Raw genomic sequence first — 69,808 nt, forward strand, 5'->3', positions numbered from 1 at the left:
TAAATAGCGAAACAATTTTTTTCATCAGTAACGTGTGAGTAGGCAAATGTTACTGATTCCATTCTCACTGTATTTACAGCAGACATAGTAAATTTATTGCAAAAATGCAAATAAGCAGTGTGAAACCAGCTTATTAATTATCGAAGTTATCTTGTGCGTTCACAGGGTTCACACTAATCATGTTCCAGTTAATCAGATAAATCGGCAAAATTTTCAGAGATGATTTACCGCCACATTTCCATAAACACTGGTGATAAGAGCAGACTAACGGCCATGGAGACAGCTTCGCTGGGATCAATCTAACAAATAACATGAAGTGCAGCACGTTCACTGATAACGCACGCAGAAATGTCATTGAATTAATCAAGGGAGAAAACGATCCACATTCCTGGCGCCGATAAAACACGGCTAAAACATTTGTACCGGCTGAGGATAGAGCAGTGACGCCCGTCCCTGCAGTCTCCACTCTGCAGCCATGATCCGATGTGTGCTAGTGCTGGATGATATACAATGTATTTCACATTTCTTTGTGACCGAAAGTTGTTTTATTTAATTTGTATTTCGCTGGTTTTGACTTTTGAAGGATATTTCGGGATCGGTGGCTGTTCTGTATGATATAAACCGTGCATATGTACAACATGTCGGTAAATATATATCGATAATCGCGTCTTCTTCGCAATAAATGCGTTGTGAACTTGGTATTAGCGATTAATTAACAATGTGCTCGCATACACGCAATGCACAAACATATATTATTATATGTAATTACGAATTATCGACAAGTCCATTGCGTGGATCGATCTGTGCGATATATATTTTGTGCCGGAAGGATCAATATTGAAACAGTAGTTCAGTTTATTGTTTATTGGACTGCGGATATCATTTATCGAATTCATGTTCTTATATATTATATATTATGAGATGCGCGACCTAGCACGTTACCATTGTGAATTCTGGCCGTCCATCCATGATTCCATATTACACGGAATAATTTAAAACCTGCATCCCGGCGGGATGTGCTTATAACTGCTAACCTGCTAAGTGATGGAAATGAACTGCAGGTACACGCAGTACGGTGTAATTACGGAATTAACGCGCGTGTACAGCATATACAAAGCGTATGTACAGATATATTGTCTTAATGACGGAAATGATAATTAATTGACGAACCCGACATTATGCCGAATAGCAAATACCGTATTCGAAGAAATACGGTGACTGCCATAATTAATTACAATGAAAATACAGAAATTAATCATGTACTCTGTAGATCAAAACTTGTTTATTTAATTAATCATGTATTTGTATTTACGATTAATAATCACGTATAACAGACTTTCTTTTATAATTTATGAAGCAAGTTAATGTTGGTAGCTTGTATTATCGATCATAGCAGTTGTGTGAGAAAATGCTCAGTTACTAATTGCTTTTTACAAATAATTATGGTATTATAAATAGTTATTACTTTTGTGTTTAAATATGCAATAGACGAATTATAGGCACGTACGTACAATGGCATAATTGCGAAAAATGTGAACTTGACAAGATTTTCATTTTCAAATTTGTATATGAAAGAATACACGACGGTCACCGTAATTAATAACGATGAAAGTAAAGAAATTTCCCACTCTTTCATTTGTAATTTATGAAATAAATAATTTTGGCAGCCGTATTTGCTAGTTGCTTGCTTTTAACCGATTACTGATATTATTATTTAATTTATTTTTATACGTATATGACGCGACGAGCACGAATCATTGGATACGGACATCATACGGTATACGAATATCGAGTTTAAAGTAATCATGCGTGCGCCAAAATGAAATTTAACATTAGGATAAATCAAATCAACGTGGATAAAATGTTAATGTAAATACATGTAAAATACGTACAAATAAAATGTGAATCAACATTGCAAATTGTAAAAAATGCGGAAATCAAAGCGATTTGATTTCCGCATTTTTCACAATTTGCAATGTTGATTCGATCACATTCGCAGCGATTACACTTTGTGTAAAAAATAAATAAATTACGTTATTATAAATAAAAATAAATTGTGTTATCACAATATAAAAAGAAAATGACGCTTTCACAAAAAAATAAGTAAATTACGCTGACACGGCATTATCCGCGGTATGTACCTCAGTTCGATGCCTGCATGTAAAGAATTCAATAAAATTAAAAAAAAAATTGGTAAAACGATGCTGTTCTATGGAGCATTCGAGAAACAGTCTAATGGTTACGGAAATCTTCGCCCGAAACGCTTCTTCCCAATGGCGCACATGCGTGTGACCCCAGTACAGGGAATGCTCGCGCGGTACAGCAGTGTGTTAGCAGACCAGAGCTCCGGGATAGCCTGCAAAACTTGCAAATTTTGCAAAATCCAGTTGGCAGCGCGCCCAGGCACCGGGCGCGTTCGAATCGTTAATACGACGAAACATTCCTGGCTGGCACGAAGAGGTGCGCCCGACCAGACATTCGACAGTGTTTTCCGACGGCAGGTAATTCGTGGGTCAACTCGCGGTTGGCTGAGCAGAGCGAAGAGGCGGCCGCACTCGTACGTCTTTTGTACGACGGAAGTACTGTATTGCTCAATCAACTCGGTTGCGCCGGTGGAAGGGAAGAAACGCCCGTCAAAACGAGACACGCAGCCAAGAATTTTCGCTCGATTACCTCATTCACCGTTCTTCGTCGCGGAGCGTTGAAGCGTGCCTCATTTTAACTCAGTCCGAATTTCGTCGCTAATTAACAGATTTTTAAACTGCTTTTTGTAATATTAATTGTGTAAGTGAACACTGGCAGGTGAAATATTTTTAACCATGACATCATTATGCTAATAAGAATTTATATCCGCAAAAATACGTAAAACGTTTTGGTTTATTTTCTTCTAGGAAATCGCGATCGTCTCGTTCGTCGGCGGAGGTCTTCGGGTTCGCGGTTTTCGGAGCGCTCACCTTTCGGAAGGTTTTTACGGTTGACAGGTACGATTCCTAGCTTAAATTAGAATGAACCAATAGTTTTCGTTGAGAAATTTCTTTTCGTCGTTATTTTTTTCCTTTCCGCTGATCTTTAAAATTTTAAAAATTAGTATTTTCGTTGGCGCACTGGAACTAATTTGCTGTTAACCGCAAAGCGTAGTGTTAATTGATGGAAGCTGCCTTTGAGGAAAATAGACTGAACTGATCTTTCAGTCATCTGAGAGTCTGAGTTTTTTTGAAAATTTTTATGGAAAAATTGTAGAAGTTAGCGGTGAGAATTTCGCACGGCGCAAGTTTTTGAGAAGCTGTTTCTCCGTTACGTCAGCCAGTTCTACGAGTTCGTGCCGGAGCGTTGCACGTCTAACCGACGGCGCAAGCCAGCGTACAGGGAAGTGACTGCATCAGCAATGTTATCTTTAAGCGAAGAAATCGGCGAACGCAGTGCAAGCCAGTAGTTTTCCTTGTTTCTCGAGTTACTAACTCAACTAAAATTATTAATTTTATTAACTGCAGTATTCTGATATGGTGTACATTCAGTTTACTCATGTGGAAGGTCATTATTTCGTGAGATAAAGGTTCCTGAGTTCATCAAATGTGCAGCGACCTTTTCTGACAATTTTCGCGTATTTTGCATAATAAATCATTTAGCCTACGCCGAACCGCACTCTTCTTAAAATTGTTACTTTTATAGCAACATATTTAAACTGGGAGCAGTAAGATCTCGTTTCTCTGATGCAGGACAGTGTGATGTAGCGTTCTTTAAACGAGTTTTTCCGATCTGCTGCCTGCGTGCCAAGTACCCTGTAACTGAAGCACTGAATTACTTTCCTTTAACTTTTTGTTTCTTATTAGTAATTATGTACGTAATAAGTACTAATAATGTATATGATTCCCGTAATAAGTACTAATAATTCTCATTAGATTTCGTACGCGGTGTTTTTGTAGCGTCTTTCACCCAAAAACGGCTTTGTATTACCATAAGCATTAGAATTTTCAATCATTTTTCTCGTATCAGTAAGCCCCATCAATAAGCAACATATGAATCATAGTAATATCGGTACATCGATTTAGACGTTTACTCAGATGGAAAACGTATGGATCACAATCACCCTTAAATCAGTGTTTTTTTGTCTTGAAAAAGACAAAATTTGTCCTGAATTATTCTGTCGTAACCCGGCAAAAAATATCTAGGTAAAAATACTGCTTTTTCTCTTGAAACTCTTTGCGTCTGTCTCCTAAATTTCTGTACTTTGTATTGGAATACTAATTAGTTATTTGAAGACCCTTTTGTGTACGTAGCCATTTTTCGTATTTAATCAACAGGAATTTACTGACGGTTTAGATTCAGTAGTTGTTGGGGATGAGTGTATGGAAAAGTTTTCGACTGACAGAAATTATACCGGCAAGTTGGCAACGAACATGTCAGTAATCCCGCTTTGCATATCTTTTCTGAAAAATGCATTTTTCCTCCTCGGTGGACAACTGCCAGTTTCTATATGTCACCCAACCATCCACACCAATTTCGTTTGATAGCACTGAGCATCCAGTTCGATTGTCATGCAGTTAGAGAATACCGGTACATTGTGCGCAGTTTTAGTACAACGATTCGCAATTGCTACTTCCCAAAACAAAGAAATAGGTATTAATTTGTAATAAGATACGTACTGCTGCACTGGCCAGGCGGTGTAAATAATTTTTGCCTGAAAGAGTCAAGGATAGACACGGATGCTGTCAGTTTACATGCATCCCAATAAATACCATCAGTTAAATTCCTTGCCGCGCCGGATAATTAGTAGCATTGAAAACAAAGGAAATCAAGAATTTCCGTGTTGGTGCAGCGCGGTACGAAGATTGCGCTCGACTGAAACATCAAGTTTTGTCGAACGCATTCACTAACAACTAACAAGTGCTGCACCCGCAATGGAACTGTATGATACACGCAGCCGTTGGGATGTCACTCTGTGTGAATCCTGATAAGAGACTTTTTTTGACATCAGTGATGTACGCGTACGTGCCCCTTTGCTATGACATTGCGTTTTCAGCTATGAACCGTTGAATGTCTTCTGTTGATTGACCATAACGATTAATGAATATACAAGTAGAAACATGCCTAAATAATAAAATAAATGAATTACAACTTGCGCGGTGTTCTTTTATCTTTATGTATAATATGAACAATGTATATGTTGTTATATTATAGAGAGGTTTATTGTGTAGATGAATATAGATGAATTTAGCTTTACCACCGGCAAACTATCAGATAATCAAGCATTTCTGTTGGATTGATTGTGTTAGTTTGAAGTACTGCATACAAAAGCGGACCGTTTCAATGGATGCATAATTATAAGAAGTACAAAGTAGTACAATGTTCAGTAATTAACGTTATCAATTAGCATTTCGCGGCGCTAATGAAAATTTCATCTGCCTACTGTCGCACTTACAGTGTCTTATTACGTAATAATTATTACTTACAGTGCCTTGTTACAATTTACAAAGTAAAGTATACTCTGTAAATTTTAATAATTTAGCTGCTACAGAAATAAGTCAGCTAGCGATATCGCTTTTATTGTGCGCACTCTGTCTCTCTCCTCTGAGTCTGAAGGAGATTAATTTAAGTAATATTTAATTTGGCGCTACCATTGCTACCGGGAGTTTTTTGAATGCAATAAAATATATTATAATTACATCTTGGCTAAGCTTCTGGCTAGCATGCAGGAAAAAATAAGGTGATTTGCGCTTATGCATAATTACAGTGTTAAGCGCACATTCCGTAATCAATTACGGAGTACTACGCATAAAAAACAAGAATGCCCAATCTTTCAGGGTGTAATACAAATTTTTTTAGTAATAGGGTCGAAGTATCGCAATTGACTTAGCTTCTACGTATACACATTAACTCGTGCAAATGATGCTCGTACATCTTCAACAAGATTAATTAATCTTGTAAGTTTATGGAAGCTGTAGAAGCTTAAGGTGAATTGCTAGCTAAAATTATTTTAGTATTTTTCGAATGAAATTTGCCGAATCACGACAATATTCATGCTGAACGAGATAAAATTATAACTATCCAGGCGTTATCAGTCAGCGCTGAAAGCGATTTGCATGAACCGACATGCAAACCTGTGTATCGGATGCGGTTTTTTGTGAATCACTCATCCGAAACATATAAAACTGTCTTTCCATATAAATGTTATTAATAGGGAAGCATTTCGTTGTTGCTGTGAGGATTACGCCACCGTTTTTTTCATGCAGGCGAAGCGCATGCGACTGAAGCATGCGACTGAAGCATGCGACTGAAGTTACGGTCAGCGAAAGCGCAAACGGGATCAACAATTTTACGGATTTTTTTTAAAATTAGAACCTATCTGCAGATATATATCAGCTTCGCTGATATTGACTAATAGTAAAGCATGTCCGTTTGCTTGTTACGGTGATTTTGCTGAAATTTTATCGAGAAAAGATTTATAAAGATGATTTAATTTAAAATTTTTCTTAATTCTTATTTGCCCGCCTCAGTTGGTAGATGTTGCTGCGCGACTCGTTGACATTTCATTTTTAGAAAATTTTAAAAAATTATGAAAAATTTAATGTACTGTAATTTTGAAAATTAAAACTGTACGCAGATATAGTGCGATTACATCACTATGTACATTATTTTTGTTATTCTGGGATTGTTGTACAAATGCGTACTGTTCAGATAAAACTTGAATTACTGTAATTAAAATTACCAGGTACTTGTAGATTGCATTCGTACGGATAGTTTGGTAATAATTGCGTCTGTTCGCACGTGTTGTACCTAAATCTTGTGCAAACTTCTTAGGTAGGTGACAGAATTCAAAGAGTGCTTTATGTACAATTAAATGAGGAAATTCATTGATAATAAGTTTTCAACAACATAATTAGCAGTGTATCTATAACATCTACAGATAGTTACCGCTTACTATTAATTTTGAAAACAACTCACCGTAATTAGGTGGTACTGAAATTTATGATACGTACATGATACGACGTAGCAGTAGGACTTATCATCGTTGTACATTTTACGATGACTCGGCTGATGCTGTTTAAATTCTTTGGTCAGTCGCAGGTTAGTACTGTTACTACTGTACACAGTACTCGTAGTATTATCACGAAAAATTCTCGCCAAATGCTCGTAGTATTATCACGAAAAATTCTCGCCAAATGCCAGATACTTATCTACGTACATCCCTTAAAACATAACTCCGAAACTGAAAGAACTCGCCGCCCTTATCAGAATTTGGATGGTAACGTTCACCGTGCCTCTGAATGTGAAACTGATTCTTCTCGCAGTCTGGACTCTAGACTGTAGTCACTTCTTTAGAAAATAGTTTGGAAGATGTCTGAGTGTTTTTTGTGTGGAGTATAGTACAGAGTGCAATACTTGGTGCACTGAATCCTTCTTACAGACAAAACCAGTGCAACCGCAGTCACGATACCGCTTGAAGTTTTAAAAATTGCAAATGCATGGCAACTGTAATTTACAAATCAAACTTTTCAGAGTTTTTTTAGAATCAGAAAATTCGGTGGTTGTTTTCTTATGCTGGTATTTATTTGTGCCGCCAGAGTACATATGCTCGGCACGGACAGCTACTCAATAATTATAATTAAAACGAAAAAGTCATTCGCTAAACATTTCAGCTGATTTTGAGATGCTAGGAATCTGACAAAAGTGTTTTCAGAAAAACCAGAAAGTGTGTATTCAGAAAAACACTTATGTTTCCCTGAAAACGTTCGTACTCGGGAAGTATGTGTTCAGAAATTAAGTGAAAATAATTATTAATATCATGTGTGAAGAATTGCTCGCCTACGCACCCTGCAATTTGTTTGCCATGTTTGGAATTTACTATCGTCGTTACTTATTATGAGAAACTTGCGCGGTTTATTGCGCGTGTTTATGTTTACTCGCTTCCATATGTCATTCTCACCTTTGGCGTCGCGATTCAAGCGGTTCTCGATAAGAATACGTCATGTCTGTTATGTTATCTTTTTAATTTTCTTCTTAACATGTAAAATTTAATGCGTAGATATCGATACTGCGAACCAATTTATTGTACTGCAGTCAGGCAGGTAACTGAGCTGTCGAGAAACTTATCGGCATTGCATATTCAGTAATATTCTGCATTATGTATTCGGCGGTCAAAGTTGAGGATGTAACTGCGAGTGTGCCGCATTTTAAGAACAAATTTTATGATTTTTATCATTCCTAGTATATGACCTTCCGCAACCCGGTCATTTGTTTATTGTTTACGTGGTCAGCGCAAGTTCGTTACTCAGTGCTTGCTCCCGGCCATTTTTAAAGTTCTACCGACACGGCAATTTTTCCCCAAAAGGTGGTCTCGTCTAACTGATTAAAAAACCTAAAACAGTTGATTTTATTAAAATGATACTCTGTGAACAGAATTCTGGCATTTACCGTAGCTTCTAAACTCTCAAGCAGCTTCATAACTGATTATTTTTTGCAGATTTACAGCACACTCTCACCAAGTTCAAGATGGCTCAAAACAATCCACAAGTCTACGAGGCGATGGTTAGTTCGAGTACTTCTAATATACACATTTCTACATGTATATCTACATTTCGCAATATTGTGTTCCCTGCTTGGATTGCCGTCTCATATATTGTGCAACACTGCCTGATCGCTTGTGTTTTTTTGACAGGATGTTGACGATCCACCTCTCCACAGCGTAATGCGACTGAACATCAGTGTTCCGGAGGCAGTGCACGCGCTGGATGGGTCCCGTCAATATTTGCGCGAGACAGAGCGCAGTCGCCCAGCACCGACAGCCAGCCACGCCGCGCACGTGGAATCGTATATCCGGCAAATTGGGGCGCGTATGCGCGTGTTTGGACACGAGGCAGCAATTAGTCGTCACTACATGCACAAGGAGATCACGGCGCTGAAGGCGACCACATCGGCAACTCTGGCGGAAGTCCGTGCAGTGAACCACCGTGTGCAGAATGTGGAAGAAGAGCTGCGGGGAGCCGTGACGATCATCAACGACATCCATACGCGTGTGGAACGTCTGGAGGAGGGACAAGAGCTGATTTTGCAGCAGCTGCAGGAGATGCGTCAGGAGCATCTGCTGGGGCACCAGCAGATCAATGCCCGATTTGGGCGGCTGGAGCGCCTGCTGATCCGTGTGCTGCAGTTGGAGCAGCAGGATCTGTTGAATGCTTGATAATGAGACCGTCTTCGCAGTGCTGTGTGCCGGATTTTTTTTGCATTTTGTTGTACCGTCATTTTGCTTACGCAGCACTGCCATACACGGTTAAACTTTACATTCCGGCAGTTTTTTTCATTTTCTGAATTTTGTTTGCGTCTCTTTGGGAACGCACCGCATTGGTTGCTTGTTTATTGCTTTTGGATTACGGTATGTTACGGCGGTTGCGGTATGTTGCGGTGGACAGGTTACTTGCCTGATTTGCAATTTTCCACCTGTATTTTTGCTGTAGTATTTTGGCCGATATTTCTTTGCTTTGCTGTTACGACTTACGCGTACATGTTACGCAGTTTTTGGATTTTCTCCTTAAGACGACGGTAATCCACCGCGGATGTTCTCGATACGAAATCAGACAGGTTTCCTGGGAAAACCTTGTCAGTTGTGCGGACTTGTTGTTACTACGCCGAATAACGATAATTCGTTGGATTAAATTTGTTTCGCATTTGATATTAGTTCAGACCACTGTAATTCGCTACCGCTCGATACAATGTAGTCGGAATTTTAAATCTAATTAGTGTTACCGGTATTCTGGTTATACTTAGAAAACAGAACTTATTCACCGGGTTAGAAAACAGACTTATTCACCGAACGTCTAGCTGAACAATTAGTTGTAATTAATTTAAACCTTGTACCATTTTAAATTGTGATTTGCACGTGGTTCTGGTAAAGAGCGGTGTATCTTCAGTTGGGTGACACAATAAACTACTAATTACAGTATGTAATCACAGATTCACAGATGTTAGTCCAATGTCGCACCAAGCTCTTAATGCTCACAGCAATCATCCATCACACGTATGACTTACACAGTTGTTCGTGCACATTTGCCATGTGACCAGTTTGCGAGCGGAATCGAAGTACGTACACAAAGTCGCTACAGTAGCAGCCATGTAACAGAAGGTAATTAGCCTCTCTGTGTCCAAAAAGTACCACAAACACAAACTACAATAGCTGCCACAAACTACAATAGCTACCACAAATTCAGCGAGCTACAAACATAAACACAAACAACAAACACAAACTACAATAGCTACCACAAACTCAGCGAGCTGATGCCGAAGGAGGCTGTGACGCTTCGGGACAGTTTAAGAACTGCAGTGTTAATCACTTCGCCAGGCTCCGTATGGAAGAATCTGCGCTGCAAAAAATGAACACATGTGTTTGCTGCAGGTAGCGGGGACAAGAATAAAATCCTTACCCTGAAGTGTTTAACAAGGAGTCATGGACCACTTCGATCATTCTTCCGGTGCTGTTCGATAGCTGCGCATGAGAATGTAGGTTTGGAGGAGTCGCTTCGGTTTGCTGTCCAAAACCATGACTGATATGCAAGACGACGGTAATCAACCGCGTGCGCTAATGCGAAGTGCGCGCGGCCCGTCGAAGACTAATAAAAGGTCACCGAACTGAGCCGATCAAGTAGAGTTCCGCCCCATTGCTGGTCAGAACTGTTTCGAATTCTGTGGGAGAAAGCAGTTGCCAATTGGTTATTGCGTCAAACGGCCAGAGTCTCTCAAGAGATGCGCATAGGTATCTCCTCAAAGCGGAACTCGAAAGGCTGCTTCTGGCGCTGTTGCCACACGACTTGCGGGCGACCCACCAGTCGGTGTTCGAGCACACGGTTCCTGACGAATAACGACATTGTACACTGAAGCTCAATAGTGCAGTCATGCCGCAACCTCGAACGCTGTTCCAAATACTATCATTATATTCCGCATTTGATAGCACACTGTTATCATCTCTGTAATCTCCAAGGCCATCACTACCGGGACCTTGAATCTACCGTTGATGACGTCATCAGCCGCACTGTGGCCTCTCGTGGTCTACCTTCAAAGGTGACTGATAATCGGAGGTGCCGACCCTCCCAGACAAAACAAACAACGTTCACATAGCTTGCATCCCATATAACTTTTGCAGCTCCATTTATCTAAACAGTAAACACAGCTGCCCTTTTATTTCGAAGGTCAAGAACAGTATCTGAAGAAGTACGGTAACAATTCGTCAACTTTGCTCGTACATGCAAAAGCAGAAACTGCAAACCCTGCATATACATAATATGTAATCAATCACAAAAACGTTTTTTGTTCATTTTGAATTTCCACGTCCTACTGGGACAGCAGTGTTACTATTTTGGAGGTCGATGTGGCGCTGGTGTCAGCGCACCGCTCACTTCACACGAGAAAGTCAACAAATTCTCATCTCCCGCTTGGTCTCATTGGTTTTTTCGTGATCCTCTTCTGACTTTGGCAACCCGGCGATGCTACCTTTCACCTGGGAATAGCATCCATCATTCCGGAAGAAGGGAAGCAAGAGAAAATTCTCAGGATCAGTAGGCACATGGTATTCGTAACGCATGTACGTCCGGTCCCAGGCAGTGCAGTCAAGCGTTTCCTGGGTCAGTATACGACGTGACGGCGTATGCTTTTCCCAGGTGAAAGGTAGCATCGCCGGGTTGCCAAAATCAGAAGAGGATCACGAAGAAACCAATGAGACCAAGCGGGAGATGAGAATTTGTTGACTTTCTGGTGTGAAGTGAGCGGTGCGCTGACGGTGCGGTGAACCATACAATCACCCAAATATTATGTCCAGTCTTTCCTTGGCAGTGTTTATATGTTGACCACCTCTTCGGCAAAAGCGAAATCTCCGTAATGCACCTGCCGTCCACGAATACTTCAAAGTTCAATGGATATTCAGATCTCTCCCACGGTGACTACGATACGGAAGTCACGGGGCTGAATGACCGTTTACACTCCTAGGAAAATATCAAACGAACAAGGCATTCGGTTTACATCAGCAACGCTACACGCCTGACATGGAAAACAAAATGTGCCTCCGGAACGCTGCCGGTGTGGATACAGGACTTCGAGGAGATTCAGTATTAACTCTAGACAAGAGTGCTGATGCCCTCTGACCGACGCTAAAAACCGCTTCAGTCACTGCCTACCTCTGCGCCCCGGCGACAACTTGCTCGCAGGGCCTGGTCAAAAGCGATATGAGCTCACAGTTTTCAAGGAGATGGTCGCCAGACATGCCTCCATCTCCGAGGCTGTACTACCTGCCTCCAGCGCCACCCTGTCAATTCCTGGAAGCCGTCCACCATTGCCAGCATTTCCGGCATTCCACTGGCCTGAATGCCAAGGTGTATAGTGCTTAAGTGGCTCGAATGCCAGAAATATCGAAGTATTCTTTATGCTCTTATAAATAAGGCACAGCTTCACGCTCTGGCACATCAATTAATATCTTGACCTTATGATTACTGCAGTTTTGCTTGTACATGTATGTGTGTTGAAGCGCTTTTCCCCTAGACACAACTTGCAGAAGCGACGCAATACATCTCTAGATTCGCCACATTTAGTAAGTTCGACTAGCAGCTGCGTCACGTTTGCAGACAACTACGCCGAATGGCGTTTGGATGCTACGGGAAGTGACTGGGGAAGCATTCTTAAACCCACGAAACACGACCGAAAATCTTCTGTACCGACTGAGCGCACTCAGCGTAGTACACTTTACAAACTGAAAGCATGCAGAGTACAAAAGATGCCTATGTATTACGATAAACCACTGCACTTTTTTCGCATCTCGGGTGTGGCAGCCGTGGTGCGCTTGGCCGCGCGCTGGCGGTTTCGTTTGCGGCATTTCTTAAAGCCATTTTGCTCTTGTCTACATTCCTGCTGAATTTAGCTTCGCAGAAGTAGTTGACTCTCATTGAGCTTGCTAACGCTGGAGAATTATCACTTTAATTAATAGATCCACTTTTATTTTCAACTGCTGTTAGATATCCGTTTTTTTGCATGGAACGTTTAATACAGTTAATGCGATCTACAAGCTTGTCGGCTTCTTCCACAGTGATTTCGCGAAAAATCGGCTACCCAATCCCGGAGGAACAAAAACCGGTGCCGGTGTTTTTGTGGTAGCAATTTTCGGTGCGGCAGTAGTTGATCGAGTTGTAGTAGGCTGCGTGGCATTCTCGTTGTAAACTACAACAACCTGCAAAATGATCATCGGGATTGCTAGTCAGCTTAATCTCGCATTAAAAATTAGAATTTCTCGGGTTATTAGAGGGATTTCTGGTTCACCTTGTCCTGTAAAATAACTTAAGTATTACTCTACATAATTTTTAGATTTTCCTAATTGTGCCAAAGCGCTGTGCGCAGTTAACTGTTCATGTTGTGACTTGTGACTTTTGTGAGTACGATCACGTTGTTATTACACAAGACAGGGCAGATACTGCTGGGTAGCTTACGATCGTTCTTGTACTCTTATTGCAGATAGGTTTAATAATTAACTATACCGGCGGCATATAATATCCATAAGGGTTAGAAATCAGGAATGGGGAATAGCCAGGAACGTTCAGTGTCATGTTCGTTGGCGTCAGGTAGTTGTCCGACACATTGTAAAGCGGATACGGAGCGAATGCGTTTGGTCTTCCACTGGGAACGCCGAAATATGGAATCCCGTCAAAAAACATTGGTTGTAGCTGCATGATTGACGGTGTCACGGCCAAAGATTGCTTGTCAATTATCGCAATCCAGAAGACGATCAAGACTCCCATAAACAAGTAATTCCACGCAAACAGAATCATGACTATTCCAGTGAGTGGTTTACAGAAACAGTTTAATGGACATGGGCAATTTTTCCGTTTTGTTATTCCAAATAATGTTTCGCTGTCTTAATTGCAAAATTAGAATGTGTAATCAACCAAAAAATTATCAAAAACTTTACAGGTAAAATGTACATAAATCTGCGTCGAGTAAACATACATTTGCAAATTCAATTTAATGAAGTCGTCTTGCGTAAATATTTGTGTGTGCTTTTGTAGCATATACACCCTATATGATGTGTTACTTATGTGGAAGGTTTAACGCTATGGCCTGCCATGCAGTAAATTATAATTAACTCGTAATGGCCTTTACGATGTCATGCCGTTAAGGGTTAATGTAATTAACACTTGTCTATTCACATGGTTTTACATGTATCAGTACTAGTATCTGTGCCACGGAGAGGTTATGTCAACTTATGTGTGGTTGTTGTAGCAATTGAACAATGTTAAATGTGCCAGTTTCGGTTCAAAAGCTGCATTCGTATATAAGGACCTGTATAATTATTGATGTTCTATTTTCAGCAGTCGGAGACGTTTTGGATCACTCGCAGAACATTCGCCGCCGCTTCTGCTCATTGTTAATCTCCTAAATTCTTGGTAGCCACTGTCCCACTGAGATCGCATAGTGACATCTCTATCCGGATCAACATATTCCACGAGCGTCTGTGGATCAGTATGCATCTGTTTGGAGAAATGCTTTTGTACATAAGATTTTTTGTTGTTTGATTAGGTACGGAAGCCATTGGTCCGTTTCTTATTACTCCCCGGTCAGTATTGACATCCTCAAGGTTAAACGAGCAGCGCAAGAGTCTGTACTGACACGATAGAGGTGAATTTTGAACGTCAAGCTCCAATGGGAGGACCGGTTATGCCTGAGCGATGTCCAAGTGCTGCGAACTGGACGAGAAAATTTAATTTTATGAAGAATGTTTTATATCATAACGAAACGAAAGTATAATTCTCTATAGTGTCAAGGTGTCTTGCCAGCTATAACATGTGCGTACTGCGTACTATCTTATTCTGTACCATATGTACGTGCGCACGATATCAATTAAAAACAAACAATCTTAAATTCAATGTGGGATTGCGCGAATACCGTTTATGAGAATATGTATCACAAGCTTCGGCTAACTCAGACGAAGTGTGCTGTGTTGCCTTCCGATCCCGCTGTCGACTCTGGTTGTGCGACGAACGGCTTTCTTTGACTCTTAAATACAGAAAACTTGGGCCTGGTTCTCAACTACTATATGTAATAATTATAATAGTTCAGAACCAAGCCCAAGTTTAAAAGAATTTTTAAGCAAGAAGCTTCCCTAGTTTACAGTTATGAGCCATGTAATTTGGTACTGTATACTATAGCTACGTTTTACATACCAGTCTTAACAGAAGGGCCGGTCTGTACTGTACAATAATAGTATGTACAGTATAAGAGCTCTTTTAATATTGATAATTCACTTCTTATTATTTTAAACATGAAGCGCACAGGCTATGTCAATCAACTGATTCAAGCTTAATACAATCCATGCAGACATTTCTTAAGTACTTAAGTAAAAAATTTCAAACGTATAGAATTAATTTATTCTGTAAATTGTTTCTGTACTTAATTAGTTATATGCTCTGTACTTCAACCTCAAATTTACTGCTACCGCTCCTGTGATATAAGAAGCGTACGCCCAGCTGCGCGCTTCCGTAACAAAGCAAAATATAATAAAAATTATTACGCACTTCGGTAACGTTTACAAAGAAACTGCTAGTTATTATTACGGCCTAATTGCTCATATATTAGTATGCTGGTCTTAAGTTAAACCATCCTCAGTGGACCTGCAAGTAAGTTGTATGCACAAAGCCGTAACTGGATTGCAAGTAACCGATCAAGCTCGCTAGAAAACGTTTTACAAAGTTGCGCCACCGGCAAGAAAGAACCCAAACTAAATCTGGTAGTTACATACTTATATAACCAGTGCATTAGCCTGCTCTGTAATTTTCCGCGGTTTGCGGTACACCCCACACTTGATCAATGTCAAAATTATCCCACAAATTGCGGTTGTTGGAAGAAAATTTGTGACGAGCTGTCAGTGTCTCACCTAAAAAGCAATCACAATGTACAAGAAATTGATTCCTGGCACAAGAACAAAATATTCTCGATACCTCGGCCACTCTTCATTTCCCTAAAGGCACAATTAAATCGCAATTAAGAATTTTCCGAGGAAGATATTACCTGTGCACGTTCTGAGTATATATAATTAATGTAACATTATCCATAAAGCCTTGTTGAGAAACGCGATCATCTACCGACTGTACCACCATACCGCCATAATGTTCGACATCCGGCACCTGGCTTTTCTGTTGCTTTGCGCTGCACCGTTGAGTTACGGAGGCCTTACGATCATCAAGAATGCTTTCGAACTTCCCAATGTGGCCAACACCGGCGTCACACTGACCGGTCGCACCCTGAAATACCAATGCCGGCATCTGCAGCCCGATTTCGGAGGGCTCTCCGCCGTATGCCAGACCATCACGAAATGCCCGGCTGGATCAGCGCAAGTGCGTGTCAAAAGCACAATTCCGGAGGAGTTCAGTAAGAAGGCGGCAAAATACCATTTTGACTGGCAGTGCGAAGGCGACAATCGCGTTATGTTGGTTGACTACCAGCCAGGTAAGCCTAGGTTAAACTTTCGCGATTTTGGCATTTATATAATTTCGGAAAAATATCCGGCACAATTTTTCCTTCATTGCGCACTAGAACAGCAGTTTTTTATTGCTGCATAATTAAGCATGATATCTGCTGAGAAAATTAATTCAAGGACAAACCGCTATTATAGTAAAATGTAAAGTTATAAAATTAGGTAATAAATATCTAATTCGGTATGAATCTACGAATTTAGCATAATATTATGTGCTTTAATAATTACGTAATAAAATAAACGATTTTATTCAGATAAGGGTACAGTCGGTTTGAAGGATGCCAACAACGGATCTAAAGTGATCCGCCAAGACACACCTTATTTCGCCACGTGCGCTTACTTCGAAGACCAAGCCAAGAAGAACATTCTGGAATGCTACAATTTCGAGTACTGTTCGTATCAGAGTGGAAAACTGGTATGCGCCGGTATCCCAGCCTACGGCGGTACATGGACCGGCGACATGAAAAGCGGTACAGAGCACCTATTTTACCATATATACCGCAGTTATGATTCACACTAATTCTTATTCCACTTTATTATTTATGGTGTTTTTTTTTATAGGATTGACGGGAAAATTTGACACAGTATTCCGTAAGCACAAATTGACACAAAACAATTTTCAAATCAATTGAAAAATCAATTTTCAAATATTAACCTATTTCCGGTTTTGCAGAACCTAACCGACGCAATACTTGCGATCCACCGGCACCAAAATCTAGCGCAAAAAGCAACGCCAAGCCGAAGTGCACGTGCAAGCAGGCACGCGACGAAGCGTTCGTACCGCTGGGTAGGATTGGAAATTTCTAGTTCCCTTTTAAATTAAACTTGTGCAGAAAGCATTGTATGTCTTCAACACTTTGTTGGAAATAACCGGTAAATTCCTTTTCAGGACTGGATAGCTTCGGACCAAGCTGCACTAAAGAGGGCAAATATAACAAACTGCAGTTGGATTCTCACGGTTCGAGCGCGTTTTGCGTCGATGAGAATTACGTTATGACATCATCTACGCCGGCTTCACTACCGGCGGAAGCGGTGCCAACTTGTGCTTAAACATATCGCGGAAACGTTAAGCTGCTGCCTTTTATAAATGCCATAATGGCTACCACTTTGGGTGGATGTCTACTGTAGATTCGTAGAAGCATGATGGATTGTGAATACGAGAAGAAGACGCCGGAAGAAAACAAATCATATCACCCTTGACAATAATCAAACCCTTATGTTTCTGGACGAAGCAATTCAAGTAATAATAAAGGTATCATGCATGGTACCCTACACCGTATTTACAAAACTAGTGAAGTAGGAGAACTTCACATTTGAGCTTTATTTCCACTTATAGCATATGTAAAAGGCGTTTATATTCCATATTGCGCGAAATAACGATTCCCAGTACATTGGTAGGAAAGTCTGTCGTTGGTGTAGTGGTTCCACTCAACCCTACAATTATTTTTCTGAGAACGTGTATGAGCGTACAAAAACAAACAAAATATATTATACGATGCTTATAAGTTGAATATGTATATACAGGTACTGGTAAGTACGTACAGAAGGTACAGAAAACTGCAATAATTACAATGTACTTCACACAAAGAAATGCTGTTTGCTGAAAGATTTATTTACTATCCAGCTACATATATTACGTGTGTTATAAAAGTTTTGCGGGCACGGTTTGTCTCTTTACTTGCACTATCATTTCCGGCGCAAGAATGTTGCACCCGACGCTTTTTGCTGCCGTTGATTCCAGTCTATTTCACCAATAAATTCGGTAAGGTCCAGATCGGTGGTGCTGCATCGTGGTAGTTGCGGGTATGAAAAATGGTCGACCATTTTTCAGAGCCAGGTGAAATGTAAGAGTCGGATCCAGATATAAGGGGGAGGAACGTGGGCTCTCAAATTATAACCGGTGCATTACATTTCTTTATTATTCCGCGGTTTGCGGTGCACCTTACACTTTGTCAATGTCAAATTACACAATTCCGGCTGGCAGAAGAAAAATTAACCAGCTGTCAAATGCTTCAGCCTAAAAAAGCGTCCATAACGTACCAAAACTGGTCCCTGGCACCAGAAGAATGCATTCTCGACACCTGACCATTTTTTATTTTCCTAAAGGCACAGTTATACCACAATTAGCTGCTTTCCGAGGAATATATCTGTATATGTTTTTGTAATATTCTAAATTAAGCCGGCCTTTTTCTGAACAGCGAACGTTTACCGACTGTTCGTACCACTGCACACCACCATAATGTTCGATATCCGGTACTTTGCTTTTGTTCTGCTCTGCGTTACACCGTTGAATTACGGTGGCCTTACGATCATCAAGGATGCTTTCGAACTTCCCAATGTGGCAAATACCGGCGTAACGCTGACCGGGCGCACACGCTGAAATACCAGTACCGGCATCTGCAGCCCGAATCCGGAGGGCTCTTCGCCGTCTGCCAGACTATCACCAAATGCCCGGCTGGATCAGCACAGGTGCGTGTCAAAAGCACCATTCCGGAGGACTTCACTGCTAACACGTCCAAATACCATGTTGACTGGCAGTGGGAAGGCGATAATCGTGTTATGCTGGTTCAATACCAGCAAGGTAAGCATGTGTTGTGCTTTCCCGATTTTGGCATACAGATGGCAGCCGGTAAAGATAAAAAAATGCCGCCATGTAATCTTCACTGCACTGGTTCATAAGAAAATAATTTTTACAACCGCTTTTATAACATTATATCGTAACAGCTGAGAAAATTCAATGCAGAGCATGCAAGCTATAAAAAAGTATAACAAAATGTACTGCAGTAAAAATGATGTTGAACGTTTCTATAAAAGAAATTTCAATTGCACATTCTGACAAATTCATATTTATTTAAACCCCTTATTTATTTAAGCCGGACGCTTCTTTATCATCATTTTATTCGGCATCATTTTAACAGAATTTTCAAACTTTGCCGCGCAGCTGATTTCAAAAACATTAGAACTAAATTTTCTGTTTCAGAAAAAGGTACAGTCGGTTTGAAGGATGCCAACAACGGATCTAAGGTGATCCGCCAAGACACCCCTTATTTCGCCACGTGCGCTTAATCTGAAGATCAGGCCAAGAAGAACGTTCTGGAATGCTACAACTTCGAGTACTGCTCGTATCAGAGTGGTAAATTGGTATGCGCCGGCATACCTGCCTACAGTGGTACCTGGACTGGTGACATGAAAACCGGTACAGAATATCTAATGATGCATGCCGCAGTTCGATGAATTTCTGTGTCATTTTTCAGGATTGACGGCAAATTCTGGCACAAAACTTCGTAAGCTCAAATAAAATTGCAAAATATGTAACAGATAACTACAGTTGTAGTGATAATCAACGATGATGAATGATATACTGTGAATGATATATTAGTAACAAATGTATAAGGAGGTATACAATAGATATTAAATTAATTTTATTTAATTTATGTTAATGATTTATCTGGACCTTCTTTGATTTTCCAGAACCTGGACGCCGTAACACTTGTGACCCGCCGGCACAAAAATCTAGCTTAAAAAGCAATGCTAAGCCGAAGTGCACGTGCAAGCAGGCACGCGAAGAACTTTTTCTACCATTGGGTACGAACTACGAATCGTACGATGGGAAAAGTCTGATTCGCGTAGAAATTAGAACTTGTGCGACTGAATTTTTCACCGTCACTATAGTATTATAAATAACCTGAAATTGTTATTTCCAGCGTTGGATAGCTTTGGACTAAGCTGCACTAATGACGGGAAATATGCCAAGATGCAGGTGGACCCTCACGGGATGTCGGCGTTTTGCGTCGACGAGAATTACGTTGTTACAGCACCCATGGCTACGTTACCGGCCGAAGCCGTACCAACTTGTCCTTGAACAAATCAAGTGAACGTTTAACCGCTGCCTGTTACGAATGCGATAGTTGCTATCATTTGGGGGATTGTCTGCTATAGAAATACGAAGGATTGTGACTGTAACGCGCCAGACGATACATTTCGCCATCATCAGCAATACTAAAAACATTTTATATGCCCGGACGTGGCAGTTCTAGGTAGTGTTCGACGATAGTACGCTAGTAACCCTATGCCATATGTACCGGTAGTGTACACGACAGTGCCCGACACAAAAAAGTTTTGCAGGTGAACAATTTGTTTACCAGCCCGAAATTAACTTTAACTGCTTAGCCTTTGTTAATTACTGTCGCTAATTACCAATCATTGAGCGAATAACAGACAGCAGTAGAAACCGGTTTGTTAGCTGTACATGTGGCCAGTTTTGAAGTTTAATGACAACCAGCTGAACAACTGATTATGAATATTCTGCTATATTTGGATTGGCATTAGAGTTACGGGCTTTGACGGTATTTGCGTTCCGATTTCCAACAGTAGCCGAATTTTTACACTCTCGCTTCCTTCTTTCTAGAGAAAGAAGGAAGAGAGAGTGTACTTCCCTCCCCATAATCGATGATATCATCTTCGATGTCTGTGAGGGAGTACTCGAGCATTGCCTTCACCACAGTGGGCTCGTACATTCGGTATGCTTTAATCGGCCGTGGCGCTGGATTTTCTGTAAGGCTGTGCTGGAAAAGATAAAGGGTCACGCATACAGAAGCTTCCGAGCCAATCTGCAAAGCAGCGTCTTGCATGAGTTATAAACGAGCTTGTCTGCACGAAGATTGTTGCCGCATACCTGACGAATATACAGTTCGGACTTGTCGTTTTGACAGACGACATTATCCACATCCGTTTGATTTTTCAAAGATGCGGCATCTTCTTGATCGAACTCGTATCCGGTTAATGCGACGATTTCGACCATAATCATTCCACTGGGAATGTTTCCCGAGTACCTGGAACAAGGATGACCGCTGATGGAAGTAAAATGGTTGTTGGCCAATGCAAAACTATCGACCATTTTTCCGGCCGTGTTTACACTTTTAAATCATGAAATCATGGCAGCAAAACTGAATTTGTGGCACTTACGATGGGCAGATTTGGATTTGCAGTCGCTTATTATCAAAATCGTGCGAGCTGAGCGTAAAGTTTAAACCAATATTAGAGACTGGAGGCTGGTTGGGCGTTAGAGATACTGTATTAACAGGGAGCGGCGGAGGTGGTGATATCATCTTTTCTTGGTATCGGTATTCCAACTGGCACCGCGCTGTGCCTTGACCGGAAGTTTTGATTACCACATTGTCCATCGTCGAGGGAAGTTCAACGCTCTTGGGCGCCAGACTGTCCGAGGTAAGGGAAAACTTGCCTTCTTTGACACCGACGACTTCCACATCCAGCCGCTGCGACTGGAAACTGGTTTTCAGCTCGCTCAGCGCATTAAGCGCCACAATGGTATCCTGTCAAAGCATTATACGATTACGTATAATTATTATTGTGATGCTAATCAAAGTTCCAGATACGCTCAAATTGTTGTATAGTCAGGCTAATAAACCAAAAACTAAATTTTTATTAACAAAGCCTACAGCTGCTTTGTTCGCACCATGAAACCGTTTTAGTGTTCCTCCGAAACGGGTTTTCAGGTCATTTTGAATGCTTACTTACGTTTTGAACGAATGCAAACTAAATTACCTGGTTGCGATTTTACCATAATGTGTGGCGGAAACGCAACGGTGCCTTGAGTTGTAGAGTTATAAGAAAACAATTTTATTGAGCCTCTGGTAATATCAGGGTACCCTCACCTGTGTTGATTTAAAGCCTCCTTGACCGTTTCGTTGGGACAGCAGCCACTCTACAACCGGCGTTAAGTCTTCACTATAACTGCTGTTACACAGCGCTAACAACGCATACGACGTGGTTTCCACGTCCTTCGCCGTGAACTGCCGACCGGGACCTTTCAGGTTTTTCTTATCCATCCAGCAACGCTTTCCTGGTGACGGTTCTATCGCCAGACTGTTCAACTTGCGACTACACTCGCCGGTCTTCGCGCTGCCCATTCGACTGAGCACGTAGCATGTTAAGCCAAGAGCAAATGTATCCGTCGTCTTATCCAGCATGCTTTCCAAATACTGTCGTGCTTTATTCGTGATATCGGTAGTGCGCCCGTTTTCCACATACGCCAACAAAACGAAAGCGGTCAAAACATCACCATCGGCCGCAGCGCCGGCCAGATGCCGATCAATAATGAAGCCGTCTTCGCGGAACGATCCGTCTAAACTGTTTTTGGAATCCAGAAATGCTAGCGCCTTATTAATCTGGTTACGGTCCACGGAAACGAATTCGCTGGCCAGCGCCATACCGCGCACAATGTAGGCTGTAAGCCATGTCGATCCGTTCTGGCTGGCTCGGCCAAAGGTACTGCAGTTCAAATGCATTTCTTTAAAAGTGAGAGATTATCGTTATATGTACAGGTTTCCGAGCGCGCAAACCAGTTATGCAAAATATTAAATATTAATTTTCTTTCCTGGGTTTCCCTTACTTGTACGACCCGTCTTTCAGGCGGTAACTGGAGATTTTCTTAAATCCTGCAATGGTAGTCACTTGTGTGTCGTGTTGCAAGGTTAGCGAAAGTCCATAGTTATGTGATGCAAAACTCTTAAAACTTCCTTCCAGTTAATGTTTTACATAATGACCTTTAAGTATATTGTCCTGCAGTTTCTTCTCGCGCTGGTTGACAGTGAGGGCGTTTCCTCCAAGTCTTCTTAAATATCTGGCGAGAAACACGTTCGGCATGAGAACAGACATTGCCTGTTCCCCGCATCCGGTTGGAAGTCGTATGAGTCCCTCGAATTCTCGACTTATGTCGGGTATGAACAGCTGCTTCGTAGCGGGTGCCCACATATCGCCTGCAACAATATTATCGTTCGACAGTCCTCTTTTGCAAAGTAAAAAACTCAGTAAATTTTTGTACGTACCAAAGACAGTCAAAGTAACCCCGAGCGATCCAGGCACCACATTGGCCGGGATGATGCTTTTATCCACGGGGATATTTACAGTGGGCGTGACTGACGATAAAGTCACTGCATCCGACGTCTGGGTAACAGGCGAGCCCGGCTGGATGATTTGAATTCTCTTCTGCATCTTGTCGACAATGACACCACCACGCTCGAAAACTTCAGCGGTGACAATGACCACGCCCTTTGAAAAGGGTCCCAACGGAATCGGGAAATGCTGAAAAGCGTTTTGCTGCTTCACTTTCAAGTCGGCATTCCTGGCTTGGCCCCGATTGGCCGTGACCGAATAGCGAAACCCCAGGGTGGTCGAACGGGATTTTGGGCGGAAATTGAAAAGCGTGATGTTGACTAAAGTTGTTTCGCTTTCGACCATCGTATGCGGGGTGTCCATGTGAATATAGAGCTCTTGATAAACTCGCAACTGTAAAGCCAAAGCGTTGCAATTATGCAAGGTTTTCCTCAGTGTAACATGTTTATTTGAAGACATTTTCTTAAAAATTTTGAATAAAAATTATCCTTATATTTGTGATTTTAACTTGTTAGGGTATACATGTATTTACCTCGCTTGGTTTCTTCGTCAAGCCGATCGGATGCTCGGCACTGACGGCAAATGCCGTGATCACCCATGTGGTAATGGAATCCGGTACTATCTCCAAATGAGATAATTTTCCGTTTCCACTACAACGGTATTCTGTAGCAGCGGTATTGAGTAAATTAAATAGCAGTCTTACTCAGTTTGTTTGGTGACGAACATGAAGCTATCACGGAAGTCTTTGCGCACCAGATCTGAACTGGCAGACTGCTGGCCTAAATTACCAAACCACGTCTGTGATGAATCTATGAACCGACATCTCGAGCAATAATGACACTCTGTAATAGTAAAGGAGCACCTTTTGATGCTGCCCCAAACGTGGAAGCCGAAAACGTATCAAAGACCGAAACCATCAGATTTCCGACCTGTGAAAAGAATTTTCATAAGTATACCTTACATTACCAATACTGCTTAAGATAATTATATTATATGATGGACTTACCTGAATCCAGTTTTTGTTATCTAACGTCCGCTTGGGTGTCTGCGCAGCCGTCCGCAACAGCTTCTGCAGAATCTGTAATAATGGCGAATTGTGCTTTATGCCATAGCAACCTCCCAAAAGACCCTGGAGGCCCGTTTACCTCTTCCGGGGAGAGATCATGTCCGGAGGCCAGTTGTAAGAGATTCTTGTCAACGGCCAATAAGCCCACCAAAGAGTTAGGGTCAGCTGTCACTGTGATCTGGGCTTTATTTCCTAGACCAGGGACAACGTAATCCCGGCGAGTATCTTGTGGACCGACAGTTAAACTGACCTGAATATTTTAATATTTAAAAGAAGACGAATAAAAACCACCGACAATGCGATAACGAAGAAATATTATGAATTATTGGCATATTAATGCATTTGTAGTTCTCTATATTCAAAATACAGAGGTACTCAAAATTACGGTTGTATTGGATAATGTGCCGGTACATGGTGCTAAATCGTGTGAAGACGCGGGGACTATCGCTTTTGCACACTTCAAAACGCTTTTTTGTACTGTTGTTTGCCATTGTGCAACCAACTGATTGGTTTACCTTCGTAAGAATCGATTGCACAATTATGTTAGGGTTTAATGGAAATGACTACATAATTATAGGCACCATATGGCTAGAGCAGAACGGAGTGCAAAAGATGTGCTGTTTTGAACGGGGGAAAAAGGGGTATCTAAGTACGGCACCCTTTTAACATTTTGGAATCTTGTTTCGTCTCTATCTCTCCAACTAGAAGCCGTGTGCACAAACGGTTTCACGCCCAAATAAAGAAATCGTTTGGATAAGGGATGGTGTCGCAAGAAAACGGCAAAATCTGTTTATCAGTGCACCAACGCAGAAATTCCCATGCATGTACACGAATTATCGAATACAATGTATGTTCGATGTATTTGTACCGCACCGATAAATGTTTCTAAACGCACATTTAGAGACGTTTTGCTCTGACGGCAAAACTTGAAAAAACCCTAAAAGAACTAGTAAACTTAAGTAGTACAAGTGCAACTTAAAAAATACTCACATCCTTAATTAGTGATCGCTGGTCAGTTGTAATTTCTGCGCTATCGATTTCGATGCCGTACAAACCGAAGAAATAGCAGATAATGGTTGCCGATGGCGACATATCGGCAGTTACTTTGAAGGACAGACGGTCGCTCTTCTCGTCCACCATCGTGGCCGATTTTGATAATGCCACGCCTTTTCCAGAAACCACCTGCAACGTGTACATAAAAGCTCTCCTTGACATTTTTTAAACTTTTTGCAAAGTAAAGCTCCGCCACCATGACGTTTAATTCACCGCGTAATGCATCAGCGAACAATCTTGACTGCACTCCAGCATAAACTCTACATCTTCGCCAACCATGTACGTTTTGCTCCCAAAGATCCGGACATGCGCAGCCCCACTAAAGGCTGTCATGGGTCGCCGTGTAACATTGACGGTCCTAACTAGATCTTTCACGGTCGCCGTAACGACCATCACGTGCGCATCCGACGATGAAAGTATCTGCAGTAGCACCATGCCTTTCTCTAGATCCACCTTCTTATCAAGTATCTGGACAGGTCTTTCTTGGGGCGTATGCAGGTCGTGGGTAGGGTAGTAGACCTCGCTGGCGGTGAAGAGAGCGGCCGTTAGCGCGTTCGTATTGGGGCTGCCGTCGTGATTGGCGATGCGGATGGTGATGGTGCTTTCGAAACCGGCTCGAAAGGTGTCCGACGCAGCACCCAGTTGGATGGTGAATGGGCTGCAGTAATAGGGGATGCGCTTTTCGGCTGTTTCAGTTTTGTTGGTGAGGCGTTCTTTTGCGGTGGCGATTAAAGCGATGTAGCCGTCCATGTCCTTCTCGCAGAATTTTCTTTGCATCGCTTGATGATTCAGTTTGTAGCTGTGCAATGGGCTGACACTGGTCATTTCCGCTGTCTACAAATTAAATAGAAAAAGGGAAATAATTTCTACACGGAGGTGTGTATATACAGTACGAGTATAATTTAAATGACATATTTATTATAATATATTGGTTGAGTAGATATTGCATAAATATCGACTTCCGTGTACAAAAGTCGAAGAATGAAACAAAAACTTTAAACACAGTCGGAGATACAAGTACCTACATAATTTGTTTGACTACAGAAGGACTATACGATCTTGTACACCAGTGTCACGATCTTGTACATCAGTGCTCAGTATTTGCATGCCACATAACTTACAAAAAAATCAGATTTTAAAAACTCATTAAATATTCTTTGCATGAATCTCTTAGCTTAGGGCTTATATGCACGCAATTTGGATAAAGAGAACTGTGTACCTGTGTTGGCAACACTTTATCAGCGGAAGCCGAGGGATCTTTTATGACAACGTCAACCGATCCCACGACAGGATTTCCGGTTTGATCTCTGAAAACAATTTCCTTGAAAACTGAACTTATTCGGTACATTTAGCTTCTTTATTAGTAAGCGGAAAACAACAAGCGACAATAAATTAGTTAGAATAAAAGATCCGCTAATTACCTAATGATAACATTCAGCGGCAACGTGGAATCATCCCTGGTTATCCATTCCGGGGTAGTGAAGTATACCCCAAACCGGGGAAGACCTAGTTCATAAAAAGTATGACCGGCCAAACATTTTTAAAAAGCCTAAATCAAATGTTCTAGGTCTGTACTTTATATCCGCAAAGCTTATCGTTTCGCCATAAATCACATCATTTCCACAAAACAAAGCAGTAAATTTGCGGGACCACCGGAACCAGCTTTTAAAGAGCCGCACTCAAATGGTGTCATGACGTTTTTAATAAAAAAGCTTGCTGCAGAGTACCCACTAAAGTTAACTCGCCCACGATAAGCACATATATGCGAATAAAATTTAGTGCTTTTATTTTTTTTAATAATTATCGCAAAACATCGCGTTGCTATCCTGGTTCCTTCGGCATACGCAAATAAAGCATTTCTAGCACTTGCATACAGTTTGTTTGTTTGAAAGATTGTAATTTATTCGGTATTATTTGCTATCTCTTCTGATTCGAGCAAATAATTTGCAGGCAGAAGACTTACGATAGTCGGCCACTCGCAGCATTTTCGAAGCTCTGTGATCCTTGGCGAGAACCTCCACACTCCAGTTGCCGATTTCCGGTTCAAACGGCAACGGTTGGAAGCTGCCTTCGAAGTAACCAGGGCCTGCAAGAAAGCCGAGAGGCGCAATGTACCGGCATCACCTATTTGAAATGAGCAAATGCACCGGAAGTGCATTCATACTGTTGGTGTTCGCGTATGTAATGCCGGTTTTAGTCTCCACGCCAACTCCATCGGCGCCCTAAATCGCCGAAAACAGCATTATCAGCGGCGAAAAAGTTGACTTTCCCCATTAAGTATATAAAAAAACCCGGAAGGAAGCAATATTTAATTAATGAGTTCATAAATTTCATGATGTATGATTGTTTTCGATAAAAATACTTATTTAACATTAAATGAGCAGCTTTCCGCTTTTCTCTGAAAACCGTAACAGACTTCTTTTTTCAAGAGCGCTCGAAAACTGATAACGATATATATAGCAACATTAAAGTAAAAATATAAAAACATTGCGCGCTAACACGTCAACCGGTATGCGAGAATTAGTTTTTTCTATAAATTAGCTCCGAATATCATGCGATTGTCGCTGCCGGGTTAAAGTAAATACAGTGCAGAATTTTACCTTAAGAATGACCGTAATTGTCTTGAAACTGGTGGACAATCGCAGATTTTGATCCAGTACCAACACTCGAAAGCGGACAGTGTCGGCCGCCCGGTACATAGGTTTGTCCAGTTGAATCAGGATGATGTCGTCACTAGGCATCGGTTGGAGGTAGGTTTCCGAACTGTGTATCCTTTGACGACCGTCCAGTTCGTTATTGCTGTCTTTGTAGACAAACTTGACCATTAATTTGACGTCGCCGGTGTCCGGCAAACTGAAAACCTTCAAACACAAAATATTTCTTCAATTTTATTTATACCATATATTATTTTATTTATTTTCTTTAATTTCTGCATGTTTCATAAGCAAACAATTAAGTGTTCCAATACGGCTTGTAGCTTTTAGCAATTGATGTCAGACACTAAACTGAAGAACTTTCCCAATGATTAATGATTTTTTTATGTTTACGTTTCAGTGTTCGCTGGACAATTTAAATAACATTTGGCATCAATTATATTCCAGCTTACTTTTACGTACTACAATAAAATTCTACTCGTGGAACAGCAACAGCTAGAAAAAAGCCCAGGTAAAATAGTTTATCAACAATAATTTTCAAGCGTACGATATTTTATTTATTTTTTAGCAACTGCGGTGGATTCGAAAAGTATTACATGCTTTTATTACGTATTTTACAGGAAAGCGTTCCACATTTTTAATTTACCTTAAGTCGCAACTTTTTCTGTTCTCCCTTTCGCAGCGTGACGGTTCCCCCTTTAACGGATCCCGCGGACGTGGAGATGCTGGCGCTGATGTCGGCGTCGAATTTCTGTTGGAAGGATTGCGCAACAATTTCATAGTCGGCATTTGGGCGGATTTGCCGGTGCGAATAAACAATGGTCTGGCCATCGTCACGGGCGGCACACAAGGCCGTTAACGCCAGCAAAATCACGAGGGAAAATTTCCCAGCCATTTTTAGCACTAAAGAGTTAACAAATAATTAAAAGCTGTATGTCTTATTTTCACAGGACAAGAGCATAGTGAGCCCTGATTTGCCGCGAAATACTGGAGAATGGATATTACTGAAAATTTAGATTAATCTACAGAAGTAGCGACGTTTCCGTCGTGATCGTTGTCGTCCGGTCGAAGGTCCTCTACTTCGGCATGACGGCAGTTGTTCGTGGGTAGCAGAAATGTGCGAAACGCTTGACGGAAAGCCGCAGCATTGCAACTTCGTTTTTAGCCGTGACCCTGGAGCTCCATCTCACACTGCTCGCTGACGCCTGCATCTGATAATCTGAATAATTATCTGATTATGAAAACTTTAGTTTTGAATCAGACTGTAAAAAGTGCAGTGCATGGCTTAACGCTAAACACTTGTACCGGCATATTTGTGCAACGGTAAAAAATTCAAAATAGGAAATATAATAAATACGAAGAACGTTACACGAATTCTTCTAAAATATCGCGCTGAAGTTAGATTTCTGATAACGTTCTGTACGATAGTAGTTCTGCACCGCAGTAAGTGATGAACATGGAGAATGACGACAATACCGAGGCGCCAGCTTCTGGAACGTACAACTACTGGAACGTATACGCCTACTTCAAAATTTAATTTGATGCTAATTCATTTTAATTTAATGATTTAACGTTTTCACGCGACGGGACATTGTCCACTAAGAGCGGAAGCCAGACAAAATTTTTATAGAATTACGACGTCATTCGCCGCATTTAACACGATTTAAATTTATAGTTAAGGTAGATTTGACAACGAGGTAAGAAGCTAGGACTATAAAGAGTTCAACAGAAAATCAACTGCATGGCGCTTAAAAAGTTCCGGAAAATGAAAATAATTCCTTCGTAATGTTTATTTACTGCTGTGTGCGTAGTACTGCGTAATAACCATGTTTATACCATAATACCATTTACATCGTAACGTGCTTATATGCTTATGTGGCCTGGAAACTAACGGTAGTCATGCTGGTAGATACAGTATTTACAATTTGTAGCATTCACATACACTTTATCTGATAATTTTTAAATTTCTGCAGACATTCTTTGACACATTACCCGTGCTAACAATGTGGCCAACAGCTCTAAAGCTAGCGCCCTTTGGTGGAAATTAGTCACGAACTTCACTCGTCAGTTTTCGTACTTTAGCATTATTGAGATTTTGATCCCCAGGGATGATCATGACGTTGATTTTTGTCAAGTGGCTGTTTCATGCGAAGCTCAAGCTAATAGAGCGCTGAAAACTAAAGCATGCTGTCGTATCTGTTACATAAATAGAGTAGTTACGATATTCTTAATTGTGATGCCGGTTGTAAGGTTTGGTAAGCCATTAAAGCTGTTATAGGTTATAATTAATTACAAACGCTGTATCTAACGAATAACAAGCCCGCAAATTCCTCCTTCGCGCAACCATGAGGCGCAGTCAAATTGTGTTGTTTACTATAATACTGGCGGCATGTCTCTGCGCTTTGGCCTGTAATGCTGTGAAGATACCCTCGGATAATGAAGGTAAAGAAAACATAAAACAATAAAATTACTATGTTATTCTTCTGCCAGTTATATAAAAAACTAATCAGTGTCGGTCTCGATGTTACGTTTTCTTCAGCCCTTGGTGATTAACAGTTTTAGGTACATTCGTACATATGCGTTTTGCGTACTGTAAACTCGTAAATTGCGCAGTCTGCGCTATACGCTGGAAAAGAAATAAATAAAAACATCGAACAAATAGTTCTTTCCATAGGCCGACCGTACGCCGCAACGGTCGGAAACGGATATCGTTTTATGAACGATTTTGGTTCTCAAAGAATAACCGGAAATATAGAACTGGCTAGTTTTAAATTTTACAATGTGTTATTTTTTTATGTGTGTTTTAGTTCGACTTGAAAAGTTTTGTGGTGGTACCTATATTCTGCCTTGTCCCGAGTCTACGGAGGCGGACCGCCGTGCTGGACGACTGGGTTTTTTACACGTTCCGAAAAGAAACTGCAGTGTAGTACTGGCTATGCCCAGCGATTGCACAACGGAATCAGCCATATACCTCCATATTCCGTAAAACACTACTTACACAAACAACTTAATTTTTTCTGCAAAAGGGCAAAAGCATTAATACATTATATATTTGTTTAACATATAATTATTTCTTCAATACTGCACATGTATGTCCAGCTGTAATAACGTTGCTTTTGGCAGAGTTTCTTATATTGGCCAAAACCAGACGCTAGAAATCTTTGAGACGAAGGATGACCAGCTCGAACTAATTAAACAAATTCCAGGCGGCGAAATCCTTAACATCCCCAACAGTCCCTTTCTATCTGTAGCGCAAGTACGCTCCCGTTATGACCGGACTCCGTCCCTGACGATCTTCATAGGAGGCGGACCGCAGCAGAAAGACAATCCGTATCACGAAATCTGGATGGACTACACGCTTCTGACCAGCGAAAGTAAGCGACACATTGAGAAGGGCAAACCTGTTACGAAGAGCCAATAAATACATATATGTCTGACACGGTACTTGAAAATTTAATTACGTTACAGGCAGCAAACTGCCCAACGAAGCTCTGTGTGAGGCACTTGAAGGATACATTCCCAAGGCCATTATGTGTAATGACGCTGATACTGGCCGAGTCAGCTGTCCCGAGGCATACGTCGAACGGCTGGATCCCAACAGTGTACTAGAAGTACAACGTTGCGGTATGTACATAGCTGCAGATCGTGAGTGTAAATGTGATTCACAACAATATGAAGTACAAGATCTATACCACGCGCGGCGCCCATAGTTTTCAGATCTCAATAATCAAAACGACTTTTTTTAAAAACTGACAGCGCCAACAGGTTCTACCACAGTCCAGTCCATGCGTGGTTAATTTATTGCTGCGCTAGTGAAGTAAAGCAGGAATGACGCAAAGTGATTATGCCGAATACTATCGAACATAAACGCTGCGTTTTCATACATTACTATTTTTGTTTTTATATTTCGCATCATTCTCAGATGAACAGGACTGTACATGGTGCAAACCGGATCATTCAAAATCCACAACAAACGAGCCGGGGACAACGCCACCAACCACTCGGAGACCACCCGAGACTGGAACCACAGCTGTGCCACCGGTGGAAGTGCAACATGTTGACCTTAGCCCAACCAATGGTAATCACACTTACCTATTTGTCACGACTTGACGTGGGGGTAATATTTTAAATATGTTTCCCGCGAATGAGAGCGCACAAACCCAACAAAACATCAATAACATAACAATAACGTCAGTTTGGCATTCTGCTACCGCAGTCGCCATGGTGGACACAAAGGTCACCACAGATACTGTATCTCGTGACATCACACTACGCCGCACGCCCTGCTCTTCTGAAGTACAGTACACACGAAGAAGCACAAATCCTCACAACACCAGGTAGCGAAGCATTTGCAGGGCTTGTACTTGGTTTCACTGCAACCTATCATGCTTTCACGACGTTCCTCACTCATCATTCTGTATGACTGCTTTCCTTGTCACTGGAACCGTCACTGGCGACGACGGCTCTCTGGGTTTGCTCGTCTCTGTTCCATGAGGAATTCACTGGTATACAGGTCACGCTCTTTTCCCTTGGCGCGCAGCCGAGACCCTTCCCATGTCATGATTGGGCAGCCTTAAGCAGACATAGCATAGTCAGGAGCCTCCCGGAGGAACGACACTCGTTAATTTCTCCACAATCGCGGCTTACTCAACTGCCTCCACAGGTGTAGCACGTCCCTCCCGCTATACTTTCTCTAGTGGATCCCATCCACGATTCCGGCTGCCGTTGCGAGCAGTGGCACGTTACATCCGATGGATGGAGTCGGTGTGCCCCTCCCGCTCTCGTCGATCGCATCGTTCCGACAATAAAGCAGCCTTCATTAACATTTATACGCCACTGATACTGACATTCGACACTATGTCGACTAACACGAGATCTACCGTCACGGCGCAATGGCTAAGAAAACCACAAAAACTAAGAGCACCTAAGAAAAGCCTAAGCAAACTGAAACGGTTTAGCAAACGCTCTCCACGTTTTGACGGGCGATCGGCTTCATATCTCTTCGAAGTAGTGACGGTTGACGAAACTCAGTCGAGAAAATGGTGGGTTAGAATTTTGTGTAAGAATGTGCTACCGATTCACGTATGTAATCCTCTAAAATGTCCCGACGATCCTGTCTGACTGCAATTTCGATTCCGGTCGCCTCTGCCTGAGTCGTATCGTGTCCGAATGTGCAAATTCGTATCCAAAAATTTCGTAAATTCGTAACCGGACGTTTCTGACGAAATTCCGGGTACAAATTTAATTTTTATTTTCATCATTCTTGTTAAAAAAGCAAAATAACAACGGGTGGGCAAAATTTACGGCCGACGTTTTTGGCGGCTTAAAGGTTGAAGCGTCCGGTACACGTTTTAAACGTCTGGACGTTGCAAACGGTTTGCACCCGTGCAAACACAAATGTGACCGGTACGCGGCCTACAGCACCGTACTGATCACAGCGGAAAGTAATTAAATTTTCATATAGTGCAGGGTTCCTGCACAGTTCCTTATCTTCACCTTAAAAATTAATTGTACGCCATGGCCGGTTATTTTCAGGGAAAGGAACCGTAACATTTGTCCTAAAACCGCTTTCACGTGGACAGAGCTTTTACCGTATTCTACTGGGCGAAATTATCCTGTACGTTAAGGACCGCGAGGTCTGTGTGGGTGAGGAAGGCCCCCATGACTATATGGAAAAGAGACAGCGCAGCCCGGTCTATAGCCTAATCCATCCCAACTGTTCGCAGATAACTCACTGGGTAACCTTTTCCTCTCGCCGCGAAGGCGACATACCACCGTTTATTAAATTCGGATGGGGCTATCACATGACCAGCAACGTCCTCTTCGAGTTTGCGTCGACGGTAGGCGGCAACCACGATCAGCCTATCAATAACATCGGCCGTGTGGCCGTGTGCGACAATGTCGCGCTAGTTGATGCAATGAAAAAGCAAGACTTGCCGTTGTTGCTGGATTACTCGCCGGTTATCATTAAACCGAAACAGCGGACCCGCGAGCACACGTTATCCAAAACGGAGATCTTCCTCACGGTCGCCAGTCAGGCCTTGATAGGCGATATCCTGGAGAATATTGAAGCAGAAGGCTCTTCCGGTCTAATAACACCGGAGGAACTTAGCGCCATCAACTACTCTCTGGAAACTCCTGGCTGCACTCTGGCCAAGATTCTCGAAGCTAAGACGAAAAACCTGGTTTTGGCAGTAGCAAGTCGACTTACATCCGCATTCCATCCGAGCCCCAACTCGGTGCACCGGGCCAGGAGTACGTCGTGGAGATATGGCCGCCGGGACATTTCAGCCCGGTGCACAACCACGGAAACACGACCGCGGTGATTAAGGTTCTGCAGGGCTCCATCAAGTCGGAATGGTATAATCCCATTGTCGATAAGAGTTTCGAGCAGCCGGTGTTGGTCCGATCGCAGATGTTCTATGCCAGGAATATCACTTGGATGTGGTCGGATATGTACCAGACACACAAGCTGCATAATGTGGATCCACGTGTAACCGCTATCACGATTCAGGCTTATCGTTATGAAAGTGAGCAACACAGAAAGGAAACAGTGAAGGAGGACTTCTTTTATTATGTACAGCCGAATAATTCGTCTCTGGGAAGATTCTTCCCAACCACCGATCTAAAGATTGCAGAAATTCTCAGTCCTAATGGCAAGGTTTTCCAAGAGTACCGCAACAAGCGCTGTTAATGTGTTAAGAATGCCATTAATTCGCTTATATGCAGTTTGAATGCACCATGTTTTCATTCTTAACCAGAAGCAATGTTGGTTGATTAGGTTTTTCTTTTATTCAAGCAGTGTCACAACAACGCATGCTACAAGTCCATGAAAAATCCAGTAAATTGCTACAAAAATTTGATCGGCCTACTGGTTATATGCTGATAAATGTGTGTCCAGGGTCCAAACCGAACCTTTTTGAAACAGTCTGTAACAGAAATACAGGAAACAAAAAGTAGGTTGGTGTTGCACTTTATAATCTGTAAATTTTATTTCAAAAGCAAGTGTACAGAACAAATCAAAAATACACAGTAGTTAATCACAATAGCAAAATCTCGTTTAGCGCTGCTGCTCCTTCCATCGTCCTGAGTACGGAAGCGGCGTTGCCTGTCTGAATTTCCAGCGACTCGTTGGCGGAGGAACTCGTGCGAAGGAGGTTGTTACCGATTTCTTTCACTAAGACGGCAGCTGACTTTCCCCATGGTCCGAGTGTTTCAAAAGCTAGTGGTGCGAAGACGTACCTACTTCATATTTAAAAAGACTGTATCTGGTGCTGGCCTGGGATGTAACCAGCCGCAGCAACATGGCCTTGTCGTACATCGCAGCCATATCTATTCGAGCCGGACTGAAGCAGCGCCAGCCGAGCGGAGCAGGACCGAGAAATACCGCAACTTCACCCAGGATTACTGGTTGTCTCCTCTGGCCTTCGAGACCTACGGACCATTCGGACCAGAAACCACCCGGCTGCTTAAAGTGCTAGGAAAGATGATCCAGCAGCAATCAGACGAACCGCGAGCACTAGAGTTTCTGCATCAACGGATCAGCATCGAAATTCACCGAGTAAACGCAGCATGTACAGCATCTCTTTATAATGGGAGCAGCACCACCGGCGGCGAATTTAGACAAAATCTTTTCTGTTATTCGCCCGCCTGTGTCTGTAGATGTTGCTGTGTAATTCGCTTTGTGTTTTCAGCTTCTCACGAACTTATGTAGAATGTGTGGAAGATTTTATTGCTCATAACAAAATGCAAAACATGTATCTGTAACTGCCTTGTCTTGACACATCAGAATTATAAAACTGGATCAGAATGTAACGCACTGCACTGAAATTCAAGCTTCTATGCGAATAGGTAGCTATTTGTTTTTGGTATAACAATTATTTGAGATACTTGCTAGGCTTATTCTCAACACCACACCAATCCAGCGAAGCAACTTGATTCTGCTCATAATGCACTGTATACTCTGTAATCATATTTACGTATTTGATTAATTTTTCGTTACCCCAAAAGAAAGATTCTGATGTCAATCATCCGACTTCGCAATTCCTGAATAGATCGATAAGCGTAGATGCGTAAAACATTGTTGATATTTGCAAGTAGTTTTTAACATTGTTGAGTCCTGTATTCTTGCATAATGTCGCCGTCCATTTTAGAGTATGGTATATTCCACGCGGATGATATATCATCAGTGTATGGGCTACCCGATTTTCCTTGGTATCGTTTCACGTGATCTCTGAATCCTGCATTTTGGTAGAGTTGAACAAAAACGACGACAGTTTTACCGCCTTCATTGGTCACCCGGTGTGTTTGGTACATATCGGGGTTCGTCCACGTGAGGTCACCCTCAGAAAACTCCTGCGATTTTACTAGCACAGGCTTCTCGGAACAACTGGCGATCGGATTGTACCACTCCAGTTTAATCGTGCCGTGTAAGATCTTGATCACTGAAACTGCACGACCATGATCATGCACGCCGCTATAGTGCCCCTTGGGCCAAATCTCCATTACCATGAAACCTTCCGTTAGATGTGCTGGTATGAAAGTGTAAAAATACACGTGCCTGTTGTCGGTTTGGTTGGCCAAGATCTTGTGCAGTGCGCAACCCGGAGTGTCCATTGAATATGTGAGGGCCGAGATCGCCTCATCAGGCAGTTGAAATGGCTTAACCTCTTCGTAGAGCCAAGCAGTGACAGGGTCGATCAGGCCCTCACTTCGGTCTAATAGAGGATGGAGTAGCGTAGGCTGATTTGTGTCAAAAAGGAGAGGGGAAAGGTCTTCCATAAGTGGTAGGTTGCTCCAACCGGATTTACCAACAAAAACGACATTATCGGCAATGCTTACGACGTCCGGTTCGCCGGTCCACCAGGTCCTCGGGTTGGTAAGAGTTTTCGTGTTGAGGGAAAAATAAAATAAAACATTAGCTTCCACAACTTCACCGTATCCAAATTTGAGATATGGAAGGTCAAGTCCGGACGAAAACGACAACCAGTGTGTCAATTTAGAACAGTTAAAACGAATCAGACTGTGTGCAGGTGTTCGTATTTGGTGTTCATACACGAAGCGGGAATCTCCTTGTCCTAAAAGGACCTGACGATCGAAGACGTACAATACTAACCGACCCAAAGCTATGCTATAAAAGTTTTGTCCGGCTGGGAGTGGTCGGAAACTGTAGTAGACGGTTCCCTGAACTGCAATCACATTGATAACGTTGATAAACTACTAGCATAAATTTCGGATCTAAATGGATCCGAATAGCTGAGTGCTTGTCCACATGCATGGGCAAGTAGTACTCCCAATTACTCGGATCCACATTAAATTTTTTAACAACATCAGTGGCCCTCACTGGAAATTGTTGGTTGAGTGCGGGTAATTCTTTAAAATTTGGCACACTAGTCAATATCTCCGCATCCAGGTTGGACGTCACATGATCGTCACTAGAAACACGGTTGCTTGGCGCGGAGTTAGTCGTGGATGTCCTGCTGACTGTAGAGAGTTTTTTCGGAACGGCGGTAGTTGTGGTTGTCCTGGATATAAAATGTGGTTTAGGAGAACTAGTAGTGGATGATGTGTTTATTGTGGTAGATGTGAGAAGTTGTTCAGATGAGTTTCCTGGTATTCCGCCTTCACTGGTGGCCGGCTGATCTTCTCAAAATTATCGTCAATACACTTGTAGGCCCTCTTCAATTTCACCTCATCGAGAGGGCTTAATCTCACGCGTTGACCCATTTTATACTGGCCGTATCTGGGTACGATGGCTGGCCTGCTATGGTTTACAGGTTTGAGGGCGAAATCCCATGGTGCATAATGCAGGATAGACTCAAAGTCATACAGTAACCCGTAGGTTGGCATGTGGGATAATATAATAATTATCGTAGTTGTTTTTGTACATGTCCGGTTGAATGTGCTTGGGGCACACGTGGACGTACTTGTCACGGTCAGGACGATTTTGTTCATGGTAAAATCCTAATGCATGAAGCAATTCATGGAGAATAGTGCCCTGGTCCAAGCAACCTTTTCCCAGGTTGGTGCGTGTTGCTCTGCCGATCTTCCGGCCAATTTCGGATTCACAGCTGCAACAAGCAGAAATAGCTTGGACAACAGTGTAAAGTTGCTAACGATTTCAGCGTCTGACAGCTACTGAGCCGTTAAGCTACGGTGTTTTTGTGTCTGTGGACTGTGGTTGACGCAATCAAAGCCCCTTGGCTGACCTTACATCCTTGTCCAACCTAGACAGCTGGAAGAGCCCAAGCGCTGCATATTTCGAGTAACAGCAGCATTTTTTATGCATGCAGCCGTCCCCACCTACCAGCTACAGTGCTACTGTCGTAGTACATACAGCGCTCTGCCGACTCATACACGTACTGCTTTTACTCCCTGTTAACTTCGATTATAATTCAAAGTGGTCAAGTAATGAACTACCGATGAACTGGATAAAACAGTAGCTGGTTCTTCTGCTGCCGAAGGACCACCAATGGAACATTTTGCCCAAGGGCCAAGTCGTAAATCGTAAGCGCTTTGATAGGTCAAACGTGGTGCCGCAGATGGAATTTCGAATCACCCCATATCGACCACAAATTTCAAACAAGTGTGGTGGTGCAACAGAAGTATGGTTATCGACCTTTCTGCCGGATCACATCCACCTTTTCCAGTGGTTGTTAACCTTTCTGCCGGCTACTGACGCGTGCAGCTGGTTAACTCGTCCGGACGGACGACCGCGAAGGCTATCTTTTTTATTGTGACGGTTTGGTTGTGCTTTTAATGCAACGCGTGCTTGGAATCGCCACAATTGTTAGCCACTGTAGACTTCTCTGATAAAGTTGTATCTTACCCTTGCCTTTCATACGAGGTGATCTGAATGTACTCGGATTCATTGGTACGTGGCGTGAAGCTCAAGCATTCTGTCCGTCTTTCAATTGTTTTCATGGCAGTTTGTATTTGCATCCGGAGACTGTGATCTGCAAATTACAGATTATTTATGTAAACTGTCGTCGATCAACCGTGAAGATAACTGATACTTGCATCACATGCTAAAAAGTTTTAAGGGTTTGTACAGATTACGCTCCACTACTGTACATACAGATATGTTGTGATCTTTTCCCCACTTCCACCGTCGCTACCGTAGGCACAGTAGCTTTCCTGGTTTGAGCTGATTTGGACAAATAGCTATTGCAGCTTATAAGCCTTTTGCCAAATTTTGTACAACTAAACTGCTTGAAACTGCAAAAAGCTGTAATTTCCGGCGGTAGGGCAAAAAGCTGTAATTTCCGGAGGTAGCTTATAAGTCGATAGTTACGGTACACTGCACAACCGGTATTCGATAGTACGGCAGTCTCAAGGCATTTTGCGCTTCCGTTTGTTTACCTTGTTTACCTTCCCGATATTTCAAAATTATTTATCCCACACCATTAAATGGAGCCAATGGGTGTTTATATGGGCGAGAGGGTGCTGTTAACTCTTCTAAGGGCTGCTTAATTAAATCACGGGCGGCTTAAATTTCTGGGGAGAGCTTCTAAATCAATTGTTTCGGTATGCTGGCAGTCGGTATATGCGGATTTCGCAACGTATTTAACGTCGACGAGGTACTAAGCATAAAACAATTACATAAAGCGATACGGCCTTTGATAACTGACCAACGGAAGGATGTAATGAATAAGGTATGCAACGTCCGTTCCGCGGCCAATAGAGGCTGCTGCTGGCTGTATCGTTGAGGCTGGGTGCCGCAAACATTCCGTTATCCATGGTATCGTTGACCCAAATGATATCACTCTGTGACATGCGTTTTTCGGATGTTATGGATGGGTGGAGCCTGTTCCGCCAGTCTGCAACGAACGCCAGTACAGCAAACCGGGCACAGATAACAACAGTCGATCGTGTGGAGCTGGCCCGTGTAAGTACGTAGTACTAATACTAAAGTAGGTTCCCTGTATCTGATGCGCCTGTATGTTTTTATATTCGTAAACCAACAGTGAAAGAGATCAGCTATAAATTTGTAGATGATCCTATACGTGTATTTTGACATTGGAAATATTCAGACGTAGATCCATAAAATCATGGAAAATGTATGAAAATTCATGAACAAAGCAAGGGAACAGCTGGTACGGTGCGGAAGCAAGGCTAGTCCCCAAGTTAAACAAAACGTCTGCCGGTCGGCCGTAATTGACATCACAGCTCCACATAAATCGGTGTGAGGCATTCATGCTATATAGTTCATGCCGATTTATTGGAGCAAGTGCAAAACATTTACGGGTTAACCCGTTCCACACCATGCGTGTTAGACCGACATGGTGGAGGACTTCCTCTCTATAACCCGTTGTTATGATCGTAGGTTGTTTTTATTGGTTTTATTTCAAGGAAGAGATGTTAGACGACAATTTAAAGTACAGAACTGGTAGCTTCACCGAGTTCATAAGGTCCTGGGGATGACCAAACATGGTCAAAAATGAACAAACTGGGCTCCCGGAGGTCCTGCTTGTCTTGACCGCCAGCCACACATCAGATTATTACCAAAAAAATCACAGGAGAAGTAATTGCTCAGCTTTATAAAATAATGAAGAAACCTTCAGAGAAAAACCGCTCACTGGTCAGTGATGGTCAATTCAAAATACCATGTCGGTCTTGACACGGTTGGGCATGGTTCTAATTAATTAATATTCTTTAAAAATTCGTAACTATTGGCAGAAGCATCGTACACGGTACAACAGACAATCAAACGAAAGCCCATAAAAAGCTGTATTAACTGACTGGAGCATAGCGGTCAGCAAAGTGACCACTGGTCAGCACAGACGAGAAATCCGAAAAATCTATTTTTTGACTGAATGCCATTAGAATCAATGTGATTAAAATGCAAAAACAACTGCGTAATGACTGTTTCGGCAGCTCTGAAATAAATATGGCCCGTACTCTCTACCGTGGACTGCAAAATTGACTCAACGTCGGGCTGTACAAATGACGCAAATAGCTGTATCTGCTGTGCAATGCATTTGCCTGTATGTAGAACGTTATTATTGCCATGCACCGCACTGGCTACTCTATTGTTCCTGGGAAAATTCGTATGTTCTTTGCTAATTGCAACCGAATTAAACGGTAGTAATGAGAGAGAAATCTTGTAATTGTTATTAAGCTCGCGTTATTAATACTGTTCCAGTTGAGCTTGCCCTTGCATCAAATTCATTTGGACCTTCCGGTTCTGAGCGCTCGTGCCTCGTAACCTTTAGAAATCAATCTGTGCAAATTTTAGCGGAGAATTTATCGTATGGGAGAAATGGCTTAGAAGTCATGCCTTCCTTTCTGAATACTAAAATCTGTAGATTTGTAGAGACTTGAGTGACCGGTTGTTTTTAGCAGAACTTTACTGACCTTGCTGTGCGATACTTCCGTATTTCTCAATATTTGTTCGCTTTACTCACTTGTGAAACACTTTGAAGAAGTTGGACACTGGTCAGTTAACGATGGTGATCAGCGCAAACATGTTTCCTGTTATTTATCTCCGGTATCCCATTCAGTTTCACGACCGGATACAGCATTACTTTCACTGTACACGTCACTCGGACTGCGTACAGTACGCGTTATCTACACTAAAGCCGATGACCAGTTGTCCCAGAAATAAGCAAAGCAGGACGAACTCTATGTATAGAGTTCGTCCTGGCAAAAGTGACCACCTATTGCGAAATGCCCAAGTAGCTACGTAATGGTGCATATCAGTGCTTTTTTGTTTAAAAATTTTCCTTGACCACTGGTCATCTTGATGACCACCACAATACTCCCATCTTGAAGTACTCGTTGAGATCTATCGTTTGAGCTATTGACATATTCTATGCGATTTTTTTATCAGTTGTTATAAACGGCAGTGAATAACATGTCGGCGCAACATGGTTACCATGCGTGTTAGGCCGACATGGTCATCTCCTGCTTGACCTATGGTCGCTAAAATTTTGAAAAAAATATTTTTCTCTTAATTGAATTTTTTTGTCCCAGACTGCCAATTTTCAAAACTGTAGTCCCATCCCTTCTAGTACCCGGTTTTCCTGGGTTAATATCCAGCTCATTTCCCGATTTTGTCTGTGTGCTGCTTCTCTGGGAACATTTACTGATTTTCTGTTACCGCTAAATATATAAAATTCCAACATTTACGTTTTGATAACAATTTTTCTGTCGGCGTACATGTATATTTCGATTATTTACCTGTCGGTAGCTCGTCGGATACTGATAGAACACATTGTGACATAAAGTACCAAACTAAAGCAAAACATATCAATCCGCGAAACATTTTGAGCAGACGGAAGGAACTCTAAGTGTGAATTGCGAGTGTGCGTACCAGACCTGGGCAGTTATGAGATTTCGACTCATAGTTAGAGTTAAGAATTAATCGCAGCTCGCGAGTTACGCTATGAGTTAAGTTAGCCGCAATAACTAGAGTTAACTGGAGTTAACTTCTAATAAAAAAATTTATGATTTTAGTAATCAGCTTCAAGTAGTCTTTTATGCATGCCGATATCAGTTTTTCCAGACTTGCGACACAGACCATTATTAGTTTTTCAATCTTAAAACTGATTTTTTAAATTCATGCTTTTCTCTTGTTTCTTTTTCATGCTTTTCCTGAGGAGAGAGCGACAGACGCAGTGTTCTTGAGAGAAGAAGATAAAGTATAAATGAAACATAAGAAAGAATAAGAATGAAACAAAAGAATGAAACATAAGAAAATATAAATGAAACAAAAAGAAAGAATAAGAAACAAAAGAATGAAACATAAGAAAACATTCTTGTGTTTTTTGTGTTTTGTTCTTATTGTTTTTCCTGCCTGTTTTCTCTCTCCCTCAAGAAAAAATCAAACATAAAAAAGTTCTTATCTGATAAAATTCCTCCTTCTTTTTAACCACACAAAAATTCCTCCCTCTCAAAAGTTCTCTCTCTTTTTGACCCTGGTTTTTTGGGGCCGAGCGCCGGCAACGCTGAACTTTTTTTTATGATTTCGCTTCACAATGGCTACCGAAGTTAGTGTAGCTGTTTGACAGCGTTGACCGCATTATTACGCTTCCCTTATGGGCAGGTAGCGAAGACGCATAGGCGATCAATTCCCGTGTGATTTTGGTCGAACATGATTTGTGCTCTCGATGACAAAATTTTGAAAAATACGTTCTCTGCACGCTGTTAATTAAGCTCAAATTGAACGACCACACTCACTGTCAGCATGGACTCCCGATGCATATTCACCTAGTCAAAGCCTTGGGCGGTCGTAGTGTACGTCGGCTCGAGGAATTGTATGCACATACTTTTGTACACACATACTTTTGTAATTATGGCAATTTATGCGATCCAAGGTTAAAATAACATTTTTTCTGATATTTTCTATATTTTAATTTCATTTTTGCTTTCAACTGAAATCCGCAGAGTTACGCTAAACTCGAGTTGCGCTTTATTATTTCTGAGTTGCGCTAGAGTTAAGTTTTCGTCCTGGCGAGTTAAGCTTCAAAGTTAAGTTATAACTCGTTAACTCGAAAAAAACTCGCGCTAAGTTAAATAGTTGAAATTAACTGCCCAGGTCTGGTGCGTACTGTCTTTAATAAAATTGGCTTGAAAAAGCATAATCGATTATGCTACCTTAAACTCTTAAACCGTCTTTGATTGTCGAAAGGCGATAGCTACCGATCTGCGATGCGATATTTTATCTTGACGCAATAATCTCCTTTGCATAAGCTCAGAGACTGCATGTGGCGCGGGACAATATCGGGGTTGGTGCTGCTGTATTGTATACCAGTAATTTGTAAATGACGGTTGTACCACATGCCGTACGCAGTAGATTACACAACATTAATTTTTATTATACTTAGCGGAGGTGCAAATATTCAGTTTTACCATACCGGCATAATATGTATGTCTCCATAGCTTGATATGCGTAGCTTTACCTATCGAAGTACAGATACATACTTAGGTACTTAGAAGTTACAATAAATCTGGAAACTTTCCATATCAATAATACTTTATAGCAATGCTTTGTATCCGCATACACTGACCGATGGCATTGAATGAAATCTGAAGGATATACATGTCTTAAATTGTGGGAGCGGTTCTAAGCGAAAGATAGCTTTTTACCTATTTCCCGTTCCCAGCAAGTAATTTTGGAGATTTCGTTTACATTCGATGGCATTACACCGAAACAGCAGTAAATTTCTGCGCAGTAGTTTTAATATGTCTGTTTTGGGCCTGGTAGAGACGTACACCGGTATTGGAATTGCAGAGCTGCGCATTGCACCTACACGTAAAACAATTACAGTAAGTTAACGAAGTCTGACTCGCGATAACCTGAAGCGGCATCGTAACGAGCCGCCTAACGCTTGTTGAATGATCCACTGTATACTGGAGTTTCCACAAAACAACTGGCCAACCTAAAATTACTCTGAAACACTGATGATTTTAGCCAAAGATTGCTGCTCCCAGACTGATCGTAAACCTCAGGGTATAAATAGACAAGCACGACGCTTTAAGCGCCGCGAGAGTTACAGTACAGCATTTCTTAAAAACACAAGGCATCCAGACAATCGAGACACATTCAGTATTGCAATTTCAACTGAGCGCTATACGATTTTTTGTGACATAATTTGTTTAAAAATTTCCTTATTTATTTACTTGCATAGAAATCAGAATGGAGACGATAATTAGTGTTATCCTACTGCTTCTGTCCGTAGCCGGATTAAACGGTAGTCCACCGAAAAAAAAATGCCTGGTTCAAGGACCAATAACGCTGCCCGATGGAAAGAATATTACCGGATCGAGGAATGTGGGCGGATGCACATGCAAGGAAGTGTTTGACCAAGAGTTTAATCCTAACGGTAAATATTTTTTCTTTGTTAGACTCAATATGTCACCATGAAATTTTTGCAAGGGATTTTTGAGTACTTCGTCGTATCGCTATAATGCAAATTATAAAGCATCAGTAATTACATTCTACATTTAAAAAAAAAAACATTTATAGCCGTAATAATGCATGGCGACGGAAAATAATTTAATAATTTCGACGTTTATTACCTGCATAGTGTGCATATACGTAATAATCCTAAGTTTCTGGTTTTATTTTGTTCTGGTGCCTTTGTTTCTGTTTGCGATGAAAGTTTTCATTTAATGGCAGTGATACAGTTATGTGAGATACTATGATATTAATAGTGCAAGACGATGTGGGCGTCACGTGTAACAAGGACGGCTCCTGGAGTCTGAAGCAAGATCGTTGGCAGTTCGCATACTGCGTGGACAAGCAGGGCAACCAGGTCAGCGAGGTGGTCGTTCAGGAGCACTGGAGTCTCCAGTGCGATCCGGTTCCGCGTATGCCGGGAACAGTACCGCCCCTGCGTCCCCGGAAGCCGACTTCCCGCCGTCCATCCGCTGGCGCGGCCTCGCATAGCTGAAAGCCGTGCAGAAACAGAAACATTAACCCAATTCATGCATAGGCTTTCTGCTATCAATGTTTATTCAATAGCATCAGTCGTTGTGGTTTCTCTTATCACCGAGAGTCCGAGACCAGAATTAATGGGAAAGCAGAATACTTAATCATATGAAGTTTTAAAGCAATCCGTTATTCTTGCGTTGAGTGTTTGGTAAGCTCTTTTGCTAGGTACTTACTTGTGTTAGCCCATACAGTATACTTGTGTTATACGATTAAATGATAGAAGATAATTCCAAAGGGTGGTCACCGGCGCTCGTTTTGAACTGGTTGTCTGCATGTGCCTTCTGTTTTGTCTTTGATTGTTGAATTCGGGCGACTGTATTACTTTAGTGCTTAAGTTCTCTTTAATATTCGCATTTTACTAATTTTATCCAGTTCATCCTGGGAACAATATCTAAAATTTTTATTTAATGTAAAAAAAATATTTCTATCGGCTCTAAATCAGATACTGGTACTCGTAATACGACTGACATAGTAGAAAAACATATGGGAATTCGATGGCGAATAATATTTTTGAAAATCATATATATTTTTTGTTTTAGTGTCAAGGTCAACAAAGTCATTTGAGAGACATAATTATTACCCTACATTATGTACAATCGCTGATGCCGTTTTGCCAGATCGTGCATAATTGGCTTTCAAACTTGAATAAGTCGCAATTGTTTGTGACAGCAATTTTGGACTTCCCATTTTACTGTGATTCACGATGTTACGCAATCTTCTTGTTGTGTGTATACTGTATACCGTAGTACGGTCGTTAATAAATCATTAGGGTGCAGTAAATGCAGCCGTTCTGCCGCATTCAGTTTGTTAAAGAAACATTAACAGTATTCAGGATGAAATTTCGTAGCGCTGTCACCAACTCCACCGCCCAAACAGAAAAAAATTATTGTTATTGAGTAAACATTCGGCATCCATAATCAAAATAAGCAACCAAATTAGGACTCATCCAAATTTTTAAACACACTGATCAGCAATGTTATTGCATTAAATATTGTTTAGGATATCTTCTGAAGTTGCCGCAGACGGCATCAAATTAGATCGGTCTACGGAGTGGTTCATGAACGGCGTGCAACTTAATCGCATTTCAGCTCCCCAGGACGCTCGATTTGCTTTTCGGTAATCTGGTTACCGTTCTTATCCACGCAATACGCCGATCGCCACTGCATCTGTCGCGGTCGCCATGTCCCGTCGTCATTGCACTGCGGGAACGCTTTGTCCGCAACTGTACAGTGCACATAAATATTACGTATCAGAACGACTATCAAAACCACATTAAAACAAAGTATTTATAGTACTTAACATACTTAATTAGTTGCTTATAGCACTATAGTACTTAATTATAAATACTTCTGGTACTTATAGTAAGTACTTAATTAGCTGCTCTCGGCATGTTCCCATATATATTGGTTGTACCGGTTATTGAATGAAAATATAATTAATATCACGTGCGTAAGAAGCTGCTACGAAGCACATGTGTATTTTGCAGTGCGTGATCAAAAGCGTACTTCGTGGGTCAAACTCCTCCTTGTAAGCCTCCTTGCACGTGCAGCCGCCCACATTGCGCGTTCCCTGGATTGCCTTCCCATTGGGTAAAGTCATAGGTCCGAACACCAGGCATTTCTTCTGCGTTGGGGAAGCGCACAACGCTACTCCCGCCATCAATAAAAGCACTCCTAGGATTGCGGTGTGCATGTCGGAAATGGTTGGCACGCTTTTAATTTAGCACTTGCACGATTCGACGGAAATTTGTTGAATGTGAAAAATGTAATATTTGACACAAACCAAATCAAAGGCCCGGTATTTTATACCGTAAATTGAAATTTATTACAACACACTGTTTGAATTCCAGGACAGCTGACTTCCGTCTGCTTTTTTTGCTTCCCAGAGGCGGTAATAATTACTGTTACTTTCGACATGCATATCATTAAGCATTGGGCAGAAAGCGTATAGTGAGTGTATGAGACGTTCTGGCACTTAAGCGGTCCGATTTCAAGTTTTTATATACGAGGAACTGATTGTAATTAAAATATGGCAATCGCAATTGCGGGCGGCGGAATACACGGAAATTATGTTATAAACTGCACTGAATGACAGTTATAGAGGTTGGTCAGAAATGATTGACAGCTGTTACGACTTGTTCACTTTTGCGCGGAAGTAAACCTCGCAAGCCAGGAGATCGCAACCCGCATTGCAGTTAATACTGGAAGCATATTTGGGCTAATTGTAAATTCAAATTATATTCTGTCATATTTACATGACGAAACGAAACAGGACACCGTAAACTGATATTTTATTTTTCGAAGAGTTGCGCATTTTTAAATAAAGCAAAATTTATCTCGTTTACGACCGATTATCTGCCAGTTGTTGCTGCCGCGCACTGCACCCTCTTTCTACTCTTTCATACCTCTCGGGCACTGGGTATAGCACAATTTAGGGAGACCTCTCGGAAATGAGTTATCTATAACTCATTTTGTTCAGAAAAAGTCAGTATATCTTATTTACTGTACATCGCCGCATTACTCATCCTAGCTGACAAATTACACAAAGCTGTAACGACACGTGTCCTTCCGTAAAATTCTCCGTAAGTACGTGAGAAGAGCTGCCGGCTTACCAAAATCCGGCACATTAAAAGCAATTAAACCGTCTGTGGTTGCCGCAAGGTAGGATTGCAAAAATGTAGAAACGCGAAGCCTGAAAGTGGCAAGTATAATAGAATATAAAAAACTCCACATCAGTCGGTATGGCTGCGTCCATTCTTAAAATTAAAAGCTATACATTTTCCGCGATACGATGAATACCGCCATTACCGCCATTTTAATTTTTATTGTTACGGTAGCATTAGATGCCGTGCCGGCGCCGCCAACAAGGAGTCAGTGTATGGTTTTTGGACCACTGACGCTGCCAAACGGGAAAAAGACCAGCGGTTACCGCAATCTTGGTGGATGTGTATGCAAAGAGGCACATGATCAGGAACTGAGCCAGCCAGGTACAATCTAACCTGTTGTATAAAATCTGAAGAAATATACCCATTACTGATCAAATAACTATTGTTTTATATATGAGTCATATGACGCATTTCTGTTACGTCCTAGCGATGGATAAATATATCCCGGCGTGCGAAAAAGATGGAACTTGGACTAAACGCCAAACGCAGTTTCTCACTGCATGGTGCGTCGACAGACAGGGAAACCAGATCAGTGAGGAAAACCACGAGCAACCATCGAAACTACAGTGCAAATAAATTTTTTACCCTTAGTAAGCTTTTAACCGAAAAAGATAATAAAATGCACTAGCGCCTAAAATACATTTGCGTGTACTCGGGAAATAAACTATCTGCAGCTGACCAACACTTCGAATTGTCTACAGACACTCAGAGTCTAAGAGCAAGTACTGTAATAATATTTAGTCGACAAAGTAATAATTATTGCGGGCGCGGAATGTGAACTCTGAAGTACTCGTAACGTAATTGCTAGATAAATTAATGCATGCTCCGATGCTCGCTTATAACAGTGTACCAGCGATCACAAAAAATTCACTGAAAATCCCTGGAAAGCTCACTGTCGTTAATCAAGGTCTCAGAGTATCTGCATTATTCACAGCGTGCTCCAGTCTGTAATTATGCTGTTAGCATTAATATTAACTGAAGAAGGCCAACGGCATTGTATAACAGAGGTGAAATACGGTATATGCCACAATTAAATATGCCACACACTTTCAGTCAGTTTAATAAATCACAGTGTTGTCACAAGCACACTGAAGTCTGGAGGGTTCTGGTTGCCGCTCGCTGATTTGGTTACCGTTTCTGTCGACAAAAAATACGGCTTGGTGTTTCGTACCGATATTATACGAGCTCTGAAGTGGACTCTATGATCCGTTTTTCTCGCACGAATGCAGTCCTGGCCTACAGAAAATGGTTTTCCTAACGCTATAAAATTAAATAAAACATTGCTGTAGTACTACGGAACGACATCGTACAGCACCAAATATTTTATGCCGTGAAGTTTACGTACCTTGCCTTATCTGTTCACGAGCTGCTATACAGCCTATACACGTGCATCCATCCATATTGCGTCGTCCTTGAATTGTTTTTCCATTGGGTAATGTAACTGTTCCCTTTCTAAGGCACAGTCTGGCGTTGCCTACTAATATCAGGACGAGTACAACCAAAACTGCGGTTTGCATTCTTCAGTGTTTAAAGGTAAACTTTCTAACCACGAACGATCTGCTTTTTAAACCTTCGCAAAGCAAGATGCATGCCACATAACGAAAGAAGGCCATCCTTTATGTACTTGCAAAATTCAAACGCGTAATTATTTCTGGAGGGGACGTTCAGTCACGTTCTGTAGTCTGATTTCGTACTGATAATTAGGTAGGACGCTCAGCCAATTATAAAATTTTCGCACTAGCCAACGTGCATGATATTGCCAGGTAATTTGCTGTGCTTCTACAATTTTGTTTTCTACAAAATTCGGAAACAATCTGTCGCTAACTGGATTAACGCATTTCATAGCAAAAACGTGCTGGTACTCACTGAGAAAAAATCGTTATTATCTGTAGTTAGAGAGCATTGGCTTTTTTTTCTGCGGAAGAAATATTTTGTTAGCACTAACTGGACAAGGCATTTCGTGGTAAATCACTGCGTCGTCGAAGTACACTGAATGTTTGAGGACTGCGGGCGCCGCTAGCTTATCTGGTTGTCGTTCCTGTCGACACAGAAAACACCAGTGCTTTCCGTCCGGACATTCCATGACTTTTGAAGTGTCTCCATGATCCATTCTTTTCACAGGAAGCAGCGTGTGGTCTTGGTCTACTCGTATAGAAAACAGATCTCTTAATTTCCATAAAATTTGATAAATATTGCCATCTTACTACGGAACGATAACGTGTATAGCACATAATACATATATATTTTATGGAGTAAAGGTAACGTACATGTCATTAATTTTCTTCTTCACGATGTAACGTGGGGCCTTATGGGCGCCCACGTACCTTCGACGGCGAAACAGCGGAGAACCCGGATTGAGGCTTTAATGCCGAAATCTAAGGTGCGCACCGTGGCGCAGCAAACACCGACTAATGAGATCGGATCCTACAGCCAGCGCAGCTGTGCTGTAGGTCCGTCAAACACCACAGAAATGTGTGGGATGGAAATCCCCAGAAACAGCGAAACACAACGGCGAATGGCCAATCGTGAAGGCGGAGCTATCGGCCTTCACATCCCTGTACTGTCCAACACTGAGCCCCTGCGAAGTGCATGAAAATGGCGGTATGCGCCGTAAATAAGAAAATGTACGAAGTCATGTCAGTATGCATGCAGTACAAGTAACATAAAATCAAATGAGAAAAAACACTGCGTAGTACAGGCCCGTCCCTGTACTACGTCCAATTGACTTTACTACCGGATACACGGTTCCACTTCGGGCGGCTTACGGTCCGGCTCGGTCAGTCCAGGTCGGGTAAGGTGATCCGGTCGGCTCAGTCTTGTCGGCTCGAGTCCGGTTCAGCTCAGGTCGGGTTCCGGGTCAGGTCGGCTCCGGTTCGGTCAGAGGTCGACCTATTGGGTCAACGCACTGTCGCGAAAGATCCAGGGTCCAACCCGGAAACAGGAAAGTTCCGTGGTTTCTTCAGCAGGGAAAGGTCACGTTCTGGGAAAATTTGGGCAGGGGTTTGGGGCATCGGTACGCTCGTGACCCTGCAAACAAACAAATACGCTGCTCCGGTGGGGATATTCCACTGCTCCGTCAGGGTGAAGATCGCCATCCCAGGAAATACGGGCAGGGCTCTGGTGGGGGGAATTCTTCGGCGTGATGCTGGTGGTCGATCCGGCCGTAGGGATCGGAGTTGGTGCTGCTGGTCGCGGTGTATCCGTTCTGGTTTCCCGCTGAATCCGGGCCGCGTCCGCCGTCGGCATCGCAGGAGGCGATTCTCGCTCTGCGGCATCTCCATCGCCTTCTGGTGGAGGCATCCAACGCGGTCCGCATTGGGGTGCGTTCTGCACGGCAGGTGGGTTTCCCGGGGGGCTACGGATGGAGCTCCACACTCGGGGGTTGCATTGGCAGCGATCCGGTCCACAACCCAGAAGTGCTGCGTGCGCGGGAGCGCGCGTAGCTGGGACTGTCAGCCAGCTCTGCTACCATGTAACGTGGGGCCTTATGGGCGCCCACGTACCTTCGACGGCGAAACAGCGGAGAACCCGGATTGAGGCTTTAATGCCGAAATCTAAGGTGCGCACCGTGGCGCAGCAAACACCGACTAATGAGATCGGATCCTACAGCCAGCGCAGCTGTGCTGTAGGTCCGTCAAACACCACAGAAATGTGTGGGATGGAAATCCCCAGAAACAGCGAAACACAACGGCGAATGGCCAATCGTGAAGGCGGAGCTATCGGCCTTCACAACGAGCTGCTCTACAACTGCATCCGCCAACACTGACTTGACCGTGAATTGTATTCCCATTGGCTAAGGTAACGGTTTTGGTAGTCAGACGCTGATCTGCGTAAGAGCTGACCACTGACACAAGAACGAGTGCAGTCAAAACTGCGCTTTTCGCTTCAGTAACAAAATTTCAAGTATGACACATGTACGGTTTCGTGTGTTAACCAAGCAATACAAGATATGTGCCACATAATGGCATAAGCCACCCTTATTTATTTCCCTGAAAAATCGTAATTATCTCTCGAGGGCAGCTTTCTTAGATAGGTTTCCGTGCTAATAGAAGTTAGCGATTTATCGCTAACTTAGGTTAACGCAGTCAAGAGAAACGCCGGCCTCCTTTTCAAAGCTGCCGATTTTTCCGCAGAGCCTTCGCCATGACAAGTGATTGGTTGACCTTTTAGCCGGACGCCATCTTGCTTTTCATACTGGCGCAGCATATATCGTGCGGTGGTTTAATTAGCTAGCATTTTGACCGTTTGCTGTTTTTGAAGTTTTTGTGGTTTGGTTTTAGATTTCGGAATTTTATGTGCCCTAGGTTTTCCTTTTCCGAAGTTTACATGCATTGTGTTATTGGCGATCATCGTTAATTTGTTTTCTTGATACAGCCGCAACAAAATGCCTCCAAAGCGGGCAGCACCAAAGGCTGCTGCGCAGCGTCGTAAACGGGTCACAGGTTCGGGAAACATCAGGATCCTTGTTGAAAATTTGGCATCTCTACCGGGTAGTTGTCATATCGTCCGTACCTACCGTCAGTGTTCCAGTCGTGTCGACTACACCAGAAGCAAATATCGAGCAAGAAATTGCAGCAGCGCAGCGGAACCTTCAAGATTTGGTGGCTCGTCGAGATGCTGTTTCCCGTGCTGATCAAGAGGTTGTAGTAGTGCCGGTTTCCAGTGTCGCACAGCCGTCTGTACCAAATGAAACGAGCGTGCTGATGCAGCTGATGCTCAGTCAACAAAATCAGCTGATGTTGCAGACACAGAAAGTGAACGATTCTGAATCCTCGGGATCGCAAACAAGCACAAAGACCCGTGGCAAGAAACCGCCTCCTTTGCCAGCAAGTTTTCCGTTCGTGAATGACAAATGTTTAGAGGAACTGTACGACTTGACAGTGAATGTTGACCTGGATAAATTGCTCAGAGCCAATAGTATCGTGTCGCCGATATAAGGAGAAGCAAAAATCGAAATCAGAGACGGGAATTATGTTTTGTCAGATTCGAAACCTCGAAGGTCACTATTACTTCACTGAATCAGTGGAACGAAGCTTTCATTGTTTTTCGGCGTGTGCGGTCTTTTTATTACCCGAAAGTACGTGATCCACTGGACTCTTATCAGACCATCGTCAACGAACTGGCAGGCGTTCATTCGGCAGTGGTATGGCTTGAAAACGATAAAACCTTCCGTGCAAATCGTATTCGCAACACCAACAGTTATGACGAGTGGAGCAGGTTGGATCGAAGCCTGCTGGATCGTTGAGTTGCTCGCCTGCCAAACCGTGCTCACCTTCCACTGTGCAACACCTATCTGCTGGCTGACCACACGGTTCAAGAGTGTCCCAAGAGTCTCCAGTTGCCTGCTCACGGTCGTACTGACATGGCGGGCCGGCCCTTTCGACACATCCCGCCAGATGTGTGCAGGAACTGGAACTACGGGAATTGCACGAAAGGATTAAACTGCCGATACAAGCTTCTTCGTGGCGAATGTCGAGCATCCGATCACCCCGCGTTTGAACACACTGGAAATCGCAACAAGTCTACCAGCCAAGCCACCTTGCCTGGGATCCGACCCTCGCATAACAACATCAGTTTCCGCCAATAGACTGGCAGAACGTTTGGTACTGCAATACCCTGATATTGACGATCTGCAATTTCTTTTACAGAGGTTCCGATACGGCTTCAGTATTGGTTACGAAGGTCCGAAGATTCGCCGGTTCACTACGAATGCGCAATCAGCTCTAGCAAGCCCATCCATTTTAACAGCCATGATAGCAAAAGATTTAGCAGCACTCCATTGTTCTGGCCCTTTCAATGAACCGCCGCATCCGGACTTCGTAACAAATGCTCTCGGACTGCGACTAAAGAAGCCAACTGGCCATCGGAAAATCATGGACTTATCTCAGCCATTTGGATTCAGCGTGAATGATTTCATCCCTAAAGATAAGTATTCAATGTCTTATGTAAGCGTTGATGACGCAATTCATTTAATCATTCAGAAAGGACGCGGTGCATTGATGGCTAAATTAGATATCGATAACGCATTTCCCACCTGTCCGTCCTGATGAGTGGCATTTACTGTAGCCGCTAGATGAAGTGGCTCCACTGTTAGATCCGGGCGCTGCCTTCCCCTTGTCGGGCATTGAGCACGGTGCTTACCGCCAACGGGCAGCGCACACGTAAAGTTTACTTTCGTTCATTTTATTTTAGTACAGCACTCTTTTACTTTGGTAAACCGTTTTCTATCTCACAGGTACCATCACTCTCTAAAATACTATCACTGAATAAACTAATCTCCATTTCAGAATCGCTTTCATAAACTAGATTTTCCTTATCCATTTCAGAGCTCTCATAATCATTTTCAGAGCTCTCATAATCATGATCTCGGTCATCATTCTTAAGCACCTGAGCAGCGAAAAACGATTTACGGACAAGATCTGGGGTTACGCTTTGCCATGCACGAGAGATCATATCCAGGAAGTCTTGGCGCCCTGGCTTCTTCAGATATCCCGATTTTGTTACTTCATGATGAGTTGCTCTCCAAAGCTGATATTCGCTGCGAAAAGAGGCCTTCATTGCTTTGTTAACGCTGACGTCAAGGGGCTGATAATCGCCTGTGCGACCAGCAGGCACGAAGATTTGCTCGACATTTCGTTCTCTAAGTAGGAGCTCCGATGGTTCTTTTTTGTGGACAGGTGCCTGGTCTCGAATTAAAACACGCTCCTGCTTTTCTTCTGGAAATGTATACTTTATCCAGTCCAGATCCATCTGCTCCGTCCACCAAGTAGAATAAGAGCTCTCAACAAAAATATTAGGAGGAACTTTCAGCTTGTTCATTATCCCTTCTGACAGCTTCCCATTCTTTCCCCCCTTTAGCACCACTACAGCAGGATATTTTCCACCATCCGCACGGATCGTGAGAGACACAGTTATTCCTTCTTTTTCGCCAGGAGGCTGTTTAACAGTAACCTACAAAGCCGTCCACAGTCAGCTTTCCAGAGGAACCCCCCCCCCCGCTGGTTGCCAGGGGCACCCCAAAAACCACAACAAACCAGATTCATAAAATTAATAAAAATATCAGAGCTCTCATAATTCTCATATCTTTTGTTATAAATGTTTGTTATAAGTTGATTAAAAGCTATAGAATTACTTCTTTCACTCCAATGGGAGAAAGTGTTTTCGGTTTCGGCGCTACAAGGCGAATCATCGTCTGATCGAAATTGAATACGCGGTCAGCGAAAATTTCATCCAGAACGATGGAATTGTGTAAGCGGAGAAAATACTCTAGCTCTTCTTCCTGTTTTTTAAAAAAATGGTCAGAGCTCTGATTTATAATGTTAAAAAAATTCAACTTACCAGATCTTCCTCTGTGAATTCAGACTTGCGAGCATGTCGAGTTGGGACACGATATCGCAGGCATTTTCTCTTTAAAAAGCAAGTAAGCCAACAGTCTGAAGCCTTGAAGGTAGGAGCTCCTTTCGCCTGGGCTAACTCCAGCGCTCTTTTTTTCAGCTCCAGACGTGTCACAATAAGACCCTTCTTCCGCTCGGCCAGGAGAAATTCGTACAAGGCGTCCTCTATGCCTGAGTGCTCCGGCTTTCGCTTGTGTTTCTGCTTTCGAAGAGGCTCGTTCTTCCTCAACCTGCTGCAGGTAGACTGGCTGCTTCCAAGAAAACGCAAGAAGATAATTAATTAAAAATCTAGCTGTACCTTTTCCAGCGCGTGAAAGTTCTCCATGGAACTCCGATGTTATTTGCGTAACTCCGTGCGCTCACATCAGCGGCAGCAAAACCGATCAGAAATGCACGAATCTGTTCCTCTGTATAACCACGCTGCTTTCGGCCCATTACGACAAATTAGAGCTCTGATTTAAATGCTATCCACAGCCGAAATGCAATTATTCACTATAAAACCAAGCTCAGGTTCACAATTTTGGTGTAAAAACCCGTTAAAATGAATTAAAATCAAAATGCAGCAAAAATTCAATTTTTTTATTCAATTCAGCGTATGTATATACGTAGTGCCTTTTCTCGTACACCAAACTCTGTGGAGCCACTTCATCTAGCGGCTACAGTATTAGGTTATCTTTTGGAAGAAGCGTACAATTTTGACACTGTGGTGTCGTTCGGCTTAAGATCTGGTCCATGGTTATTGGATGCATTCGCTATCGTGCTAGAATGGGTTTTTCGTACATGCACAGGAAACGACTCGTTTTTGCATTACCTTTATGATTTTTTCGAAGTAGACGAACCAGAGAGTGACAGTTGTCGTAGAGGAATGATGCAGTGTGTTTCGGTCTGTAATTATCTAGGCGTTCCCGTTAGTTTGAAGAAATTGGTAGGGCCCACAACAAAAATTGAATTCCTTGGCATTGCTTTAGATAGTGACGATTTCATCTTGTCAGTGTCAGATGGTCGCTTGGAAAAACTAAAATCATTACTACATTCTTTTTCTGTTAAGGATCAGTGTACGAAACGTGAATTGTTAAGTTTGATCGGGTGCTTATCTTTTGTAACAAAATGCATCCCAGCGAGTCGCATATTTCTTAGACGTATGATTCAGCTGAGCTGTGCTGCAATCCGCTTGCATCACAAAATAGATCTGTCGGAAGAGTTCAGGCGAGATGTTTATTGGTGGCAGGAGTTTCTGCCATTGTGGAATGGAACAGCTAGTTTTCTTAGCCCAATGTGGGAAAGTGCTGAATCTTTGCACTTTTTTACTGACGCATCTGGTTCTGTTGGCTATGCAGGTGTTTTTGAATCTGAGTGGTTCCAAGATAGATGGCCCAGCTGGTTGCTTAATCAGCAAGTATCGATTGCTTTTTGGAGTTGTATCCAATATATATAGCATGCGTTTTCTGGGGTAAACGTGTGTCTACGCAAAAAATTGTGATTCATAGTGATAATACTGGTACCGTAAAGGCGTGGTCTCGTGGTAAATGCCGAAACATCGGTATCATGGAAGTAATAAGGCGTATTCATTTTGTTAGTTCACATTTTAATCCCATTTAACGCACAAGCGTTAAATGAGGTTCACGCAGAGCGAGAGAGGGTGTCTTGGCAACAACGGAATGGATTCCGACGGACAGAGGAATCCGGGTATTACGACAAACGACACGCCCCTTTAATAGTTGTCTCTCTGTTAGAGTTGAATGCTAGGTGAACTGGTATGAATTGGAGGATGTACAGCGCTAACTTGTGTCACTTGCCAGAGTAAAATTTATCGATCGCTGTTTTTTACGTTACCGTTTTCGCATTTACATATCATCATGTCTGTTACACTCGATGAATCTGAAGAAGTTGGGCCGTCTGAATCTCACAGAGGTCAAACGGCTCATCGTCGAAGTTGAAGGCGAGCAAGCGTTCGATGAAACGAAATCTGCTCTTGTCCAGCGATTTCATGACCTGTTCCTTCCGGAAGAATCTCTGGATTTGGAAGTCGATGCTGCAGCAGGTAAAGGTGACTCCCCATCTGACCTCGCTACAGCCATCGGCATTTCCGCGGCGTCTGTTTCCTAGCTGTACGACAACGGATATAACTCCATTGACGATGTCATCTTGTTGGCAAAGGTTAAGAATTTCCCCGACAACTTGGAATTCATCACGAACACCCGCGATCGCAACAAGCTTGAAGTGTTTGTTATGCCCCACGTTACCATGTCTTCTTTCGTGACATCCGCAAGCGACAATGTTGCCCCCGTCGGAGCCGTTCGTTCAACTACACGTACAAGCAATTACCACCAGGCAGCCTCTGACGACGAGAGTTCCGGCAGTCCAGTTAGCGCTCACCGCAAATCCAACAGCGGCTCCAGTACCTCCACTCAGGCCCGAAATCTTCCAAGACCGCATACAAGCCCATTCGTGAAAGCAGCCCACAAGGCCGCAAACGATGTTAAGCCGCATGAAATTTCATGCGACGAACTTTTTGCCGGCAACATCATGGCAGCGTTGGATTTGGCAAGGAAGACCAACGCCTTACCAACCCTGATCGAGTTCCTGGAATACCAGGTCTTTTTGGCTCGCAAACGTTGCATGTATGATGATGAAGCCATTGTGCAAGCGAGTTTCGCGAAGCCGCTCAGACTGAGGACTTTGACCTTTCCGACATTTCGCATCGCGACTCCACGGCTGATGCATATTTTTCGGCGGATTCCGTCGAACGTCGGGTTTCAAGTTTGTAGCCCAAAGGTCACTGTTGCACAGGCGAAACGTTCAGCCACCGTGGAACCCCGTTTTCCGAATTACTGCTGTTTCAACTACAACGAAAACAGACCTTGCCGGGATATCCCTTGCCGTTTCCCACACATTTGCGGTTTCTGCCGGAAGGACCATCGCGCCACGGCCTGCACCGAGCAATGACCTCCATTCAGCATGACCTGTTGAATTCCGGGTTGGTTACCTCTGCCTACATTTTTCCGAGACGATTGTTTTCTTTAACTTTTGACCCGGATTTGCCTGCTTCGTGCTGTAACCTTTCCATGCATCATTATTCCCCCATATCCTGTGTCCGCCCCGCATTGTGCCTGCCTGCTTTTATATTACATTGGACATTTTTTCAGCCCCGTTGCGTATACTCTTTGCCTTCTTGAATGTAACTACTCACTTGTGTATGCCTTTTTGCGGTTATAGCCTTCCGTATCTGCTTGGATTTACGTCAAACTGTGGAATTCCCAGTTCGACTACAACCTTCATTTGCCTTGCTATATTCCGTGGGATGCGACAGGACTTCCTTGCACCCTGCTTTATGCATGCGATCTGGCGACTGCTTGCATCCTTAAATGCCGTACAGATACTGCGCTGGCTGCTTTAGTTACTGCTTTTGTGGATCCCTTAATTTGGTATTACTTTCGCGAATGCCGAACAATGCGCGGAATCCCGCGCCTTTGGTATCGTGATTAGCTGTTTCCCTTGAATTCAGGGAATCGGCCTACTTTATCGTTGCAAACCTATCGCACTTTCGTTGCTCTCATTACGCGGTACTGGATCGCCTCCCGTCTTTCTTGTGTTTTTGCCTTGGGTTTTTGGGGTTGGGGCCGTTTCCGGCCATGTTCGGCATATCTGCCCAAAGGAAGTAAATTCCGAGCCCACCTTTCTTGCGTGACGTGTAGGAGTAATGGAATGGATTCCGACGGACAGAGGAATCCGGGTATTACGACAAACGACACGCCCCTATAACAGTTGTCTCTCTGCTAGAGTTGAATGCTAGGTGAACTGGTATAAATTGGAGAATGTACAGCGCTAACTTGTGTCACTTGCCAGAGTATAATTTTTCTTGTTTTTGTTGTGCTTTTTCTCTGTTTGATGGCTTGGGGCCGTTTCCGGCCATGTTCGGCATATCTGCCCAAAGGAAGTAAATTCCGAGCCCACCTTTCTTGCGTGACGTGTAGGAGTAATGGAAAATATCCTGCTGATACTTCATGACCTCACTGCCACAAAACTTTTCGTGAACGCAAAAATTTTTGTATGAGAAGACAACGTACACAGATGTTAGCGATATCGCCTGGTATAGGGAAGATACGGCCATAATGGCAGACGTTATCCGAACAGTCCGATGCCCGATCCTACTTCCGTGTCAGCTGTTACAACTGCGCAGTCGTCGGGCATTCCACCTTATGGTTGCTTTATTTGCAAAGACGCGCACCGTTATGCAAATCAGTGTCCGCAGCGGATGACAGGCTCCTCCAGCATGCCACCAGCTAACCCTACCCCATCCAGCCAGAGCCAAGCAATCCTGCAGCCACCCCGTTCCCCGCGCATTGTAATCTGTCGCGATTACAACAACGGACGTTCCAAACCCATGTCCGCATCGTCGCATTCATGTCTGCGACCAGTGCTACGACACTTTCCAAATCCGTACATTCCATAGCTCAATTCCCGCCTAACCACCATTCTTTCTCATCGTTACTCCTTGTTAATTCCTTCTTTTATCATCCTCTCTTTCCTGTTTACCTCTACTCCAATCACATTTGCTTACTTCCTCGCTTAATACAATCCTTCCATTTTATTACTGATTATTCTATAATGCACGCTTCTATCATATTTCTAACAATTTTCCTTGCTAACTTTCCCTTCCTTGCAATAAAATCTTGAAACTTCTGTTACCGATTATTATGTTTATAAGTTTTTTATGCCCGTTTGCTGTTCTCCGCGCGGTTGGGGCTGCCTGTCGGTTTGGAGGTGTCCGGCGCGGCTTGTATCAAGACCCGGTGACCAGCGGCGCCCTTCAGTGCGTCGTCTGGACATTGCCGGGTCTGATCACTTGCCCCGGCATCCTCAAGCGGCAAAAGGCGGCGTTCGCGAGCGAGCTCGACAAGCGTTAATCCCATTTAACGCACAAGCGTTAAATGAGGTTAACGCAGAGCGAGAGAGGGTGTCTTGGCAACAACGGAAAACATCCTGCTGATACTTCATGACCACACTGCCACAAAACTTTTCGTGAACGCAAAAATTTTTGTATCCCTCCCACCCGCCGCTTATCACACGCACAGCAGATGCGTTTTTCCTTCATACGCGCAGCAGATGCGTCTTCCTTCTTTCTTACGCACAGCAGATGCGATAAATGTTCTGCACATTGCAAATTTGTCAAATTCGAAATGTTGTTTTTTTTATGTCATGGATGTTGTTGTGATATATTGTTCAACAAAGGGGTGTCCCGCGCGGCTTGTATCAAAACCCGGTGACCGGCGGCGCCCTACAGTGCGTCGTCTGGACAAGTCATTTTGGAAGGTGCTAGGAGACTGACTCCTGCAAAGGTGGATCAGCGGTTGCCAATAACGATGAATCTTCTGCGACAATTGTGTTCTCGTCTGCATTACGCGTCCCTGGATCTCTACGACCAGAACATGTTTGGGGCGACTTTTTCGTTAGCGCAACATTTTCTTTTACGTGTCAGTGAATATACCAGCGCTGCACCTGGACATTTTAACCCTGCTGTCACGTTATGCCTGGAAGACGTATATTATGATAGCTTTTGTTGCGTATCACCATTAAGCAATCCAAAACGGACCAGCGGCGGGATGGAATCACATTGACAATGACTCGGGTCGAATCACCAACTGTTCATGACGCTTGTGTAGCCTATGGTGACGTTCGCCGCAGCCTGCATGCAACGCAGTTGCCTTTCTTCATACATGCCAGTGGACGATTCCTTACGCGCACTGACGTTACCGATGCACTGCGGAAATGTCTGCCGGATGGATGTGATCGCACGCGTTATTCTTCACACAGCTTCCGCATTGGCGGAGCAACATCAGCCGCAGCGGATGGCCAATCAGTTGATGCCATTTGCCGGAGAGGAAGATGGAAATCTACATCGTTTCAGCGCTACATTCGACCATCAGGCAACACCTAATTGTCTGGGGCACAACTCAACTCACTGCTCTCTCCCGCCACGGTACGCACGGAACCGCACCGGAAGGAACAACCGCAAGCACGCGCATTCACATATACACCCTGGCCACGAATCAGGGTTCCTGGAGCGAGCACGCACCAGGGCATTCCATAAATAACGTGGTGTTATTTGTAAATCACTGTCTCGTGGAAGCGCATCGAAGCCTGAAGGATTGCGGTTGTGGTAGCCGTTCGCTGATCTGGTTGCCGTTCCTGTCGACGCAAAATACGTCGTGGTCTTTCGTATCGAGATTTCACTCTCTCTGAAGTGGACTCCATGATCCATCTTTCTCGCACGAAGGCAGGGTACCGTCTTGGCCTACAGAAAACGGTTCTCTTAAATGCTATGGAATTCTTTAGAATGCTGTCACGTACTTTGTACTACGGAGCGACATCTTGTAGTACTTACTATCTTATGCTGTGAAGGTAACGTACCTTGCATTTCCTGCTCACGAGCTGCTTTACAAGTGCATCCGTCCATATTCCGGCGTCCTTGAATCGTTTCTCCACCGGGTAACGTAACGGTTCCGGGCCTAAGACACATTCTAGCACTGGCCACTGACATCAGAGCGAGTACGACCAAAAGAGCGATTTTCATTCTTCAGTATGTAAAGATAAAATTTTTAACCGTGAACGAAACCGTGAAACGCCTGTGAAACCGTCGCAATGCAAAACATGCCAAAATAACGAAGAATGCTTGTCCTGTATGAAGGTACCTGCTAATTGTAAGAGCGTAATATCTCCGCAGGGAATGTTCTTTACATTCTATACGTTCTCGTAATCCGGTACCGTGCTACAAATAGGTAGGGCGCTAAGCCAGTTTTATAATTTTTGTGTTAACTAGCGTGTATGAACTTGCCAGATAAAGTATGGTACACTTATACACAGTTAATCGTTGTCCACAAAACTTGGAAGCAGATTTTACTAATAAGTCGGCATATCTGCACCTTTGTAGTCACCGACGCACATTGCACTAGACAGATCTAATATAACGAGAGGTTTTATAATTAAATTCCTTGCAGACTACAATTAGAATAAAACAGCCAAACAACAAAATTTATTTGACAGACCGTAAAATATAACCAAGCGCTACTACAGTCCGTCGCTTTCCTTCCACCTTTAAGATACAATAAGAAGAGATTTAATAATTACTGGTTCGATAATTATTTTATAGTAAAACAAACGTGAGAATGATCGTTATTTTTAGCGACGGATTGTCAGTTTCCGGCGCACGGAAATGTCTGAAATCTGGACTAAACGATAGACGGAATTTTCATTACTTGGTGCATCTACGAATACGACAACCGGATCAGCGCAGAGTGCCACAAAGAACTGTAATAACTAAAGGGGAAATAATAATTTTCTCCCTTGCAAAAGATTCTGGTCCAAAGAAATTCCGTAGTTAGCGCCCAAGAAGCGTGTACGTGCACTTAGTGAAATCCACATTTTGTAATGGATTATAGTACTATACTCTGGATCGCATGCAAGAGGATATTACAACTTTACTCTTAAAGCATCTCAACTCAAATTGCTTACTCAGCGCTTCGAGGGAGCTTGCGACTGTCAAGGTTGGAAAAAGATGTGAGGTCACGAAGCAGCTGTGATTATAATAATATTACCAGAATCGAGAAACACCAGTTTACTGTGCGCGGCCAGATCGCAGGCCTAATTTATTAGACGTCGTCCCGTAAGAACGGAAGAAGAAACAAAACTAAAATCATGTTTAGAAATTTTTATGCTCTTCACTTTATTTCACAACTTGTACAAGCAAATGCCATTTAAATTTAAAACTCACATTTCCAGCAGCTAAAACAAATGAAAAAGCTCTTCTAGCTCTTTTGAACAACGAACAGTTCCCAAAACAGAAGTTATTGTTATTTTAAGAGTTTGCAGTGGCTTTATTTATCGTGCCTAAACAGTCGTTATCTCTAACCGAACGAGGCATTCGATGGCTACAGAAATGATGCACTGTATATCGAAGTGAAATGTGCCGCACAATATCCCCGCGATTTTATCAATAATCACTGTGTCGTCGAATTACACCGAAGTTTGAAGGATTGCGGGCGTCGTTCGCTTATCTGGTTACCGTTCCTGTCGACACAAAACACATCGTGATTTTCCGTCTGGACATTCCACGACTTCTGAAGCGGACTCCATGATCCCTCCTTCTCACACGAAGGCAGCGTGTTATCCTGGTCTAAGCAAAACAGTTCTATTAATTCCTGTAAAATGCGGTTAAAGTTGTCATCATATTACGGAACGATACCGTGTAGAGCTCTTTATAATATATAATGTCGTGAAGGTTATCTAATGCTAGATCCAACTGTGATCCAGATACGGAGACCTAAACGGAATAGATCCCGTGGAGTGAGCTATGCGATTAGTATAGCGAACTACGCGTAATCACGAAACGTCGCACCGCTAATAGCTGACTTTTAATTAATTGAAAATTCCGACAACAGAAAATCAATAATGATCGGCACAGCTCGATCGTAAAGCGTGGAGCCCATTCAACAGTGTGTAACACTGTGCAGCACGTGCTATGCCGCGCCCACTGACACAACTCAAGCCAATCAAAAGAGACACAACACAGACACGTAATCCAGTGGCGTAGCGTTGCGGACGTGAACGCTAGTGAACCCCCGCTCACATGCCTCTGGGGGGATGCCGAGCTCCTGTGAGGCTGGACACACTCCCGAATCCACGAAAACGACGGTCGCCGGTGTCTGTGTGTGCTCAAAAACATCAAATTCTCTTAATCCATTTTATCACATCAATTCCATAAAGGCACAATTCCATTTAATACAATGTGAAATAAAGAGATCCAATTATAAAAATACTATCAAATCGTTAGGAACAGATCAACAGTAACAGATCAACAAAAGTATTAATCAAATTGTAGACTAGGATCCTCCATTTCTGACTCGCAAAGGTCACAGGTCCTGTCCACCGTTTTCCGCACTTTTAATCCATTCCGCTCCGTTGAGCAATTTCGCGCATCCGTAATGCGACTTTCATCACAATCCGCTTTGAGAATCGGGTGCGTATCAAGTACGACTTAGAAATACTGCTTCATCTTTGGAATATGGTGCGTATCAATTGTACGACTTCAAAATGAGATCCAATAAAGGTCATGGAGGGACGTCAATGAAGACAAGCGTAGTTCGCTTCCTCCCTAGTAAAGGTCATCCTTTGTTGAGATGATCCGTTGAGATGTGCGACTCGTTTTGGGTTAATGGTCCCAAAGGTCATGCGGCTTGAATTCCGATACGGTGACTCTGTTGGGCAATTGATGATCCCAAAGGTCATCCCACTCGTCAAAACTTCCATTAAAGGTCGTGGAGGGACTTAGCCAATTTTCTGCGGCTTTCAAGCACTTCTTCGCTTGCCTCCCTGGTAAAACTTGCAGTTTGACCTTTCCGTCGCACATCCAACTTCAGTATGCCTCGAGCGGCCAGAGTGCCGGCGAGTTTACCATGTTTATCTCTGATGGGGCCGGCTAGTTACCGCATTAAGTTTACCCCATGAAATTTCCACATTTAATCTTTTACTCTTGTTCGCCGCTTGTGGCTTACGTTAGTACGAGAAATCCGGCTTGATTACCGTAGTTTTTCTCGTTTTAATTATAACACTGAATCGCTTGAAAAGAGTGCCGGCATAGTTTACCGTAACAACTCTAATGAGGCCGGCTAATTGCCGCATTAAGTTAACCTCATCAATATTCCACCTGTTGTCTTTCTCTTTTTCGCCGCTTGTGGCCCCGTTTCGTGTTCAAGAGATCCGGCTTGATTACCGTCGTCTCTCTTGTGCATTTATAACACTGAGTCGCTTAGAGAGGAGGGCCGGCTAACTGCCGTAGCAACTCCCTTGGGGCCGGCTTTATAGACCGAATCAATTTCAACCCCAATAGATATTCCACATGATTTCTTTTAGGCAATTCTGTGCTATAAACGCTGCAAACAACAAATACACGAATGTAATTAATGTTAATATGTCATGTGTCACGCCCTTTATACAACACCATTTTTATCTTTGTGACGTACCGACAAAATGCCGTAGACGTCCTTCGATAGTGTGATCCTAAAGATCAACACTATTCCATTTCATTTGAATCGCCCTCGCCATCTCTCGGCGGGCGTTTCTTAGCGCTTTCCGGTTGGTTTCGATCGGAAGTTCGGTCAACTGGTTCCGTCGAGTCAACTTCCATGACCTTTGTCGGGTCAACTTCGCGCTGGCCACGACCTTTACCTTGGCGACTTCGCTTAACCGCCTCAAGTCGATGGCGTGCGTCATTTTCTTCGAGTCGCAGTCTTCGGTTATCAGGGTCTTCCGCCAATCGACGCTGCACGTCGGCGAGATTATCCCGCAGCTGTTGGTTTCGGATGCCGCGTCGTCCCATCTGGTTAGGCGCACGGTCTGGGCGACGGTCACTTTTCTTCACTAAGAATTCATCAATGTAAGTTTCGATTCCGTCCACCGGTTCGACGTAATCGCTTCCCAGAGAATCTTTGATCTTATTAATCCTTTCTTCTACTTGGGATGCGTGGCGCTGTGTCAAGTTGCCCTTTCCATCCGTGTCTTACATTTCTTCCAGCGCCTTCCGAGCCGTATGCGCTATGCTGATATGTTCCATCGGTTGTCCCAACTTGGCGACATGAGCTCGGAAGAACGGTGGAATGTCGTCCTTCATGGTATTAGACACTAATTGATTCTGTGTCTTGTAATGTGCCAGTCTCGCAGCAAAGACCTTTTGCCCCATCCTTTTTGCGGCATAGTCCTTAGGATCCACCTGTAGTCCTATCGATGCCCTTGCTGCAAGCAACTTGAAGGCTGGATTCACATGTCGTAAAACAAACTGAGCCACATATTCTTGTCGTTCGGGATAGTCTCTGTAGTAGAACTGTGTCATCCCGATTGGGTCAGTTGTGTCCAGCGGTACATCCAATAAACTTAAATCCACCAAACTGTGTAGCCCATTCCGTCGGATAGGGAGATAACAGTCCGTACTGAATCGCGGTGGATGAATAATCGACGAAAGTTCCTTGTTCCACTCCCTGTTTAATCTCTCTCGCATAACCTGAGTCAAGTAGGAATTGGCTCAACTGTCTCAGAATTGTGAGGATCTTGTTAGCTTCGACCGAATCCGATTCAATACCAAAGTATCGACAAATTTCGACCGTTTGCTCATCGATATCAGTCGTGTTGTATTCCATATCAATACTTTCAGGACGTCGGTTGTCAAATCTGGAGTTCTGTCGCTGATCAGCCTGGCGATAATTATCCGGTTCTCGTTGACCTTCCAGTTCACGTTGTTCTCCTGACTCAGGCTGCAACGGTTCGTTACTCGCCGGTTGTTCCGGTTGGAGGTCACTATCCAGAATTACATTTCGTCGATGGGTCACGTTCTCTTGAGACGTTTCCGCAATCGAGCTGGTTCCTTCCATCGCATCGTCTTCTTGTACGACACTCACAATTGGATCCACGACGTGAACCATTGACTCTACCCGCTGATACTTTGAGGTGAATCTTCCGTTCAGTGCTTGATGACCTTTTGCTTGCGCCTGAGTCAAAGGTCGCATAAAATGCGGCTCTCTGTTGCCATCTTTATCCTGTGGGTCAGGCGTTCGATTTCGCGTATGTTCACGTCTTTATCCCATGACCTTTCGGGTGTTGACATCCTGACGTTACGATTCCGGAATGCGACTCCCATCGGCACCTGATGCCCTTGCTTTTCAGGCTCTGTACGGAATGTCTCCGCACGCCGTTTTTCTTCACGTCCTCTCGTCGCCGCCAAAATCTTTGCCGTATCGATTTTCCTTTGAATACTCATTTCTGTAACTTCGTCTCCATGGCGCAACCATGATAGGTATGCCCGCTCATATTCTCGTGAACCGCGTGACCTTTCTCTATGCGGGGCGAACGTGGTCGTATAAAAGCCTTCGTCCCGTTTAAATTCCTGAATGCCTGCAGCACATCGCTTTCGGTCGGCGAGATTTACGTAGGTCATCCATACGTCTTTCGACTTCCTTCTTTATGTAGGGTGCCGGCGCGAACCCGTCTTGAAGTCGTTTCTTCTCCCGCAACAGCATTTTGAATACCTCGTCTGACATGGCAGCTGGATCTTTCGTTATCGTTTCAATTTGTATGATAAGTGATTGTCGTACAAGTTGCATTTCGTCTTTAAGGCTGGCCATGCCCGTAGGTGCAACTAAACTCGATGGCAGGCCTCTCGTGCAGCCTGTTCACTTGCTCTCTTATTTTCCGCATTAATTTTCGCGCGGATTTCGTCTTCCATCTGCTGAGCTCGCATCTTCGCTTGGTCTTCTTCAAATTTCTTCCGATACGCGTCTGTCTGTGGACACTTCAACGGCTCCAAGGTGTCATCCCAGCCAGGTTCGTTGTTTCGGATCGCTTCGATAACGATCTTCGAATAGCATTCGCTCTTCTACTGGGATGCTGCCGTAATTTCTTGCGCTTATGAGATTTCGAAAACGTCCAAGTTCCCACGTTTGGCTTCCATGATCCCAACAAGCGTGACGGTATGTGGGTCTTCCAGCTTGTGAATACAAGTGTAGCAAGGGAATTTCTTATCAACCTTTTGTTGTTCCTACAGTCCGACACTTTGGATTATAGCCCGTAAACTGATCGATGTCTGCCGCCATTCCTGAACGTTTAGAAGTGGCTTGACCTTTTGTGCCATCTTTCTCTTCAATCTGCAATTATAAAACAATCCATCATAGTAACCTTTTCGACGTTAATCCTTTCCATGTTAAGGCTTTCTATCATTTTTACGCCTATTCCGTTACTGAGCCGAGACTTTCCAGCTCCTGTTGCCTTTTCATCACTGTAACGTGGTGACCTTTCTCACGTTATCAGCACTTTCTGACTACTGTGACCTTTTCTATTAGTCCTAGTACTGCTTTCAGTTGACCTTTCGTAACACTTTTTCTTTCGTTTTAAACTGTTTTATGTTTTTTCTGTAATATGCAGGGTTCATTACTCGCTGCATATTACACTAGATTAGTTCACTCGGATTCTTTCTATCGATGGCTTATACGGCTTGAAATCGATTCGGCCATCTGCTTAATATGAAGCACTTCGTCCGAGATCAAGGCTTCAACGGCATTCTTAATCCACTCCTTATCGCTTTCAATATTCAATTCTCCCAATTCGTACTGACGCCATGAAGTTCGAAAGGTCATTCCATGACGCGCCATTGGTACCGCCAATGGCGTCCAGAGCCACATCTGTGATGGCTATCTTCCAGGCCTCCAGTTCCATTTTCAGTCTGGGCGTTCGTTCCGTGCCCTGTTTCGGAAGGTAGTAGACGACTTTGTTGTCCTTGTTGTATTTACATCCCAACTTTCCTTCCTTATATGCTCGTTTCAAGACTCGTTCAGTCATGTTAAGTGACGACCTTCCGTTCGTATTTATTGCCACTTGTCTCTTCAGATCTGTACCAAGCATCTCTTTTTCGGATGATCTGGAGCGCGTTCTGACTTCGTTCCATGTACGATTATTCACGTCCAATGCCGGCCCTAACATGTAATCTGTAGCCTCCTTAGCCGGTGTACCGCTACTTTTCTGGGAGGATGTCGAGTCCGTTGGGTCAGCTGTCGCTGTCTGTCGATCCTCAGCTTTGCCAGTGATCCTGATGATGACCCCGCCGATTTTGGTTCGGCTGTCTTTCTCCTCCTGTGGCAAAGTCTCTTGACCTTTAATCGCCGACCGACTTCGATCGTTCTTCAAAGACGTCCCTTTAATGGTATGAACAGTGATTTAGAAACACCTGGCGCGCCGAATCCGCTTCAGCTTCTGCCGCTGCCTTATCCATCGGGAGCATGACCTTTTCTTTCTCCCGTTTATCTGAAGTCTCATGACCTTTCGGTTGATCTTCTGCGGTAGTTCCAGATGTTTCTTGACCTTTCGACTGTTCACCTTTTCTGTCGCAGGTCCAGAAGGAGCGTTGTTGTAGTATCGTCATCACTTCCGATTCCGAATCCATTGGCCTTTTGTCTTCGATGAAACTGTGACCTTTTCCATATCCTGACTGTTTGACATATTACAGTGGATCTGTCTTTCCGGTGGTATTAGACCAACTCTCGTGTATCGGATCGGGTGTCCTTTATGTGCGTTTGTCGTGGCAAGGA

At 43.1% G+C, this 69,808-nt stretch overlaps 7 protein-coding genes across 13 annotated transcripts; 4 read left to right on the forward strand and 3 right to left on the reverse strand.

Moving 5' to 3' along the window:
• The first annotated feature begins 409 nt into the window (after positions 1-409).
• On the forward strand, positions 410-9,646 carry LOC129600479 (uncharacterized). 3 transcript variants are annotated; one of them, XM_055499013.1, is made up of 4 exons: positions 410-1,061; positions 2,892-2,981; positions 8,462-8,526; positions 8,657-9,646. In XM_055499013.1, the coding sequence occupies exons 3-4, from the start codon at positions 8,491-8,493 to the stop codon at positions 9,176-9,178; spliced, it is 558 nt and encodes a 185-aa protein (XP_055354988.1). In that variant the 5' UTR covers positions 410-1,061; positions 2,892-2,981; positions 8,462-8,490; the 3' UTR covers positions 9,179-9,646. The 3 variants fall into 3 exon arrangements, with proteins under 3 accessions (XP_055354988.1, XP_055354986.1, XP_055354989.1); XM_055499011.1 differs by lacking the exon at positions 410-1,061 and adding an exon at positions 2,634-2,784; XM_055499014.1 differs by lacking the exon at positions 410-1,061 and adding an exon at positions 2,643-2,802.
• A 10,985-nt stretch (positions 9,647-20,631) lies between these two features.
• LOC129600475 (CD109 antigen-like) lies at positions 20,632-29,319 on the reverse strand. Its single transcript, XM_055499006.1, has 20 exons — positions 28,833-29,319; positions 28,133-28,393; positions 27,697-27,754; positions 27,496-27,618; positions 26,954-27,038; positions 26,752-26,839; positions 25,746-26,366; positions 25,470-25,661; positions 24,559-24,729; positions 24,420-24,491; positions 24,276-24,342; positions 24,117-24,192; positions 23,946-24,063; positions 23,347-23,806; positions 23,065-23,277; positions 22,911-22,956; positions 22,174-22,789; positions 21,464-21,831; positions 21,174-21,330; positions 20,632-21,108 (listed from the first exon to the last, which is right to left on the reverse strand). Exons 1-20 carry the CDS (start codon positions 29,079-29,081, stop codon positions 20,881-20,883), a joined length of 4,269 nt encoding a protein of 1,422 aa, XP_055354981.1. The 5' UTR covers positions 29,082-29,319; the 3' UTR covers positions 20,632-20,880.
• An 894-nt stretch (positions 29,320-30,213) lies between these two features.
• LOC129600476 (uncharacterized) lies at positions 30,214-35,042 on the forward strand. Of its 2 annotated transcripts, none has more exons than XM_055499007.1 (6): positions 30,214-30,628; positions 30,994-31,168; positions 31,310-31,560; positions 31,655-31,831; positions 32,109-32,264; positions 33,722-35,042. In XM_055499007.1, exons 1-6 carry the CDS (start codon positions 30,532-30,534, stop codon positions 34,510-34,512), a joined length of 1,647 nt encoding a protein of 548 aa, XP_055354982.1. In that variant the 5' UTR covers positions 30,214-30,531; the 3' UTR covers positions 34,513-35,042. The 2 variants fall into 2 exon arrangements, with proteins under 2 accessions (XP_055354982.1, XP_055354983.1); XM_055499008.1 differs by having other exon boundaries at positions 30,217-30,628; positions 31,655-31,810.
• A 472-nt stretch (positions 35,043-35,514) lies between these two features.
• On the reverse strand, positions 35,515-42,499 carry LOC129600481 (high choriolytic enzyme 1-like). 4 transcript variants are annotated; one of them, XM_055499017.1, is made up of 6 exons: positions 42,368-42,497; positions 39,817-40,005; positions 39,015-39,141; positions 38,113-38,256; positions 37,530-37,710; positions 35,515-37,374 (listed from the first exon to the last, which is right to left on the reverse strand). In XM_055499017.1, the coding sequence occupies exons 1-6, from the start codon at positions 42,450-42,452 to the stop codon at positions 37,312-37,314; spliced, it is 789 nt and encodes a 262-aa protein (XP_055354992.1). In that variant the 5' UTR covers positions 42,453-42,497; the 3' UTR covers positions 35,515-37,311. The 4 variants fall into 4 exon arrangements, with proteins under 4 accessions (XP_055354992.1, XP_055354990.1, XP_055354993.1 ...); XM_055499015.1 differs by having other exon boundaries at positions 35,515-37,710; XM_055499018.1 differs by lacking the exon at positions 39,817-40,005 and having other exon boundaries at positions 35,515-37,710; positions 42,368-42,499.
• A 2,179-nt stretch (positions 42,500-44,678) lies between these two features.
• Positions 44,679-46,136, forward strand: LOC129600477 (uncharacterized). Its single transcript, XM_055499009.1, has 2 exons — positions 44,679-45,012; positions 45,344-46,136. Exons 1-2 carry the CDS (start codon positions 44,826-44,828, stop codon positions 45,580-45,582), a joined length of 426 nt encoding a protein of 141 aa, XP_055354984.1. The 5' UTR covers positions 44,679-44,825; the 3' UTR covers positions 45,583-46,136.
• A 165-nt stretch (positions 46,137-46,301) lies between these two features.
• Positions 46,302-47,467, reverse strand: LOC129600478 (uncharacterized). Its single transcript, XM_055499010.1, has 2 exons — positions 47,129-47,467; positions 46,302-46,845 (listed from the first exon to the last, which is right to left on the reverse strand). Exons 1-2 carry the CDS (start codon positions 47,313-47,315, stop codon positions 46,697-46,699), a joined length of 336 nt encoding a protein of 111 aa, XP_055354985.1. The 5' UTR covers positions 47,316-47,467; the 3' UTR covers positions 46,302-46,696.
• An 896-nt stretch (positions 47,468-48,363) lies between these two features.
• On the forward strand, positions 48,364-48,957 carry LOC129600486 (U24-ctenitoxin-Pn1a-like). Its single transcript, XM_055499022.1, has 2 exons — positions 48,364-48,609; positions 48,716-48,957. Exons 1-2 carry the CDS (start codon positions 48,414-48,416, stop codon positions 48,862-48,864), a joined length of 345 nt encoding a protein of 114 aa, XP_055354997.1. The 5' UTR covers positions 48,364-48,413; the 3' UTR covers positions 48,865-48,957.
• The last annotated feature ends 20,851 nt before the right edge of the window (positions 48,958-69,808 follow it).

This window comes from Paramacrobiotus metropolitanus, unplaced genomic scaffold, assembly GCF_019649055.1.
Source record: "Paramacrobiotus metropolitanus isolate TYO unplaced genomic scaffold, Prichtersi_v1.0 Parri_scaffold0000179, whole genome shotgun sequence".
Lineage (NCBI taxonomy): Eukaryota > Metazoa > Tardigrada > Eutardigrada > Parachela > Macrobiotidae > Paramacrobiotus > Paramacrobiotus metropolitanus.

Coding starts and splice junctions, on each gene's coding strand:
- LOC129600476 (XM_055499007.1), top strand. CDS start 30,532: ATGAGGCGCAGTCAAATTGTGTTGTTTACTATAATACTGGCGGCATGT. Junction 31,169..31,309: donor GCCATATACCTCCATATTCC/GTAAAACACTAC, acceptor TGCTTTTGGCAG/AGTTTCTTATATTGGCCAAA. Junction 32,265..33,721: donor TGACCTTAGCCCAACCAATG/GTAATCACACTT, acceptor GGTTATTTTCAG/GGAAAGGAACCGTAACATTT.
- LOC129600479 (XM_055499013.1), top strand. CDS start 8,491: ATGGCTCAAAACAATCCACAAGTCTACGAGGCGATG. Junction 8,527..8,656: donor CACAAGTCTACGAGGCGATG/GTTAGTTCGAGT, acceptor TTTTTTTGACAG/GATGTTGACGATCCACCTCT.
- LOC129600486 (XM_055499022.1), top strand. CDS start 48,414: ATGAATACCGCCATTACCGCCATTTTAATTTTTATTGTTACGGTAGCA. Junction 48,610..48,715: donor TCAGGAACTGAGCCAGCCAG/GTACAATCTAAC, acceptor GTTACGTCCTAG/CGATGGATAAATATATCCCG.
- LOC129600475 (XM_055499006.1), bottom strand. CDS start 29,081: ATGGCTGGGAAATTTTCCCTCGTGATTTTGCTGGCGTTAACGGCCTTG. Junction 26,840..26,953: donor CCGCTGAATGTTATCATTAG/GTAATTAGCGGA, acceptor AATTGTTTTCAG/AGATCAAACCGGAAATCCTG. Junction 24,730..25,469: donor AGCGATCACTAATTAAGGAT/GTGAGTATTTTT, acceptor TAAAATATTCAG/GTCAGTTTAACTGTCGGTCC.
- LOC129600481 (XM_055499015.1), bottom strand. CDS start 42,452: ATGTTTCGCGGATTGATATGTTTTGCTTTAGTTTGGTACTTTATGTCA. Junction 38,257..39,014: donor ACCTCGTATGAAAGGCAAGG/GTAAGATACAAC, acceptor TGCTTGTTGCAG/CTGTGAATCCGAAATTGGCC. Junction 37,711..38,112: donor AATCGTCCTGACCGTGACAA/GTACGTCCACGT, acceptor TTTTATATCCAG/GACAACCACAACTACCGCCG.
- LOC129600478 (XM_055499010.1), bottom strand. CDS start 47,315: ATGCACACCGCAATCCTAGGAGTGCTTTTATTGATGGCGGGAGTAGCG. Junction 46,846..47,128: donor GGAGGAGTTTGACCCACGAA/GTACGCTTTTGA, acceptor TGCACTGTACAG/TTGCGGACAAAGCGTTCCCG.
- LOC129600477 (XM_055499009.1), top strand. CDS start 44,826: ATGGAGACGATAATTAGTGTTATCCTACTGCTTCTGTCCGTAGCCGGA. Junction 45,013..45,343: donor CCAAGAGTTTAATCCTAACG/GTAAATATTTTT, acceptor TGATATTAATAG/TGCAAGACGATGTGGGCGTC.